Source organism: Pinus tabuliformis, chromosome 6 (assembly GCF_031772625.1).
Source record: "Pinus tabuliformis cultivar Carrire ecotype Pingquan chromosome 6, CPIR1, whole genome shotgun sequence".
NCBI classification, from domain to species: Eukaryota; Viridiplantae; Streptophyta; class Pinopsida; order Pinales; family Pinaceae; genus Pinus; species Pinus tabuliformis.
The window spans coordinates 1238535944-1238608032 of record NC_142292.1 but is presented as its reverse complement, the minus strand read 5'-3'; the positions used below and the strand labels follow the sequence as shown (position 1 = coordinate 1238608032).

At 39.1% G+C, this 72089-nt stretch overlaps 1 pseudogene across 1 annotated transcript; it reads right to left on the bottom strand.

The window, feature by feature from the left end:
• Window positions 1-24094: 24094 nt before the first annotated feature.
• Window positions 24095-48177, bottom strand: LOC149263166 (uncharacterized; annotated as a pseudogene). The gene is made up of 7 exons (XR_016249595.1): window positions 48106-48177; window positions 43453-43746; window positions 31514-32163; window positions 30737-30804; window positions 25741-25913; window positions 24344-24401; window positions 24095-24155 (listed from the first exon to the last, which is right to left on the bottom strand). The product of XR_016249595.1 is annotated as an uncharacterized LOC149263166 (transcript).
• Between the last annotated feature and the right edge of the window lie 23912 nt (window positions 48178-72089).

The window sequence follows — 72089 nt, the reverse complement described above, 5'->3', positions numbered from 1 at the left end:
TGTTGGAAAAAGAATGTCACAGGCTTTATGAAATGTGTGATAGATCTCTATTAACAGATTGAGACAATATTATTGAAGATGCAACAAATGAAGAAATTGTGTTAACTGTTGATTGCAAAGTTTTGAAGGATATGGTTAGGATGCAACATTTCCCCTAAACAACTTAATAGAATGTGTTGACGACGTTGGATAATCTGCTAACACTAGGGGGTCTTCCTAGTATGAAGTCTCAATTAGACCTCACACCATTTGGGATAGGAGCCCCATCCATGATATTGGCATGACTACCATTGTGTGTATGCTTTTCTCTTGGATATCGAATGCAGAGAGTTGAATGTAAGACCAAATTTAATATGTTAGAGGAATGAGGACATGGTCACCTCTCCATTGATATCTTGTGTAACCTTATATCAAAATACAACAACAACATACTGAGCAAGAGCATGTCTTAAGGAAGAATTAGATAGTTGAGACTAACTAAGACATACACAACTAGAAAGTGATAGAAATCAACTGCGAATTAGTTCACAATCAACCATGTCTGCATTTCCAAACTGCCTGAAATATTCTAAGGCAAAGAGTCTCATAGGGACATATCTTGGCAGTCTATATGGGGCCAATTCACAACCATATATTCTGATTACTGTATGGTTTTGGTAGAAGTACCAATCCCCAATGTTGTAGGCCTTTGAGAGCTGGAGAATCCTTTGCATCTCATCTGTCAATCTTGGAGGAGGGGTACCCCAACAGTAAGGACATAGCTGGATGGATAAAGAGGTCTATGAACTCACAGTAGCTGTATGGTGAATAAGTTGTGTGGTGAAAAACCGAAGTCCAAAATACCACAAACCCTGGGTTCCCTTGAGCATCAAACTTCTTGAGAGGAATAGGGAAGCCATCAGGTTGATAAAACAGTAACAAGTGATAGATGTATGAAGTGTACCTAAACACCCTTTCCCTTTCTAGATTCATTAATTGTTCATGAATCTTATCGGCAATGTAAGCAGCATAGTCATAGTGCACAGCAGGAGGCATTCCAGGGGAGAAGATAGACATCATTGCCAGAATGGTTTCATCAGCATCCTCAGCTGATCTATAACCCAGGACATAACTGATCAAATCTACAAGCAACTTTCCCAACTCATTGAAATATACATTTCCTATAGGAGGGGTTCTCACAATTTCAGAGCCTGATTCAATGAATAGCTGATTAATCTTTAAAATTTGGGCACTAGATAGTTTGCCTCCTTTCCGTAGCAAGTCCTTCATGGAAAGGGGAGTCAATGGCCTTGTATAATGAAAGTTCAACATCTGATTTATAGCCTCACGGGTGACATGGAACAAGACTGCACCTGAGGTATTGAGGACAGCTCTTTGACATGGGTCATAGTTGGCACTGCATTTGTGAATTAACTCTGGGAGGACATTGACTTGAGGGAGGTTGTAAATGGGCAAATTGGAGTCCCAAATCCTTAGAATATCGGTCCCGTTGAGGTGCTGGGCCTTCAGCTCATTGAGCATATGAATATTATATTTGGCTTGCATGAAAACTATCTCCATCATCTAGTAATCTACATCACCCAAGGCCTGCCATTCTAGCTCTCTATGTGGAGCATTAAGAGGCGCAACATTCAGTGCAACTGGGGTCTCCACGTTCCACTAGCACTTGGAAATAGATTTGAGCTTAATTTTGTAGGTACAGCAACACAGGGCGGTGAATTTGCAGGAACAGGGTGATTTGCAGAGGAAAACAGGGGAATTATAGTGAAAACAGGTCACAATGCCCCTGAAAGAGGTTCACTGAGCGGACATTTGAGATATCACAGGTGGCTTTCCCGGTGAATTTAGTGCAGCAAAGGTTTTAAGTTCACGAATGCGCGAACCAACTGTTAATTGGTGGAAACCTGGCTAAATGTGGGCTCTGCAGGTGAATTTCGACCCAACAATTGAAAATAAACGCTGGTCACCAGAGATTTGCCGGTAATTGCACTGTTTGTTACTCTTTTTACGCTAGCTTTGGAGAATTATGCACAAACCAGGCGCGGAGGGGAAACTCGGATAAATACCTGGTAAAACTTTGGCAATGGTGATCAATGCAGGCGGATTTGCAGGCGCCCACGGTCTTCAAGTCGAATTTTGCAGGTTGGTGGCGAAATGGTCGTAATATGCATGCAGGAGAGCAAAATAGTTCTTATAGTAAAAGTGACAAAAACCATGAATTTTGGCGAAAATATGGACTTTTTGGGTTATTGGTGCCTTTTTGGATGAGGTCAGCATGACGTCATCGAGTGGGGTCGGGTACGGAAGGGTGACGTGGCGGCCTGTGACTAGTCCACGGGGACTGGTGAGGTGGCGGACAGGTTGGAGCAATGGCGAGCCGGGCGCTGACGCGGCGCTGAGTGGCATGACGTGGGCGTGATGTAGCGGCAACGTGGGCAGGCGGTATATGAAGGGTGGTAAGCGGTTCCATCGGACCGCTTATGGTACGGTGGTGGTATGGGCAGGCGGCCTCCCGATAAGATTTGGGAGCGACGCGTGGCAGAGGCCTGACGTCACCCTCTGACACTTTTCGGGAGGTAACGTCCGGTCATCGGGGGCCACCCGATATGGATATGGGCCGTCGGATGGGAAAGCCCAGATCCGACGGTCGACGGGTCGATAAAACGAAAGGACGATATGGCAGCTGGGCGGGGAATATTTTATTGTATTCCTTGAAATGCGTGCCCAAGCGGAATTTTAAACATTGGCGGAAAAACAGGTTTTTCAATGTATTTTTGTATCCAAATGCGCATTGCAAATAAACTTTGGATAAAGTGGGAAAAATGGGTTTTTAGCGTTAATTGCAAATAGCACGGGTTAGGGGTAGTAGTGAGTTTTTTACAAGGCTTCTTTGTAAGCAAAGTGGGGAAATGATTTCAAAGGGTTGTAAAGGGAAAAAGGGGTAGAGCTTAGGTTATTAAACCAACGTGGGGTTAGTTTAATCCCTGATTTTGCACAAAGCATCTTGATCCAGACTTGAATTCTGCATGATTTTCCAATATTTGAGCATAGGGCTATAATGCCAAAGGGGAGGGAATATACATTTTTTTGGGGTTTTATACACCATGGTGTTATAGTAATAGGGAAAGGGAAACATAGGGAATTAAATGTAGATAGAGTTAGTAGTTAGTTTTGGAGGGGAATGGGAATGGGAGGTGATAGATACTAAGTTCTTAGGAAACAAACTTAGTTAGGAAGTAGATCAAAATGAAAAGAATTTTACACAAGAAATGTGGCTCTTAATAAAACGAGAATCAACAAAAGATTTTGACTTTCTTTCATGAACATAGGTGGTATTGGGATGTTAGCAAAGAATGTGATGGGGATAATCAGGAAGTTAGACATGCTTCATTGTATTGCTGTAACACTGCTGAATAAGAGATCTGCACTGGCACCATGTATTTCCTTTGCTTGGGCCAGGAATATGAAAGAAATCATGGTTCTGCAACCCCATCTACCTACCCACTCTATTGCCTAGCATTTTTTGTTACTTCAAGGAGGGTGCATTTGGACTTGCAAACCCTTATGTGCCTTTTCTTTTCCTTTGGCTTTTTCTTTTGATATTCTATCTAAGGCTACCCTTATTGCTTCCAAGGCCCCAGATTAAACAGTTGGGAACCTTCTTTCTCTACCTAACTACTTTATCTGCCAAGATTGAACTGTTTGGACAGATTTCTTTCTCTAATCTACAACAAAAAATTGAAACATGGGATGACCCAGCTTAGACTGTTGGATCACCCATTCAGAGGTAGGACAACATCAACCAACTGTAGATATGTGTCTTCCACAGGAATATGAGATCTTTGCATCATCAAAGTAGATCATATTGGCGCTTCCCCTGCCAATCATGAAAAATGAAACCTATTGGTATAGGTAGCTAACACCATGATCCATCCTTCTTGTGCACCAATATTATTGGAGCAAAGAAAGAACTTTGACTAGGTTGAATTATACTAGCCTCTAACATTTATGCAACCATACGTTCAAATTCACTCTTTTGGGCATAGGGATATCTATAAGGCCTGATGCTTGGGGGAACACTTCTTGGAATCAAATGAATAGCATGATCATGATCACGAATGGGTGGGATGCCTTTGGGAGTCTCAAACACCTTGAAATGATTGTCCAAGACTTTTTGGAGATCTGGAGAAATAGATGATTTCAAAGTCGAAACTTCTAGCGAACATAATTGTGAAATTACACCCTGTTGTTCTTTCTTTAGAAGATTTGTCATGTCATTAGAGCTGATTAGTTTTCCCGATTTCCCTGTGATACCATTTAATTCAACTTCCTTTCCTTCCCAAAAAAACGTCAAAATCTTGAAAATTAAAAGATACTCCACCCAAAGATTCTAGCCATTGAATTCCTAGTACAACATCAGCACCACCCATTGGAATAAAAAGCATAAGACTATTCAATACATATTATCCCATGGATAGCTTGATATTATGGCACTTTTTAGAGAAATTTATGGTTCCTCCATTTGCAACCAACACTTGACACTCTGGTGCTGGATATAGGAAGCAATTCAATTCCTTGGTTATCTTACAATGAATAAAAGTATGGGTACTTCCAGAATCAATCAACATTGTTACCTTTTTCTTCTTGATATGTCCTTCTATCTTGAGAGTTTGAGGAGTGGTAATTCCTGCCAATGCATTAAAACATATGGTTTGATTCATTTCTTCTTTCTCTATGGTTTATTCCTAATGTATATCCTCTTCTTTTGACGTTTCTTGTTCCTTTTCTTCCTCCTCTCCACAATCTATGTAAAATAATTTCTTCTCATAACAATTTGACCTTTAGTTTATTTGATATCACAATTGTAACAAATCCCTTTCACTCTTTTTTCTTCCAATTGTTGTGGTGTCAAGCTTGTAGGCTGTGGAAGGCTAGGGGCAGCAACACTTCCATCTTTATAGTTGTGAGTGGTAGGCTTCCTTGTTGCCATAATTTTTCTTTCAATTTTTCTTGCCAACCTGAATGTCTTCTCCAATGAATCAGGTTCCCAAAGGAGAACCTCATGTTGGATGTTATCCTTTAAAGTCTCTATGAACACATCAATCCAATGCTCCTCTAGAATATCATTTACCCTTATATTCAATTTTTGGAAGTCCTTAATGTGCTCAACCATTGAACCCTTTTGTTTGAGATTTATCAATTGGCTAAAGAAGGTGTAGATCTTTGTATCGTCATAATGTGCTATCATTTCGTCCATAAAAATTGACGAAGTGACAATTTGTTTACGAGAGAAATGTCATCAATACCATACAAACTGATTGGGTTCTAAATATCAAGTTGCAATGCGTACCTTTTGTGTGTTTTCCACATTATGGAGATCGAAATATTGTTCCATCTGTAGTATCCATATTACGAGATCCTTACCATAAAACTTCCTCATATCAATCTTTGGAACGTGATGGGTCTTTATTCCAACGTTAGAGTCTAGGAAATCATGATTAACATTTCTTTTGTTCTCATCATGAGTTTCCTCTACTACCTTTTCGTCATTAGGAAGCCTTTCTTGTAGCAACTTTGTCAAACCTTCCTTCCAACCTTCCATGTCTTTCTTCCAATCTTCAATGTTGTCTTTCATACTATTGATGTCATTCTTCAAACCATCCATCTTAGCTTCTGTTACTTGTTGTGAGAGCAAAATTTTGTGGACTTGGTCTCGTAATTTGATATATCATGTTGCATGTATTCCTCTTCTTCATATGTCATAGTAGATATTTCGGGTTGCTTACTAGGTGTTGCAATTTTCTTTCTTCGGGGCATCAACTAATGATAATTTTCTTCACTATTCCCTTTTAATCACTTCAAACTAATTTTTCAAACAAAAATTATGCAAATAATTTAAAAAGACTACACACATTCTTCTTTTTTGTAGGAGCTCGATATTGAATCTAATATATCTATGAAATTTCGACAAGTGGTAGCCCTCTGAGTTCTCTTTCCAACGCCACTAGTCAGATCGAAATTGGATTCTCGAAAAAAGAGTTATGCCCAATCTCCCAAGATGACCTGATTATATACTTTTTCAGTAGATCGAAATTGTACGAAGTGCCACGTGTCACTTTTTCGACCTTCGGCTCTAAAAATGATACCCAAAAAATTACAGTTCGTCCTATTTCTGTCAATTTTTACGAAATTTGAATCTAATGCTCAGAGCAAAAGTTATGACGATTTTCCCAAGGTCACCTATTTGAGATGGAATTTGGGAGCTTGCAAAAACCCTAACTTCCTGAGATCATATCTCTGAAAATATATTGGTACAAGATCTGAAATTCAGACACGAGGTTCATTAAGATTTTAGATCAAATGGGTTTTAATTTCAGCTTTTGAAACTTCGTAGAAACAAATTTATAATGAAAATACCACGATGACCTATTTGAAGCAAGGAAACCTTAGAATCCAACCTATGATACCAAATGTTATGCAACCATCTCACAAAAGAATAAAAGATAGATCAACAACTTCAAAATAAGCCTCTTCGAAGGGAGAACCTCCTTTACATTACATAAATGAATAATTCTTGGATGATTCAAATGACAAAACCTCATTTCTATATATAGGAGCCTAAGGGGTCACAATATAATCAAAGTCGACATAACAATAATAATATAAGGGCACAACAATAAAAATAATGGGTTTCTATGGGGCACAATAATAATAATATGGGGAAAACCGGGGCACAACAATAACAATAAGGGCTACAATAACAATAGTAATTGGGGAATCACTATTATTATAGGGACCTAACATTTACCAACATGCATGGCCATTCATAAAAAATTTAATATGGATTGTTTAAAGTACAAGCCATCATTGTTGGAAAGTGATGAGACGATATGTTGTATCAATCCTTAAAGAATCGATCATTGAAGTTGGCAGAAAATTTGAAACATATATAATTGCATAATGTAAAGATAAAGGAATCAATAGAGCCATAAAAATATATTACATCATGTTAAAAAGGAAATCAACATGAATCTAAAAATGGTACATCTAAATGTAGATTATAATGAATTTTTCCCATCTAATAGAATTACTGGGGTCATCCTCAAAGTATGGATATTTGGTCCCAAGAGATTGACTAAGGCCTTCTTTGGAGGAGTTTCAATAATGATAAGCTCACACAACATTTGCCAATTACAAGCCCACAAATTTGGTCATATCAAATGTGTAAAATAATGCAAAATTATGTATTTTAAATGAGATTTTGCAGTTGTAAAAGACATTCCAAAGATACCACAATATAGTCTTATCTTGTTATTGTCTCGCAAACACATCAACTCAACACATCCCACAGAAGAGGGAATATTGAGCAATCAAGCATAATCTCAACCCTAAGGTTGTGTTGTATCTATTTTTCAAAGGTGGCCTATTGGTTGGAAACTGCATTGAGAAACTAACTCGACCACTTTAGGTCCAAGATGGCCATTGAACTAGAGGGGTCTCCCTCGAGTGTTACGAGGATTTAATGTTGTTCACTATCACTGAACAACAACCTATGAAGCACAATGGCTAGATCTAGGGATTCTTGTATAGTTGGTTGTTGATGAATCACAAATCACTACTTAAGAAATAAATCCCTCTCTTGCAGGTGTCTGATCAAAGTGTTAGCATTCATCTATGACATAATAACATAGCTTGAAAGAGTTTGATAGGGGAATTAAGGATAAGTTAGAGAACTAAATATCCTCCTTAGATATCCAATTATCTAACAAGAGCAGAAGCATATAGAAGAATCTTTATAGATAAAAACAATACATCTAGTAATTGATATAGAAGCAACAATTTATTGATGTAGAGGGATTAGCATGACACACTGCCACCTTAATCTACTCATTAATGAACATAACTTTATGGTGGGCATTCAGGGAGGTTGACACTCAACCTAGCCTTGCCCAATGTTGTATACAACCTCAAATATATTCAGAAAAAGATATGTAATCACAGGAAAGGACATGCATATGAAACAAATGAAGTCATTAACTAGAGCTAGAAGCCCTTGATTAAATTCTGAAGTTACAAACTTTACAAAAATATGAGGTTCTTTATGGACTAAAAATCCAACCCTTTTACATTACAAATGAAATAATATATCAGAAAAAATGCAATCTTAAATTTGTCGCAAACTTTCAGAGATTAAACTCTAACAATATCCAAAAATAAAAACAATCTCTGTTTTTTTGCAAGAAATATCCAAAAATAAAAACAATCTCTGATTTTTTTGCAAGAAATTTAAAACGGATAGCAAGTCTCCTGCTTCCAAATCTGGAAATAATCTTTTATCCACTGATATTCTGCAATTTAAAACTGAAGTGGTGGAAGTTACTCCTAAAATATGCTAGCCGCCTTTCCCATTTAGAATTAACAATCTATAAAGAAAATACACTCTATTGGAGTTTATCCATTTAAATCTGAGATTAGGCTTTGATCCACTGATGTTACTCCTTGAAATTTTTTTCCAAATGTATTCTCGCTCTCTTATCTTGGAAGTGCTTTTCCATCTGTTCTTGAGTTGATTGAGTCAAATGTCCTTTGAATCTGAAATGGAAAGTTGTCAACCTATCCTAAGCCACCTCTTTCCTAACATCTGGACTTAACTACCATATATGAATTTGATTCCAAGAATGATACCTTTAAATATGGAAACAATCTTCAATTGTCAATTGAATGGTTTTGATTCCAAGAATGCTACCTTTAAATCTGGAAACAATCTTCACTTATCAATTGAATTCTTTTGGATGCCTTTGACTGGTTGAGTTTGTGCCTTTGATCCTTATTTATGCAGAAAATGTTCAATTTTGTGTTGATATTTTTCCAGAAAAACTCTAACAAACCCTCGAATCTTGAGTTGAACATTCCATTGCTAATTCTCAATCTAGGAATGTTTTGTCACAATCTTTGTCATCTCATATTAGCTATCAGGTGTTCATTACATTCTCGTGGAAATGATCTTGACTAGTGATTGCACTCCTGTAATTCTCTATCATTTGATTGTGGGGTTGATTTTTAGATAGGAAATGTGCATTTCCATTTGTAATATATCTCGAAGCCTTACCCTTAATAGCAATAGGGTTTTAACCTGGAAGCATATGTTAACCATATATTATACCATTGGAGAATCCAATCATGACATGAAAAACTATAACCCTCATAATAAAATTATTCTTCTAACAATTTTCCATCTACAACAAGACTCTTAAGATCTTCATGCGCCTATGATCTGCAATAGTGATTGCAGAGGCCAAACATGTTCTATTCCTTAGTGCAATAGAACCATTGAAAATCCTATTGGTGCAATTTTCTAAGCACAAAACCAAATAAATGTGATCACTGCCCCCTTTAATTTTTTCTGCAGTAGTGAATTATTTTTCAGTAAGGCATGTTTTAACAACTAGCAACTTATCCTCCTCGCCCTATAACCTTAAAAAAATCCATAAAATGTTTAAGTTCAAATGCGCTTCAAAATGGAGCTCATATCCTAAATGCATTCAAATTTGTTGTGGAATAATGAATCCGCAACTAGGTTTGTCAATAGAATCCTTGGTAAACAAACTGAAATTATGGAATACAAATAAACAAAAATTGAATTGGGTACCATTGATATTCAACACTATCAATCCCTTTGAAAATGCAATGATGAAACTATGATTTAATTTCTGTAAACTTTTGTTAGCACACTTTTCCAAAAAAATACAATTCAATAATAGAATCATTATCAGGCCTATATCCATTCATCGGTTGTGAGAGTTTTATAGAACCAACTTTGCAAGTACTAAAAACTGCTCTGTTTCTTAGGTCAAGTATCTCTATGACTATGTTATTTTTTGCAACTCCAAGCTTTTTTCCTCTAGTTGTGTCAAATATCAACGCTTGAAATTATTCTTCTATTAACATTTTGCATTACATCAAATCCAACCTTCCATTTTGTAAAACGCTCCATGAAGAGATAATCCATAAATAATTTTTATTTTCAATGCCAATAAAAGAAAGCATTCCCCAATGGTTTAGTGATGTGTTTTGGCAACCATTTAATGATGATTCTGTTACTTAACATTTTGTTGTAGACATCCTTATGAATGCTCCAAGGATCTCATCTTTCCTGGAAAGAAATAAGAGGAAACATAAACCTCATCGAGTGCTTTCTAAAATGCCACATATCTACAACAAACTGTTTATGTCCTTTTAGTTAAATCCTTCTCTCAGAATGATCAAATATAATCCATGAACTGCCCAAATTGATAAGCATTTTTGACTTCATAGATAAAATGATTGCCAACACTAACATAGCTGCAAAATGTCTCTCCAAGATATATTGTACCAAATAGTTGTTGGAAAACCCAAAAACCTAAGAAGCCCATTACGTCTAGGAAAGAATCTAGTTCAAATTTTCTCTAGTAGTTATCCTTCTTTTTGGATTGATCATCCTTTGCAAGTAGTGATGACAGATAAATAAGTGATTAAGACTCATCATTGAAGAAATATTCACCGAATGTTGAGATCAAATGGATTTTGTGACTTAGCACTTCTATACACTCATCGTGGCTTAGCTTGTTTTTTAATTTGGCCACCAAAACCTCGTCACTCCTTGAGTGATCTCTGATCAAAAGTGGATTTAACCATGGATGCAAAATTGGGAGTAGAATTGGATGTTAAACTAGCCATCAAAACAAGATGCAAACAATGAAACAAAAAGGTTTTTAAAGTAAAATTAAAAAATGGTGCAACACTAGACACAAAGAAGGGAACAAAATAGGGCATATGAAAGGGTACCGAATTGGGCACAAACAAGGATGCAAAAATGGACACCAAAATGAGGATTCAAAGAATGGTGTAAAATTAGGATGAAAAAAGAATGTAAGAAAAGACAGAAAACAAGATGCAAAATGGGACTAAAAAAGGGTGAAACCAAAGATGTCAAAAATGATGCATAACTAGATGAAAATTCAAACTAAAATCTAGGTGCAAAATGAGATGCAAATGTGGACACAAAATGTGGCAGAAAAAGGATGCAAATTTGGAAGCCAAAAAGGATGAAAAATTAGATACCAAAAAGGATGCAAATTTGGACATAAAAAATGGTGCAAAATTGGACACAAAAGAAGAAAAAATGGTGCAAAAATGGGCATAGAAATGACTCAAATTTGGATGCAAATTGAGATGCAACATTGGATGTAAAATTAGGTGAAACAAATCATTCAAAACTTGGTGCAAAAACAAATGCAAAAGTAGACGAAAAAATGGCTCAAAATTGAACGTAATAATAGACACAAAATGGGATGCAAAGGTGGATGCAACATATGGTTCAACATAGGATGCAAATTTAGATGCTCAAAAGGATGCAAAATTGGATGCAAGAAATGGTGTTAAAAATGATGCTAAATTGGATGAAACAAATGATGCAAAAGTAAATGCAAAATATGGTGCAAAATAGGATGCAAAAAAGGAAGATAATAAAACGCAAAAGTAGATGCAAAAAATGGTGCAAAAATGCATGCAAAATTTGGCACTAAATCAGATTCAACATATGGTGCAAAATTGGATGGAACAAATGGTGTAAAAAAAGGCAGAAAAACTGGCACAAAATAGATGTAAAAATAAGTACAAAATTAGAAGCAAAAAATGGCATAAGACCATATGCAAAAATTGGCACAAACTGGATGTAAAAAAAGGCACTAAATCAGATGCCAAAGATGGTGTAAAAATCGATGCAAATTATGACACAACTAGAAGCAAAGAATGCCACAAAAGAGGAAGCAAAAAATGATGCAAAAATAGATGCAAAAAATGGCACAAAACTAGAAGCAAAACCTGTTGTAAAACCAGATGAAAATCTTGGTGCAAAATATGATGCAAAAAATGATGGAAAATTTGGCGTAAAAAAGATGCAAAATTTGGTGCAAAAAATGACACTTTAAAAATTGTACAATAGACCCAGATTTAGCGCCAATCTGCTCATCCCAATTGAGAAAAAAATGCACCAAAATCTGGTGCTAAATCTGGCGCAAATTGCCTGTTTTGTTGTAGTGTATGAGGATCATTTTTCATCAAGGGCATCAAAGCAAGTTGAGGAGCCTTGTCAAGATTAAAAGATTAGTCTACAACAACAGTCTACAACAGTGTTGTAGCAGCTACAACCACCCTCCAAAATTTTGACTTAGCTTTGTTTTGGAGCCTCCCTACCAACCTTTCACAGCAACATGTCTTGCTTCAATGATTTTCTTGCAGAATGATTGCCTGTTCATCAGAGCTTGTTGCATTCCCCTCACAAGTGTTCCTCCGGAATTGATCTAGCTGCAGGCTGAGCAACTCACTCAAAAATTTGCGCAATTCTGGAGGGCAACCAACCTTCCCTCTAGAAATTGTGCAACTCTTTTTGGCAGCCTGCTGGGCTCCATAATTGCACAATTCTGCCAGTCAGGATTCATCTAGAAAACTATGCAATTCCTCCTAGCAGGGTTGCTCCGCCCAGGAATTGTACAAGCCTAGGCAGCGGTCATCTACTTTTCCCTTAAATTGCGCAAATCTCCTGGGTAGCCAACCCAGCTCCCTTGTAGAAATGCGCACTTTCTCTGAGCAGTTGAGCAACCTCTTGCATGTGCAGTTGAGTTGACAGGTTCCCTCAGAGACCAAGCAAAACTAATTTACATCCATGGACTACTCCACCCAAGGCAGTGTGCAAAGGCATCCCTTGTTTCAGGGATCTATTTTTAGCAGTCGGAGGTTATATGCAAGGATCATTTCTGGAAAATCCCACCAAATGTCACTCTTCCTAGATTTATGGCATGCGCGTCACATCTTGGATTTTATCAAAACTCATGAACCAGATGCTCCAGAGCTCATTTCTAACATCAACCTTGCAGCTCTCACATCCCACATCGCATCTAGGAACCGTCGGCACATTCAGATCAGTTGTTTTAGGGTAAGCTCACTTCCCATGTCTTGTGTTACATTTCTGGTGATTTTTGTGTTTCACTTCATATGAATGATGTATGTTTGATTTCAGCGAGCGCTTGTTGTCGTTTTGATACATACTAACTTGCACTAGCACCGTTTCAATTTTCGTTAACATCTCAATGATGTCGCATTCATGAAATTGTTTTTCACGAACGGTTGTCGATTCGGTGACTCGCCTCACCCACATGCATGTTGTTCCGTTTTTTGAATCTATCATTCACTGTTTGCATGCACGATCATTCACTTATGCTTACACTCAGTATCGCCATGCATTCACATTTACTTTCGCTTTCAGTTTCCCGTCGACGAGTCTAGGCAGCGTTGGCCCGGACTCTGCCTCACCAAGACAACATTTTGCAACCCTGAGAAGGAAGGCTCAATCTTCCGCTCAGGAAATGTGCATTTCTTCCCAATGACTATCCTCTAGTCTTGCATTGCGCAATTCTGAGGGACAGTGATTGCTAGCTCAGAAAATTGTACAATACAGTCACTAAGCCTGCGACCATTGCCAGCTGAGATTGCGCATTGCGCAATTCCAACAGTCAACAGCGAGACTGGACTGTGCATTGTGCAGTTCCAGTAGTCAATCAGCCTACCAGCAACCTAGACTATGCCTTGCGTAGTCTTGACAGACATTCTCCCGACCTCTCAGCAGAAATTGCGCAACCTTCATGATCACTCACACAAGTATATTGCAAGTCAGTTCTCAAGTTCATTTTGGTTTTCGACTAACAGATTGCATTCCATGAGTGTTTCCATGTCTCTAGGTATTGCAGGCGTTCATCTACCCCTCAGCAGTACAGGTACAATGGCTTCCACGAGAGCAAAGTCGAAGACACCGTTCAGAGCACACATGGGGATGCAGTCGATCAAGTGTCTATGGACTTGCCTACCCATGAAGACACCAAGTTGTTCGTAGACAAGGACATCAAGATATGACGACAACAGCATCACAACGAATATCATCATGAACAACAGCTGAAGGCAGCATACCGGATGCAATGAATGCAGGAGGAAGGTTGTTGACAGCACAGAGGCAGAACAAAGTTGCAAACTCAAGCACATCCACTTGTGGTGAAAGAAACTTTGGAGACTCAGGCTATGAGATAACGATGCGACATGGAGATCACACAAAGGAAGAGAAAGGAACAGAGAAGGATTTGCATGCACTCAAGTAGCAACTCAAAGAAGAACAAGGGCTACATAGACAAGATAATGAGTTGCAGCATGTACAGGTAGAGCAGGGGGCGCAACATGCACAAACAGATGAAACTGCGCCCGTACAAGTTATAGATTCATCCCAGCAGCTGACATGGAGAAGACATGGTGAGTGGCGTTGATGATTGCATGCATGGGATCTCAGCGACATGCATGTCATTGTGCGCACGCATGTGATAAACCCATTTAGCACACTCACTGAGGCAAAGACAAGAAGAAAGTCTTACTGGAGCTGAACATGCAGTTGACAGTTGATGTGCATGACCACCAGCACACACTGGAAGATCAACACGGATATTATGCATAAGTGTGTTGTCGGTTCTACTGCACCCAAGAAGGCCATGCGCATGTTAACAAACGAGTTGGATGGAGGAGCCACACCAATGCACTCGGATGCAACGGAGGCAAGAGTTCGCCTCAGCAAGATGTCACCATGGAGCGCATGCACACCATCATAGACGACCAAGCTTGGCATCAACTCACCACCTTCACCATCACAAGCATGTCAAAGAGTTGGTCTCACCACAACGGACCGAGTGTCAGTGATGTCTTGCATGGCTTGCTCAAGCCATTTTGTCTCACATGAGCACATGTGCATTGTAATATAACGTCTTGTTGAGTGAAAGTTCAAGTGTCGATAGTTGGATGTAATAGTCATAGAGTAGATGAAGGGTCATGAGGGTAGATGAACTGTCACAAAGGGGAATGTCAAGGGTCACCCCACCCTTTGCTATAAATAGAACTTCATAACTCATTGTAAAGGCTTTTGGTCAACCAAGCTTCCGATAAGACTATCTTGGAGAGAGCTTGGACAGTGTTGTAACGAGTTTTGGCTTCTCCACTGTGCAAACCTAGTACATCTCTTTGGAGGAGTAGGCGGTTGTGGCTATAACGTTCCGCTATCGGGACTAGTGGTTGTACATGGATGTATTGTTTGACTAGAACTTACACTTTTTAATATAACAAGAGCCAACATGTCTCATGCATATGTTGTATTGTATTCTATGCTATCTAGTTTACTCTAAATGATATATGTATTGGTTTGCTTACGCATGCATGTATAGACTATTCTGTATAAGTATGTATGAATATTTCTTAAATTTGTTGTTGGTTTAACGATCACTTTGGATTGCTCGCTAACTTGCCTTCCATGTTGTGATGTATCTTTTCTCGTGTGTTCCCTTCTTAACTATGTGCTATCACAGGTTTCCAAGGGGCGCACTCATCTCAACCCCAATCTTTTAGAATATCTCATGCACCTTCCTTGACTTAGTTGCCTCGGTGCGAAATCGTGGTCAAGGCATTACTGTACAACCCACTATTAGGATTCCAACACCAAACTGTCTAAGGTCTAATTGGGACTTCTTACCGGGAGATCCCTTGACATGTTGGCAGGTCCAGCACCGTCAAAAAACGACAAGGTTTTTTGCAATCAAGGAGACAGTTTACAACAACAAGAGCTTTTATCTCCATAGTCAATATCAAAAGGCCACCTAGACCCTCATCAAAGTTGCCTACAAAGAAAGGTAACTCAAAGGACCTCAAAATCAAATATCACATCATCTTGGAACAGTTTGACACCATGAAGTATTCTTGATCTACAAAAGAAGACAAATAATATTGAAGGCAAGAAGGCATTGTCATCTCCAAGGTTATGAAATCAAGCAAGGATCATCTCATTGCCCTAGAAGAAGACCATCCAAGGAAGCAACAAATCATCCTCATCAAAAGGGAGAAAAATTTTCTATTGAGGAAAGGCTTTTTTACTTTAAAGAAGATCATCCAAAAAGAAGCCCTCATACATATTCTTCAACCATCATCAACATGATCAAGGTGAAGATTTCATCTTCACATGACAAGTAAGGATCTTTTCATTATATAATCAAGTTTGGTTAAATGACTTCATGATTGCAAGGACATCTATAGGTTGGATGGGTCTTCAAGATTCCTTGCATGAAAAAGGAGGATAGTCATAGTCCTTGAAGTAGCTGAAATCATTAAACATAACAAAAGGTCTCCTCTGAATTCATGGAAAGGGATACTTATGAAAGATCCCCTCATATAGCAACATTCGAGACATCAAAGAGATGTATATGATAAACTCATTCTCTAAAGGTGCAATGAAGAAGGTCACATGAAATCTGATCTTCATGAAAGTAAATGGGTATCAAAGGAGGTGAGATATCTTCATAAGGTCCCATCTACAAGATCTAGTAATGAAGATATCCATCACTGATCTATAATGCACTAACAGATAATCAAGGTAAAAATATCCATGAGATAAGAAAGTTACCTCATTCGACAACGTATGGTCTCTATGCTAAATAGAGAAAGACAAGTTGATGGATATCCTCTTAACAAGGAGAGCCTCTTGTTAAGAGGGAGATCTGACATGTGCATAAAGGAAAGGTAAGGTTGGTACTCAAGCAAACATAATAAGAATAGCTAAGATTCAATGTTATGGAAAGTTTATATAACAAAACTCATATCACTCGAAAGATGGAGGATGCTGAAGAAAAAGGCCAAGGAAAGAGGGAGTAACAAATCTCTACTATGATTAAGATGGTATCCCTCAGAAAAGTGTCCTGTCATAATCTCTTAAATCTTGAATTATAAGATATGACAATGATAATAAGATGCATCGTGGCATCATGGAAGCATTAAAAACAAGATCTCGTGGCATCACCATGAGAATCATGGACACAATTCATGGCATACAAACTTGAAGGATATAGCTCTTGGGAACTTCAATGAATTTTGAAAGAAGGGAAGAAGTCATCGAGGACAAGGTTCATCATACATCAAAGGGAAATATCTTCCAGATGGGGATATACAAGATCCTCAAGATTCTCTGATGGAATCCTCATAGAAGGGTTCACCAATATAGAAAGGAAGCAAGTGTTTCATCAAGAACTCCAACTTGTGGAATTCATGGATGATGTTATGGTGACATAAGAGAAGACATAGATCAAGGGGTTGAAGACACTTCAATCAAGGAAGCCGTTGAAAGAAGCCTAGATGACCTAAAGGTAAAATACGGTATGTATGCTTGTGTTTTAAATTATAGTGTCATGTCATATGGTTGCGGGTAACATGGATCATTACTTCTATCTTGAGAAGCATGATCAAGAGAAATATGATCTCCTCCTATGAAAGGATGCAGGAAAACATAAAAGTCACACTAAATGCAATCAACATAATATGTCCTCATATGAAGTATGAAGTGGTTGACTACCATTAAGAAACCCTGATTTAAAGCTCCTAGGAATGGAATGTGTGAGGAAGGAAGAGATCGATATGCAACCCTGATGAAGGCAATCAAATTCCAAAAGACCAAGAAAACTTCACCAGGAAATCTCCCAGAAAGATATGAAGACTTTGATGATGAAGAACCTTGACAATGGATATCTTTGGGAGATGTGTCAACATGCATGTAGGATGTTGATACCTACAGGAAGATGTCATGATGAAGAGTCATCTCGTAAGGTGTGATTTAATATTATGTTTTGATTTCTTGAATAATATATGGAGGAGTTCATGCATGGCTACTCGAACAAGAGTTGTAAGTACAAGTACAACTAGTATTCATGTGGTGGATGGAAGCAGCACGATGAGAAAGAAGTAGTCATATGAAGAAGGTTCCAAATATGTATCAAGAATGCCACTTCCCATGAAGAAAGGAATGGCATGACAACCCAAGAAGGAAAGTGATCGATAGCTGATGCCCTACAAGGAAGAAGCTCAATTGGTTTTCATGACATCAAGGAAAGAAGTTGATCAAGCAACTGAAGGAACCACGAAGAAGAAATTGTTGATGAAAAAGGAGAGCCTCTTGTTAAGAGGGAGATCTAACGGGTCCCTGATCGAGAGGGAGTTTGGATTGGGTCACCCTTGATTAAAAAGAAGTGACAATTGTGTTTTTTTATTTCATGTGTCATACACTATACCAAGGCTAACAACGATAAATCTTAGTGAAGGCCATTAAGAGAAATGTAGACACGTGATGGATGTATCTTCCCTAGTTGGGAGGGAGAGATAGACACAACATTCTTGTCTTCATTTGGGAAGAAAGAATGGAGGATTGGGTAATCATTTGGCATCTGATGCTCTTTGAGGATGTGTAGGGCATCTAAGATAAGAGTAGGCAAGAGCACTAATATTCTTTGAGGGTTGGGAACCCAAAATAAGAATAGTCCTAGAAGGTCATACTCAGTGAACACCCAGGTGGGTATGTACCTTGAGAGACAATGATGAAAATGTCTATAATTATTGGTCTCGCCAGCATTGTAGCTTATGGTCTCGTGTAGATATGAGTTGTTAGTTAAGGCCTTGCACTATGACAATGTTGGTTGATATGATGCTATACATATGGGATTACCAATCTGATTCTTCTTATGAGAAATTTTTCAAATTGAGAATGACCAAGTACCATTATGAATACCTCCCTAGTTAAGAGGGAGTGTTGAAGAAAGTGTAACTAGGTTCGATCTTCATAAATGTAATTTTGATCTTTGTACTTGTAAAAAAAAGAAATATTATTTTTGTAAAATTATAAAATGAGTTTTTTGCTCATTACATGGGTCCAGCGCATGTTGAAGTGCTATAGGAAAGTCAAAGAGTCAAAAAGCTCTTCTTGAGCATACACGTAATGTATATGAGTCAACCTAGAGTGTAGATCATCCCTCCAAGACAAGCATAATCCTCTTGAAGAAGGCAGTCATGTCGACCTCAAATATATATTTAAATGACAAGTCGGCTCATATGTGGAGACACAACAGTGCACTATGACATGGCTTATTTATGGAGGAAGAACCACTATAAATACCCCGCTAGGATCACCACAGGAAACTAAGAATCTCGGACACTTTGAATTTCGGATGGGTGTCGGTGGTGCATGATCTCAGATGGCAAAGTGAATACACAGCTTTGGAATCTCGGACAAGTAGAGTACAGGAACTCGGTCATGTATAATAGTACAGGAACTCGGTCAAGTATAATAGTATAGGAATCTCAGACTAGTATAATGGTACAGTATTACAGTGTTTCGATTAAAGGAGTCTACAATTTAGGAGAGTATTACAGGGGTACATACTCTCACAGTCTCGACATAATAAGATGAAGTACAGTGATGTATCCTCGGCATGACAATGACAAGCCTGATCTCGGTGAAAAGGGAACACAGTTACATTCTCGTTGAAGATCTCAATAGTCTTGGTAACAAGGATGTCCACAGTCTCAACATAATTATGATGCAAGGATCTCATAAGTGACACACTCTATCACGACATACATCAAGGCGTTGTCATGGTCCTATCATAGTTATGATCTCATTCTTGATGGAGACAGTCACAAAGGTTATGATCTCAATGAAGGACAACAAAGATATTACAGCAGTGATGGTATAGCAAAGATGTTACAACAGTGATGAAGTGGCGCAGTAATGGTGCAACAATGATGATGAGCTCAACATTGACAAAGAAAGAGGACTGGTGTCTTGGTCTTGGAGTGGCCTAATAGGTCAAGGGTCATGGTCTTGATATTCGTCAATTGGAATCTCTATAAGAAGAATTTTGTGCAGGTTTTCCTCTCCAAGAAGGAGAGGTTTTGGCCTGGTAGAAAGCCAACATCTTTTGTTCTTGTCTCTTGTCTTTTGGTAATTGTTTGATGAAGTAATAAATACACACACTAATGATATCAAAAAGGAAATTGTGCTAATAAGCAAAAGTCAAAATACCTCACACATAGTTATCATGCTAAAAAGAATCACATTAACTCTAATTGCCCTAGATTCTTCAACAAAATGTAGCACTCAAAGGCAGTTCATGAGATCATGGATGTTGTAAAAAAATCATTTGGTCTCAAACTTGGCAAAGAAGCAATTGGCCAAAGATATGTTTAAGGCCTTCGTAAACCTGTTCTAGAGTGATAACAGGAACAACATCTTGAAAAACAAGCTCAGATTCATCAAGATGTCACGGTTTGATAATGTTAACAGTAATTTTGTGAAGATCATCTAGATATGATATCAAACTGCATCCATTGGAGAGAGTGGATGAGACAAAACTCCTAAATGGGTTCACAAAGCCATCAGAATTATTTGCCAAGGGAAAAGGGAAGGGTTCCACGGGTAACAGTGAAGGATCATAGCCAGGGAAGAATGACTTGAGAAAGCTCAAGTACTTCGTTTGCCACAAAAATAGGGACCGTGCATCATAGTTTCTAGAGAGGAAAAAGGGGAAGGGGAAGTCATAAGGTTCAGATAATGGACTTCTCGTTGGTCTCATATCTATCCACCAACACCATCACTAAGAGTGTTTGGTACTTAAATAGCAATGCATCACACCACATGGCAAAAGCAAAGGACTTATTTAGTAATGTGACAAAGAAAGACTCAAAAGTGCATGTGGAGCTCGGAAATGATACAAAGTATGCAATGAAGGTAGAGATAACCATTAAGTTCCATCCCCAATCAAGAGGAACATTGAAAGCCAAGGACACGCTATTTGTATTAGGATTGAAGAAGAACTTACTCTCAGTCATAGTGATGGAGGATAGAGGATCTGAGGTCATGTTTAAAATGGGAAGTTGTTCATTCACCCAAAGGATACTAGCCCAGACACGGTGCTAGACATCAAGGTTAAAGAGTGCAACTTACACAAGTTGAAGGGCAAACATGTTCAAGTTTTGGTACATGACTGTGACAACTTGTGCGAATTGGGGGATAGGATAATGGGACACTTGCACTACAATGCATCACTGATGAGGGAGATTGTCACTATTCTCCCAAAGTGCAGGGTTGAATAGTGAGATGTGTGTAGAGGGTGTGCACATTAGAAAGAATTCGAAGGCTACCAAGTAGCGACAGCAAGTCCAAGGGGATCTTGGATCACATTCATTCATGTGTGGACAGATGTCAGTGGCATTCATGCAAGGAGCACCATATTATGCAACATTCATTAATGAGTTCTCCAAGAAAACCTTGGATCTTCTTAATGAAGACCAAGAATGAGGACTTCATTCAATCCAAAATTTCAAGACCCAGGCAGAGAACCAAAGAGAGAAAAGGATAAAAGTCTTGAGGTCAAATAATGGGATTAATGAATCCTACATTTCTACAAGGAGATAGGGATCAAGTCGGAGATGACAATCTCATACAACCCTCAACAGAACGAGATTGTGAAGACAGAACTAGTCTCATAAGAACTACTAAAGCAATGATACATAACCAAGATATCCCTAAGTTTATTTGGGTAGAAGCATGTAACACAACATGTATATTTAAAAAAGGAGTCCTCGCATGATCTTGGGGGAGAAGACTCTTGAGGAAGCATTTTGATGGGTAAAGCTAGAGATAAAACACCTAAGGATCTTTGGTTGTCCAATGCTCTTCTGCATTCTTATGGAGAAGAGGATGAAGTTGCAACCCGCTAGAGAGAGGCACATTTGTGGGGTGCAACAAAACTTTGAAGGCATACATTATCTTCATTCCAACACAGAGGAAGACAATTGTTAGCAGGGGATGTGAAGTTCCAAGAGGGGCTAGCACTAGGAAGTCCTAAGAACCACTTTAGTAACAAAGTAGGAGGAGGAAGAGGCTCTGAAGGCTGAGCAACATTCAACAACTACTTATAGTTCAAGGAGTCTTCAAGTGGGGAGGAGGGGCCAATAACACTTCCTACCAGTTATGTTAAGAGACCTCGATGGTTTGAGAAAACACTGAGGGATGTTGAGGAGCCTATGGAGGCTCATAAGAGCACATTCAAGGAAAGCGAGCCTCCAAAGAAGTTTCTAAAATACTTAGCATTGATGAGTAGCGTCACCAAGATGTTTGGAGGAAGTTCATGGTGAAGCATGGGACATTGTACTAAGACGAGGGAAAGCTAGTTCCAAGTGGCTCTTCGAGAAGTACCTTCCTCGCTGAGAGGGAGTTGATAATAGTACATTGGACAAGCACTTCCCCACGAATCTGAGTGTCTAGACGTTTGGAAGTCATCCAAAGGACTCTTAACATTGCAAATTACTTTAATTAAAGCAATTGACTTTTATAAGGAAATGTGAGATAAAAGACCAAGGTAAAAGACATGTTAATGAGCACAAAACACAATGAGATAGTGAGATCTTAGTGATTGGGTGGAGAAAGACATTCATCAAAGCCTGCAAATTCCACAGGAAGAGAAAAGGGGCAACAAGGGAAAAATTTCCAATGGCCAACAAGATCAAAAAGCGGATCTTGAGAGTTGTCAGCTAGAAAAAAAATCAGATTTTGTATTTGTAATTTTCTTCAATGGACATTTATTTTCCCGATTGGGAAAACCCTTGTATTTTCCCAGTGGTCTTGTACCCTGGTTGACTGTGTTTTCTGGTCTCAATTTTTAGCCTTTGGATGGTCTCTTAACCATTTTGAGATTAGCAAACTTCGTCATCTCTAAACTGGTAGACTACCTTCTAAGAGGTTCAATGGCCACCTCTTCCTCTCCTCAAGGTCGTAAATCCAATGGAAATAGTGTTTGTTAGAACCAGATTTAGCTTGAAGGCCTGAGACTCCTCATTGCAATAATGGACAACATAAAAGGAAACAAAGCTTCGTTACCCTTTATCACCTCTAAGGTGCAAGAGAAATAGCATTATGTCACCCAAAAAGTAAACATAATGAACTTGCTCGTTCAACAAACGAAAAGATTGGATATTTTAGAAGTTGAAATGTAGTATGCTCTAAAACTTAGCTCTGAATGCAACAAGGGCCTTGGAAAGCAAAGCTGAAAGAAGATGACACAGTGCACCAATTCAGGGAGCCAATGGACATGGACTAGTAGCACTCCACCTCATCAGAAGTCTGATAGGAAGAGGTCAAAATTATCTGAGGTCAAAAATTTTCATGCTTTTGGTTGAGTCTCTAGTTTATGAATATTTGTAAAGCTATAAGAATTCTAGGCCTTTTTATGAAGGTAGCAACATCTGGGAAAATATCGAATACAGTTTTTGTAGACTTCAGTAAATTGTCCCATGTAAATTCAGAGCCTATTGACTCGGGGCTCAGATTCACCAAAGCATATTAATATACTACGACGATGTATGCATTAGCTACAGAGTTCTAAATTATATTTCTCTGTTTTGGTTTTAAACCCCTAAAAAAAACATAAAATGAGAAGATCAACATATAGTGAAACATGGTATTGGAAAATTCATAAAATGCCATAGGATGAAAGAATTTATCATCTTTGTGATACTAAGAAAGTAGAGGATGAAAAACACTCTCTTAGAATGCATTACCTACGGCCACATCAAATTTCAATGTCAAAATACTTGTGACAATACAGACCTTCCTAACCTTTTAACTCATAAAAAACAATAGAAATTCGGGAAAGCTTTTTAATAATACTTTCAAGCATAGAACTAAAATTATAAGGCTAACCAATTAATTCCAAACCATTTTTTCTCAAGGTCCAGTGATTTCATATTCACATCATACAGCAATAATCATCTTCTTCTCTACTCACCAACCTTTCAAGAAATTGTATTATTATTTCTATATACGTTTATGGTAATATTAATTTGAATTGCATTGAAAGGGAATCACTGCTACAGAATTTAATGTGTATTACAATGCAATTCTTAAATAGAGCAACCCATATTAGCATATTCCTTGTCATAATACCGACTGAACATATCGATGGTTCAGTGACACTTAAACCAAAGGAAAACGACTTAATATGAATATTAGCTCCTACACTGACTATTAACTACATAATTAAAGTTTAAGCAATAACATTAACCAGCTTTATCCAAAAAATTTGCATAGGGCAGCCTGGAGCCTGAAATATTAATGCCTCTCCAGAACGCTGCACTTTGGAAACAATTAATCTCTCGCTTTAAATAACATTAACAAGGGCTAGTTCTTTCTTCACTCTGTCAAAATAGCCCTCATCTGGCTGCAAAAATACAAACTTCATATTGTCAACATTTTCTTTTCGGAATGAAAAGATCACATATCATTGAATCAAACTAATATATATAAACTGGTTACAATTCTCAATACAGAGAGAACAGAGATTAGACTACATAGTAGACATTAAGATTAAAATTTCGCTAATAAGAAATATAAGAAAACAACACTTACATAACCATAATTACTGGAACCTCCATATTTTTGGGTTTTATGGTGGATCCCTGCCCAGCTAAAGATACCAAAACATGAGTTAGATTAAGGAACCAAGATGAAAATTTAGCTGAACACATCGACCCACAATCAGCAAAATCAAAACAACATACAAGTTGAAGAAAAGCTGGAGTTGATATCCAGTCCTATCTTTTGTTCCTTGATTAGGGGAAACAAATTAAAGGCAATCAAATCTTTCAATGCAAGTTGAAAGAATAGCGTTATAAGGGGGCTTCTATCAAACTATCAAACAATAAACTTGTGTTAAAAAGCATCTAAAATCAAAGTAACAACCATTCAATTCCATATTAAGAGGTGAGTCACATAAATGAACATTTCACACGGTTATATCCAGTAGATAGCAGGTTCAAAAATCAAATGCTGAATCAGGTTGCCCTAAAGCTGCCTGAATTAGTTTGCTGAAAGACTTAAAAGAGCCATGCACTTGAGTATTTGACTAGCATTTAATCTTTGCCTTGTGTCAGACAGTTAATTTTGATTGTGTCAGACAATTAATTTTGATTCCTTTAATCTTCAATTTGTTATAGAGTCCACAGACTAGTATGACCAAGAGTGCCAGCTTTACATCCTGGAAATTAATAAGTTTGCGTGTTTTTCATTTTACCCAACAGATCATATCTGAAGGTTGTGCAAAAATGTTTGCAAGGATACCGTCAAATACTGATTGTGGTATAGGCATCTATGGTGAATGAGGATACCATGAGATAGTGGTAAGCAAGAGGTCACTGGGCAAGCAAAAAATGTGAATGGCAAACTAACAGGAAAGATTGGAACCTTAAACAACAAGAAACGAAGCACAATGTAGCAAAAGAGTGCATAGAGTGTGTAAGATTGCATCACATTGGCTATTTGAGTGTGATTTTCTTTTGATGTGCAACCCCACTGATGCATCCAAGTGAAAATTTGCTTGACCTCTACCATGAACAAAGTTCAACGAAAATCAAGCCAGCTACAAAAAACACACATGGCATAATGACTACCCCACATGTGGAATGCAGATTTTCTCCAACACAATCAATATACAAGCGCTGCTTAGTATTTTCAAGGTTCAACCGCTTGAAAAAACATTAAATCAAAACCCAAAAGATAATTTGTAGCAAAGAAGCACATGGGAACATAAACATGTCAGATTAAATTTAGTCAAAATTTTAGCATCCAGTTTGACGGATGATTGTAGTTTAAATGCAAAGATAACCGACCTGTAATGAATAATTGAACAGCAGCCCAAAGTTTTGTACAAATTACGTTTCAAAATAGGCACATGATTATTTATGCATGACAATTGATCAAAAAGCAAAAAAAACAGAAACTGCATAGGTTTAAGACATGAAACTTACACGACAGTGTTACTTATTCCAGTTGTCACAGATGTTCCCACAGTGAAGATTAGACGACGATTCCAAGCAGTCTTCAAGAGTTCAAGAACTTCTTCTCCTTCTTTGTTCTTCGGCAAGTAAGCAACCCGTATTGTACCAGTGTATCGGTTTCCAGGATTTGGATGCTCTGCAGTCTAGTCAAAGTTTTCAATTTAATAAAAAAATTAGAAAATGGCCCGAGTGGAATAAATGGACTAGTGTTGTTTATGAAATGAACCGTTGTGTGATTTAAGAAATTTTGACATAGGTAGGCTTAACAAATATTATTCTTGGCATAATTGCCACTAATTATTTTCAACAGTTCAACGTGGTTAGGAATTTCTGATGGTTTAGGGCATTTAATCAGGGCAACTTTAACATAAAGGTTAGCACATGTTGATTAATATTACATAGCCTAGTACAGAAACACTAACTTAAGGTCCACTATAAGTAACTCGTTCTATTTGTATGTTTCATTTCCATAAATTCCTATACGTTTTGGTTCATCTATTGCTGCAACCCATAATGATGACAACAGGAATGCTATACTTGTATTTTTGAGAAACTTCCGGAACAGATTGATCAAAAATACAAACAGTTACCATCGACTAAAGCAGACTTCACCCCTAGAGAATGGTATTTGCCACTGGAAAGAAACAATATTGATGTGCTGTGTAGAAGATCATCTATTAAAAAAACATGGATAAACTATCATTTTGTTCTGGCACATTTTTGGAGCTCCTATAAAAATGGATAGAATCATATATTGGACACCTTTGCATGTGGAAGGCCCCAGCTAAAAGGACAAAGAAGACGTGGTCAAAGGTGAAATGCTTGCTTTCAGTGCCCTAGCTGAAAGGAGGACACATGGCAACAATGTGTGATCTTAAGGAAGAATTAAAGAAGTGAAAATGACTCATGCTAAGGGTTGGGTGGAACTTGATTTTAGTTATGTCTTTACAGCCCCCCAAAAGGGGTGATCCCCGCAAGGGATAGCAAGCTCTTACAAGAAGGATTCATAGCACGAGTGATTGGCCTTTCGGTTCAGTTACTCTTTCTATGAAGGGATAAATCATAGATCTTTCCTACCAATAAGAATAAATCTCTATTTTCTAGTGAATGTGGCCATGGGATTTGGGCCCATGTGCAAGTGCGAGTGCAAGGTTCGGTTTGTTCCGATTGATGACATGTTTTTCATGTATTCAAAGTCCACATTACCCTCATCGCTTGGTATGAATGTTGGGGTTTGATCTAGTTTTTTTGCGTGTAATATGTTTGCCTTTGCATGTCACATACCTAGAAGTGTATGTCCTCACTGAATTGATGGCTAATGGAGTCCGAAATAGCCTATCCAACCCTGTAGCCTATAGCCTTGTTAAAGGGGTAAAACCCCAATTTTTCCTATGTTGGGTCAACATTGGGCAAAAATTGGGTCTGCTGGGGCTAAATTATGGGTTGCACACACAACCCCTCACATTTTGGAGCCCATGGAAAATCTATAAATAGAAGAGGGTTGAGATCAAATGAGGCATCATCAAATTGTGGATCAAATCATCTGTTCTCTTAAGCTGTAGCTCTGTGGGTTTTAAGATGGAAGACCTCATTTCTCCTACTAATTTCGGTGGTGAAAAATTCTACCCTAGTCAGTCCTATTTTCTATTTTTTTACTTTGTTCTGGCACAAGAAATTTTCTATCTAAGAAACAGCAAGTCAAGACAAATCTATTGGGATTAAACCAAGTTTTTTCTGAGGCAAGTTCATGATCAGATTTAAGACTCTGAGGCAGCAAATTAGTCTTGTAAGGTAGTGATGTCATTTTGAGACTGGCTAAGATTTCCAGAAGCAAACTCCTGATCAGACCGGAAATTTCTGAGGCCTTTAAAACATGTGAAGTTATCCTGTGGCAAAGGAGAAGAACGTCTGAAGTGGGCCGCAACTGTTCTGGACAGTTCTAAGGCCGGGATAGTGGACAATTCTGTTGATAGCCATTCTGTGATCCAACACAGTTGTATTAGCGTGAAGATAAGAGCTTTCAAGCCAGACCACACCCTCATCAAGGTTGGACAAAGGGCTGGAGCAGGCCGCACCCTCATCGAGGTTGGACAAAGGGCTGCAGCAGGCCGCAATTCCTAAAGAAGGTTCGGGAGACCTGATGACAAATCTTTTGAAGAATTCTAAGCAAAATCTGAGCTCAATTATCCTTCTAGTTACTTTACTGTCCACCAGAAGCAGCTTGGAAACCCTTCCTGAGTTAAAACAACATTGTGGTTACTCTTTGCAACAGGTCAAGGGTTTCATCCTGAAGCTCCCTAGTCAGAATCGCATAAACAATATAGAGTAGTTGGGATAAATCAATAGAGTCAGTGGTTAGTTAGTAAGCTCTGTCAAGTTCATAATTAAAAATTATTTAGAATTGCAATGGAACTTGTTCACCAGGATCATTGTTATCTAAACAGCTTTGTTGGAATACTTGTTTCATTTTCTGAGCAGAAGAAGAATTTGGGAGAAAACCCTAGCTGCTTAGGGAAAAAATTAGGGAACATATTTCCTTTAATTGTTACACTGGTATCAAAGCACAAGCATCCCACCAACTTGCAAGTTCATGAGCCTTGTATGCTTCCAACAGATACCAGCAACGTCACAGTAAGAAAAAAAGAAACATCCATCGTTCAGCCATGGGGGATAGAGCAGGGCAAGGAGAACATGATCCTAGCATCTTACTTAATGCAAATATCCCAAGGGCAGCAGCAAATGACTTGCATATTACAGCAAGGACAACAGGATATAGCTCCGGTATTAGATCAAGGACAGCAGCAAATCAATCAGCTAATGGCTCAACTCCTAAGAAACCCAAACGTTCCTGGAAACAAAAAGACCACCACTAAAGGTAGCGGTAACCATGACCCAAGAATATTCCAAGAATAAATTCAGTAATGCTCTAATGGACAAACTCATCCATGATGACAAGTATAAGATAGTTAACGACATTATTTACTATAAGGACAGGATATACTTACTTAAGAAGAAAATTTTGAAGGTTGCACCTGACATATCATCAGCTAGGCACCAGGAATTCTTCAAAACTTACCGACAGATCAAGGGAATGATTCTCATGGAAAGGTCACAAAGATGACATATTAAAATGCATTAAGGAATGATGACATGCCAACAAAAAATGTTTGAGCACTCTTATCCTGCAAATTTACTCCAACCTTTACCAAACAAGATTGGGATATCATCTCAATGGACTTCATTACAAGCCTACCCAAAGCACAAGGCAAAGATTACATCTATATAGTGGTTAACAGGTTGACAAAATTCGCCCATTTCTTTGTGATTCCAACTGATTATTTGACCAAACAAGTAGCAAAACTTTTCTTGAAGGAAGTTTTTAGCTTCACAGACTGCCTAAAAATATAGTCAATGATCAAGATAGCAAATTTATGGAGCCATTTTGGCAAGAACTCTTCAGGTTAGTCAAGACAGAACTAACCACAAGCACCAACTATCATCCGCAAATAAATGGTCAGACAGAGATCGTGAACAAATGGATTGAGGGATACTTACATAACTACGTGAATGGTCAGCAACAGGCATGGATCAAATGGCTATACCTGGGGGAGCATTGTTGCAATACTACTTATCATGTCTATTGAGGTGACACCTTTCAGAACACTGTATGGTTATGATGCCCCATCCTTTCTTGACATGACTTTGGAGACAGCAGAGCCCCATTAGCTAAAGATTGGATACAAGAAAGCCAGGATATTCTCAAAACAAAAACATGCAGGCTGCATGAAATCGGCAAAAGATGTACAAAACCACCACCGAACAAAACACATTTTTGAGGTAGGAGACCTTGTGTTTCTGAGATTGCAACCATATAGGCAATCTACACTCCAGAAGAACGGTGCAGAAATGCTGAAGTAGAGCTTTTATGGACCCTACAAAGTTCTCATAACAATAGGAGAGGTGGCGTATTAGTTAGAATTGCCAAAGGAAAGCAAAATTCATAATGTCTTCCATGTTTCCTGTCTCAAGAAGGTTGTCCGGAAGCAGGTCACTACTATTGAACTGCCCCATTTGGATGAAGGACAACTGGAGTTAATTCTAGAGACAATCATGGCAGTATGAGAAAAGAAACTAAGAGCTAACATAATTTCAAAATATCTTATTAGATTGAAGATTCTTCCAAAAGAAGACACCACATGGGAAGGAGAACGAGTTGTATAGCATCCCGATCTGCAATTGCTTGAGGGCAAGCAATTTCAAGAAGGGGGGACTGTAATTTCCTCGCCAAATTGATGGTTAATTGAGGACGAATTAGCTTTTCCGACCCCATAGGCTATAGTTTTGTTAAAGGTGTAAACCCCAATTCTTCTTATGTTGTGGCAACATTGAGAAAAAATTGGGTCGGCTGGGGCTAAATTAGGACTTGCACACACAACCTCTCATATTTTGGAGCCCATGGAAAACCTATAAATAGAAGAGGGTTGAGATCAAATGAGGCATCATCAAATTGTGGATCAAATCATCTGTTCTCTTGAGCTATAGCTCTGAGGGCGGTGAAAGATTCCACCCTAGTTAGTCCTATTTTCTATTTTTTTTACTTTGTTCTGGCACAGGGAATTCTCTATCTAAGAAGCAGCAAGTCAAGTCTCTTGGGATTAAACGAAATTTTCTGAGGCTAGCTCATGATCAGATTTAAGACTCTGAAGCAGCAAAGTAGCTTTGTAAGGTAGTGATGTCATTTTGAGATAGGCTGAGACTTCCTAAGGCAAACTCCTGATCAGACCAGAAATTTCTGAGACCTTGAAACCATGCAAAGTTATCCTGCGGCAAACAAGAAGCACATCTGATGTGGGCCACAACTCTTTTGGACAGTTCGGAGGCTGGGATAGTGGACGAATCTGTGTAAAGCCATTCTGTGAGCCAGCACAGTTGTATTAGCATGAAGAGAAGAGCTTTCAAGCCAGACCGCAATCTCATTGAGGCTGGATGTAGGGCTAGAGCAGGCCGCAATTCCTAAAGAAGGTTCAGGAGTTCCTGATTACAAATCTTTCAAAGAATTCTAAGCAAAATCAGAGCTCGATTATCCTTCTAGTTACTTTACTATCCACCTGAAGCAGCTCACAAACACTTCCTGAGTTAAATCAATATTGTAGTTACTCTCTGTAACAGGTTGAGGGTTTCATCTTGAAGCCTCCTAGTAAGAATCGCAGAAACAGTATAGAGTAGTTGGGATCAATCAATAGAGTACAGTGGTTAGTTATTAAGCTCTGTCGAATTCAGAATTAAAAATTTTTAGGATTGTAATCAAACTGGTTAACCAAGATAATTGAATTCAGATTGTGTTAGCACTATTGGATTATTGAATGTATAAACTTGCACTAAGTGATTTGTTATATCTGAACTGTTTTGCTGGAATATTTGTTTCATTTTCTGAGCAGAAGAAGAATTTGAGTGAAAACCCTAGCTGCTTAGGGAAAAAATTAGGGCACAAATTTCCTTCAATTGTTAGAGTAGTATCAAAGCACAGGCATACTGCCAGCTTCTGAGTTCATGACCCTTTTATGCTCCTAGCAGATACCAGCAACATCACAGTACGACAAAAAAAAAACCATCGTTCAGCCATGGGGGATAGAGCAGGTCAAGGATAACAACAGGATCCAGACATCTCATTAAACAACTCATCCCTGTCACAGTGTCACTAATAACATTATATTAGAATATCATACATCGATAGCTTACCTACCATACCCTGGAGGCTGTGTACCCGTAATCACACCATAGATTGTCAAACATTCTGGACAAGAAGGACGAGTTTTAAACCATTGTGTGATGCATTCTCTATGAAAAAAATGGTGACATTTAGCCAACTCTACAGCTTCTTTTTCTTGCAAACTGCTAAGACACACTGAACAATTTTCCCCGTCATTAGGGTTTGGACATGCAATCAGGTAAGAATGTTCATCCTTTGAAATGTTGGGCTGCTCTGATTTATTACTCCTCGACTGGTCCAGTGAAACTGTACTTGCATTCAAAGAATGGCATTGTTCCATAGCTGGTGACTCTGACGATGATGGCTGTTGATTTGGGAGATATATGCATCTTCGAACACTCCTATAACATGAATCATTTACATTGTATTGCATTCCATCTGCTTCAAATGACAGAATAATCTTGACCATTTACTTTAAATAATACGCCAGCTGGGCAATCTAGCTTATTACTTTGTTGGCTGGCTCTAGACTCAAGCCATGCCGTCTCAAATTTTGAAGCCAGTTGGTGATCATATCTACGCCAACAGTTACTCTCTGCTTCCCACCATTGCCAAATGGCAGTTGAACCTTGCCCTATGGCATGCCTACTTACCATCCGCTGCCACTGAGTTCTGAGATTGACCTACAAGAATGATTATTTACAGTTAGTATCTTTTGCAGTGAATAAATTTCCAAACAAAGATGAGACATTACTCTACATCTCTTTGTATATTGTTATCTCTTCAAGATGACAGTATTCTCAAAAGTTACCAACATCAGTAAAGATCTTAAAACTTAATACTCATGTGTTTGAGTTCATTTGCTGTTTTTTAAGTTTATTCACTGATTTCGGGTGTAGAACTTCAGAGATGCAAAGGGTCAAAAGTTGCAGACTGCAGAGTAGTTTTACTGTTTTCAATGTGTTTCTGTTGCAGACCTGAGAAGTCCAATTGCACATCACTAAGTTTTACCACATTTTAAGAAGTTCTTATTGTATATTTGGATTTATTTCTCACTGAATTGAAGTGTACACATGCAGGTTCAATGAATTTATTGTTGAATTTTGGAGCAATGGTCAGTTTTCATAATTAATATTTTAGCCCTTGATGTATACATAAATATTAAATATAAAGCATGTTAATCATGCTATTGTCAAAAGAGAAAATATAAGGCGTGTTCTTCATGTCCATTTCAAAAAGAAAAAGAAAAATAATTTTAATATTTGAATTTTTGGCTCCCAAACAAGCCAAGTCAACCCTCCTAGTCAAGTCGGCTCCAGTCAAGTGGCACCCATTGCGCCAGCCAGAAGTGACCTCCTCCTAAGAAGCACAATTTCAGATCTCTCCTCTTCAAGCAAATGGGACCTTCTGAGGCAGAGAACAAGACGAATCTGAGGCTGCACTTTGGATAAATCTAAGGCAGAGCAAGGACAAATCAGAGGTCAAACTTCTGGGCATCTCAGGGCAACAGATCCAAATTCTTACTACTGCAGAAGAGGGCTGAAATTCTTTTTTTGAGACATAAGGCAGCAGGACTAAGTCTCTTGGGTGCAGAGGCAGGTCAAATTTCTGCCCTTGAAGATCAAATCAGGACGAGATTCTTGAGCAGCTGTTTGACTTGACTAGGAGGCTGTTGGACCAGGTTTGACCAAGTCTATTTCGCTGGTCTGTTTGACCTTGTGTTTGAGTAGAAGATCTAGGTGTGTCTCTTGTTGAACTGAAGAATTTCTCTAAGGAATAGGTTGTTGGGTTTTCCCCCATGTGGGGTTTTCCCAGGATAAATGTTTGTGTTCTTGTTTGGCTCTCTTTATGATCCTACTCGCATTTAGTTGCTACTGTTGAGATCTTCTATGTAGTTGTTTTATGATAAATATGAATAAAAGAAAAAGGGTAACTAAAGGTATCATAAGAAGTAATTATTGATTTAAAAGATCTTATGAAAAATCAACATTTATTGCAGGTCAGAGAGAATCTTTTGCTGGAGTTAATGCCCCTTATTTGCCAGCTTTTGAAGGATACCCACTTTAATTCAGAGTCCTCAAAGAGGTTTGTGTCAACTTCTTGGGAGGACGACTGTGTGATAAAAGGTCAAATGGCATGAACTTACTATCTTGGACTTCTTAAGTCCTAGGCCTTTAATCATCCGCCAGCTGCGCCATCTTGAATAGGTTGAGACTCAAGCATTAGCTTTTTTGTTGCCCCATTTATTATAAGATCTAAAGTTGGTTCCATTTTCTGTTTAGGGTCACGGGTGTCTCAAAACCTTTCCTATTCTTATGATTCTGCAACCAGCATTGCCTGGTTCTATATATATTCAAGAAGCCCTCAGATTTCAGTCCCAGATTCTCTGGCCACCCCCTAGACCAGACTCCAGTGGGTTGATCACTTCCTTCCTCCAGGTACTCCCTTCTAGGAGAGGTACCAAGAGACAAACTGTTGTTAATGTGGCCCTTGGTTCTAGATCAATGCTGGCTCAGGGGAGCTATTCATACTTCAAAGTTCCAAGAGACCACAATGTCATTGTTGTTCCATATCCCATAATAGAAATTTGACAAGGCCATACAGGCCCTAGCAATTGGCACCCTGTGCAGGCAACAACACAGTGCACAATCCAGAATCCAGATTATCTTATTTTATATACTCATTCTATTTGAACGAGGTGAAGCTTTGTACATAATTATGAGGTGTATGCACAGATCCACTGCCAAATGTTAAACAAGACATCTCCTATATCTATGACATAAGAGAATCCTTTCAAGGTATAGTATACAACTTTGAATCAGCATCTTATACTACTTGAAATTGTATGTATCTATATCTATGACATAAGAGAATCCTTTCAAGGTATAGTCTACAACTTTGAATCAGCATCTTATATTACTTGAAATCGTATGTATCTATGCCCTGGCATACTATTTGAGAACTTCCCATTTGTATCAAAATGAAGTGTTACATATTTAACATATTTCTTATCTAAACTGCACAGGGTCATGTATAGATCAAACTTTATAAGCACCCAAATTTATTAAGGGGTCTTAAAAGCATCCAACCTTCCTGATGTTGTCATAGTGACAAAAGAGACTTGCAGTACCCTTGGATTGACTTCCCCTAATTCCAAATACTTTTTGCATGACTTCTCCAGTTTTTCACATGGATTATCATGAGGACAAGAGGGTTTGGGTTTTTTCCGTTAGGGTTAGGAAGTAATACTCTACTCTTAATATCAACAATTTTCTCTCAACATAATCATCATTATTCACATTAGTAGTCCTCAATGGGTTTGAAAATTATATTATTACTTTCCAACCATCTTGAACCCCATCTGAATGCTTGTCAAGTGTTGGAAATATCGCTAATTTCTCTCAAAGTTTTAGATTTTTTCAGAGTTTTTTGAGTTATTTGCCGAGTTTGTTCGAGTTTTCCAGGTCCCAGCTTATGCTTGTCAATATTTTCCTTGAAATATATAGTAAGTTTATCCTGGACCTTCAATAATATATTCCTCAAAATGATATTTGATCCTTCCATGTCTTTTAGTGTTATTTGCACTCTTTCGTGATCATTTGCTACATTATTGTGTCCAAGGATTACCTTAAGCTTACTAAACCATTCAAGTGGCTCAATTACTTTATTGAAGTTGAAGTGGGGAATCTTTATTTATAAGTTATGCATAATTGGCTCTGTGTCCTTCATTCTTTGGATTGGCTTCAATCTTTCTAGCTTCCTAATTAAGTGATTCTAGCCTTCTTGGCAGCAAACCATTCTAGATTTTAGCAATTGTACTTGTAGCTGATTTTATGTAGTGATTGGAAAATTTCTTGTAAAACAAAGTTCAAACATAAGAGCTGGTAAAATTAACCAAAGGTTAAGATAATATGATATAGCATAGGGCAAGCAGTCATGGATGGATATCCAAGAAGAACTCACTAGTTCACTGTCCTTGTTCAAGCCAGTTGTCAAGAGAAGCAGGGACAATAACAGATTTTCAAAATGTCAGGAAGAAGGTCTCAGTGGAAGCATGCTTAAGACAATGGTTCTCTGAAAAAGAACTTAAGGATCCTAGAGCACTGCCTTGTCTTCTTATATGGGGGATATAGTTATCCAGAAATGCCTAGATATTTGAGGACAAGCATATCCCTTCCTTCCAGGTCCTAGCTCAGGTACAATCTATTGCGTCTGGTATCAGGGACACAGCTCCTCAAAGTGTCCCTAGGGTAGTGGAAGAACTGACAATTGACAAGTCATGAGCTCAGGGTTTTTTCAGTGGGGTTCCCCAGTCCCATTGAGACTCTTGTAGTGCCTGGAGGCATTTTATGATTTTAAACTTTTCAGATTAACACTATATAAAGTTTAATGCTGGTCTGGGTTCTGGCATAAAAGCTATGTGGAGCTGACAGCACCAAAGTTATTATTGTCTAGAAGAAGTGCCATCAAAATGAAGGGAAGTGCTCAGGGTTTTTCACCAGGATATGTTACCTAGAAACAAAAAAGGACTGCTGAAGATTCCTAGGAATTGCATGAATTCAAGAATAGATTCTCATCAACTTTTAGACTCTAGTTAGTAAAGTCTTGTTAGTCCAGTTCTTAAAATGTTTGCAATCATTTCGCATGATTGGGCAGTTTTGAAAGCTCTGTTGCTCCCATATTTCAACATATTAATGTGGACTGTAAGGGTTGTATGGAATACTATAGTGGACAGTATAAGATTAAGAACGCTGTTTGTTGTTTGCTGGCATCTTCTTTTCACTGGAAAAAAGAAAGAAAGTTTACTAGGCTTTTGACTTTTCTGGATTTTGGTTCCAGTAGTGTGGTAGCACAAAAAATATATCTTCCTTTCATGCTTTGAATAGATGTTACAACTTTTTCAGGGTTAGAAAATATGATATAACATTGACCAAATATTTAGAAAGTCTTCAAAAATTGACTTCAATTCATATTATTGTGGGTCAAGGATGATCTTGATAAATTAACCTCGTAGTTGGTGTAAGATCATAGCCATCGTTGTAATCTAACCCGGAGTCCAAAGTCGTACATAAAATGAGACAAACATAGGGAATCCATTGTGAAATCAACCTAAGATATGGTAAAGTTAAACTGAAATCTAGTGATCATGGTTGTCTAATGAATTATACAAGCAACTCTTGTATGATTCACGTCAATTCCAGTAACCCTCTCCAAATCATTCATCAATCAACATATTGGGAAATTGTCTAAACTAATTTAAATTTGATGCGATGTAAGGTTGTCAGGATCATCCAACAAATGCACACATTAAGTTTAGTATTAGAATGTGTTAGACAAAATCCTCTGATATTAACAAAAAATAATAAGGAAAAATCAATCTACCTATGTAAGGGTTTAGCCTTGGATGTAAACAAGGTGCTTAGAAGTCAAACCTCAATTGCTGCCTATCTCAACAAAGAATTCAAGCCCAAAGTTGCCCAAAAATGATGGCCTGGATGGCTACACTGCCTGAAGCAGTATACGAACAAAGTGTGTCATCTCTCATGTTTAAGGTGTGCTACTAGCCGACTTACTAAGCTAGTGCTTCATATCCTAATTCATACATAACACTTTCCACCCTATTCCCTTCACCTCCATTCCATTCATGGAAACCAACCTATTCCCTTTACCTCCGTTCCATTTATGGAAAAGGAGTTCTTCCCCTGCACATCAGCTCCAACATTGAAGAAGATAAGTGTCAACATCCACTTTGTACACATGGCTGATGAAAACATTAATTCGAGGAAGGGGCACAACTTGTGCCACATTGATTTGCAATGCACTTACTTTTTAAGGGCTTTTTTGAAATACTTCATTGTAAAACAATCTCCTTGTTGAGAATCCCTAGGATGAGTTATTCATTTTTGTAAACAGCTCATGGTTTGAGAGCTTGTGGTATGAAGGCCCATGGTTTTGAGCTGCACATTGTATTGAATGATGGTTTTGAGTCTCCTTTTCTCTCATAAAAGAGGTTTCTTGAGATGTGGGAAGTGCATTTTGCTGCAACTGGTACTTGAATTTATTAAAGTTGTGGAAGTCCTGCACCAATGGTCTACAGAACCCTCAGTATTCGATATTGTTCAGTAATAGTAGTGACACAGGAAAGAAATGAAATGGATAAGGTAGTAATACAACCATTAGATGCTTTGGGAAGTAGCATTGGTCATGTCAATGATTGCGTCTTCCCAACTAGAGAGCCCCTCAACCAATGTAAAGCAAATGCGAGTGTTCCCATCAAATCCTCAATTGCTTCACTAGGTTTGGGTCTGGCACCAGCATGAGCTCCTCAGTAGATTTACAGGCCAAGTTGAGCCTTTCAAAAAATTTGTTCACTGATCTGTCTCCTATGAGATTGCCAACCCAACTAGGTTTGTTGAGTAATCTTTCTCCTATGAGTTTTGTTGGTCTGGCCAACTTCAAGTGTTGACGTTATTGCCACTTCAAATTTCAGACACAATGTCACCTAGGGTCGAAAGTACTATGGGAGATGTGGCATTGAGATAGGAGTCAGGATGAAGTTGAAGAGAGAGAGAACCAACATTAGAGAGCCAAGTTGAGGGTAAAAACATGATTCTGGAGAGGAGTTATGGAGTTTGAGGGTTCAGACAAAGGGTAAGAGTGTGCAGTTTGATATGATTTAGCACAAAAGGAAGCTGAGCTGCAGGACTGGAATAACCAGAGCTGAGTAGGGTTTCTGGACTATTTAGTGGTAGAGGTGTGAAACTGTTGGGAGAGAGATGGACTACACAAGGAGAAGAAATTATGGAGATGAGCAGAGCAGTGGATTTCTTGGAAACGCACAATATGAGTAACGTCAGACACGAAGAATGAAGGAACTCAGGCTTATAAATGCACAGCTACCATAGTACCTAGAGGGAGATAGACCTCAGAAGGAATAAACTGCAAAGGCATTTCTGCATGCTGGAATCATGGAGTTTCAAATTATTCTAACTTTGATACCATTGTCAGGCTGCATGGATAACTCCAATCTTGATATCTATTGCATTAACATAGATTGGTATATGGTATATTGGAAATGACCTTTGGTTCCATCTTCCAAGGTTTGAGAGACTCTTCCTATCCACCTACAACTCTTCATTTTTTACTTATTTACAAACACAAAATCCCAAAGGATTGTGTGTCCAATGGATTCCTTGTTCCATCTAAGGCTAGATTGGGAGTTTTCATTTTCTGGTTTAGCCTCTACCTCTGAAGCTGCAAAATGATTCTGTGTTTGTATCACTCCAGTAGGTTTCCAATTTTCTTTGTTTACTTTGGATTTTAGAAACTTAGGTCTCTTCTCCCCTTTTTGCCTCTAATTTTCTTTGTTCTTTTTAGGGTTTGAACTGGCATTTGTTTTCCAAGTGACCATGTTCATAATTTAAGCTTTGCTTGTGCAACTTTTCTTCAAGTCTGCGTGAGATTAAATCATGGATTAGTGTGCCTAGGTACATATTTACGCAAATGTCAGCATAGGTTGCAAGATTCCTTTTAATAGTAGCTTGGGAAGCTTTTATAACTGTTCTCAGCCCATCCCCAGTAATCTTAAAACAATATTTGTTCTAGAATAGTAGAATTAGATGAGCATAAAATGAATTCTGATCCATGCAGGGATAATTGCAAGGGTTTCCACTAAAAGATCAAACCCTATTTTTTTTTTGCTAAATAATCTAGCCCTATCGAGGAATCATGATCCTAAATAAAAAATCATCTCTTTCTCGGTCTAAGTTATCAGGAAAGGGATATGGATAAGGATCTGGATCCATATTTTTGAAAAGCCAGGATCCAGATATGGTGGAGAAATGTTGCAGACTGAAATCCAGATGCATCATGCCTTATACAAAAAGGATAACTGTAAGTGCCTCATCAGTGATCACTCAATAGATATGATGATCTAGATTAGGTCTAACTACATATACACAAATGGGTCTACATTCTCATCATCTGAATAGTTCAACTTTACATCATGATCAACTTGTAAATCTTCCTTGAAATCTGTCTTAAAATCTAAAAATTCACAGGAAGTTATGTTGGTAAATGAATGTGGTACACTGTTTGAGAACATGTTATAATCTGTTTCTGGGTTTGAAGGATCCATTTACATGGCAGATCCTACAAGATCTGGATGGATCCGTATCGGCATCTGAAATGTAGATCCGTGGATCCAACATCAAGACCCTGAGGATCTGGTAACATAGTTCTTGTGTTGAATCAAGAGTAATCTGGAAGAAACCCTACCTAGGAGAGACAGATTGAACTTATGTTCTGGTTTCCAGTATTCCATAATCCATGACAGAAAAGTTCTCTGATGGGCATAGCAGAAAAGTTCTCTGATGGGCATAAATTTGCAAAGGATGCTTTTGGATTTGAGCATAGCTATCGATCCCATGATTTTCATTGCATCATGCTAAAATGCAACTGCAAGCATGTCTTCTGCTATGGGGAACTTGATGTTGTATTGGCAATGGTGAATTGATGAGCTATGCTGGTGTTCATATACTGCTTCAGGTAGTGTAGCCATCTAGGCCATCATTTTTGGGCGACTTTTGAATTCTCTGTTGAGATAGGCAGCAATCGAGGTTTGACTTCTAAGCACCTTGTTTACTTCCAAGGCTAAACCCTTACATAGGTAGATTGATTTTTCCTTGTTATTTTTTGTTAATATCGGAGGATTTTGTCTAACACATTCTAATATTAAAATTAATGTGTGCATTTGTTGGATGATCCTGACAACCTTACATTGCATCAAATTTACATTAGTTTAGACAATTTCTCAATATGTTGACTGATGAATGATTTGAGCAAGGAAAGCCCGCAACAAGTTACACCATGATTTGCTTCTAGTTTAATGCACGTGGGGTTGGGGGTGCCCCAAAGTCTCTAGCCCTCAAAAGACTTTCCAAAGCTTGTGCTCCAAATGTAATCATGATTTAAGAAACAATTCCTCAAGTTCCAAGGCCATGGAATTCTTCTTGTCTTGGCTACATAAACTCTAATGAGATGCCATGAGGGGTTCTTACTACTTAGAACTTACTACATGGATTCTAAATCTTAAGGTTATCTTGTCATCATCCTTCGAGATAAAGGCAAAGGTCAACATGGCCCTTTCTGGAAAGATTTTTCACGAACCTTTCATGTGCCCTATCAAAGAAATTCTAAAAGTGATTAACCTTTTCCCAAGGGCATTTACAAAGGATATGAACAAGTCTTTGAATGCTAAAGTCACAAAAGAAGACATTTTTGCCATTCTTTCTTCCCTCAAAAAAGGAAAAGCCAAGGTCCTGATGAGGTCACCATAGAATTTTATCTAGGATTTAATAAGTTTCTAAAACAAGACCTCTTCGGATTAGCGCAGAAGTCCAAATGATCTAAAAAACCCTGGGTCTCTTAACACAATGCATTTGGCTCTTATCCCAAAAAAGCAGGTTGCTTCCTCTTATGAAGACTATAGACTGATTTCTTGTTGTAATGTCATCTACAAGATCATCTCAAGAAAGAGAGAGACAGCCCATATGGAGGTGCACACCCTCGAGCAAGACAAATACACAGCGTGCAGGCTGGTTTTGGGTGCCAACTGTCTCGAGATCTTAATTTGCTGATCTTTAATAACGAAATTAGAAATTCAGCTAATTAACAGCAACAACTATTGATCTCAAATTCAACATTGAATGAACAGAGGTTATTGCATAACTGTTGTATTCACAGAGAAAAATGGAGAACAGAGACTTTGAGCGAAACTAACAGGAATTCAATGAGGAACTCATTTTAACCTTGAAGATAACCATAGGCAGCATTTTAAATGCAAAGAAGAGCTTCGTTAACCCACATACAGAACTTAACACCAAATTTAACAAAGCACATAGGGAAATATCAAAACCATTCAAGATACAATAGACATGATATTTAACCTGGAAACCCAGATGGGAAAGCAAGCATTCTATTAGCTTCATTCAGTCTTTTATTTCTTGGAAAATGTGCAACTTACAATATCCTCTAGCTCTCTGGTACATTCTGTCTTCACAAGGGAATTTGGCCAGCAATAACTCTCAATTTCAGCCAAAGAATCCCTTCCCCATTGTGCTGCACATGAATAAATAGGAAAATGGCTCAGCTACGGGTTAACTGAAAGGCTAAGCATCCCCTCCCCAACTCCTCAGCTTCCCCAACCTCAGCTTTGGCTCAGCTTTGGTCTCTCCTTTATCTTTTCTCAACTGGCACTTTGGGGTATGGTTCTCACGGAGAAGAATTCATGTTATCCTCCCTATCCAGGTTTAATACTCACAAGTGCTTATCCAGAATATTTTTGTAATGAGTCTTGTTGTTGTACAAATTTTGATCCCTGAAGAATATCCTACCTTTGCCTATGGGGGCTGGAGGGTGAGGTGCTTGGTTACGTGGGAAAAGAAAAGCTTGGTTACGTGGGAAAAGAAACGCTTGGTTATATCGGAAAAAAAACATTCATGTTTTATATTTTGTCAATATAGTTTTTTTTTCTTCTCTTTGGTTTTTTTCTACTCTATTTTTTTGTGTTTTAATTTTTCCATACATACATGACGAGTACAGCGTTAAATGAAGCTGTGAATACAGCCATAATGGGATAGGGCTCTTCAAACCATCAACCCTGACTCCTAGCTCATCCATAGTCACAAACTTTGATTGTCGATCCCCATAAAACTAAAGTAATTAGCCAATTGTGTTATTTCACCGATCCAATTCAGATCAACGAGCTGATAACGTTAATTTAAATTTTAGTCATTACATCTACAATGATTTACACGGGAGTTTGGAACATTTCTTGTATAATAAAACTCGTGGCTGCTTAAAAACCTACAGTCCCAATGCCAGTACTTCTCGAGTGTAATTAATCAAAGATTCAAATTTTCTTGTAAATATATTGTGATTAAACTTGGCAACTATGGATGCACCCGGCGTGCATGATATGACCGTTGGGCGGATGGCTTTCGCTCCCCTTGTGATCTATCCCTGCGGAGGGCCCCTGCTTCGGCGATATATATGACGATTTTGTCGTAAAAATAACTGGCTTGGGCCGTATTTCTGACTGGCTTCGGCCTTAATGTAATCTGGCTTCAGCCGTATTCTGACTGGCTTCGGCCATATTGTAATCTGAGGGCTTCGGCCATATATATGGATTTCTCTCTGAAAAAAACTTGGCAACTATGGTTGCGGCTCAGACTAACTAAAGTTGAAAATATCTAAAGTTGGAAATATCTTGTTTTCGGCCATATATATGGATTTCTCTCTGAAAAAAACTTGGCAACTATGGTTGCGGCTCAGACTAACTAAAGTTGGAAATATCTTGTAAAACAGACATAAGAACTTGGCAACTATGGTTGCGGCTAAGACTAACTAAAGTTGGAAATATCTTGTAAAACAGACATAAGAACTGGTAAAATCTTTCGGGAAAAAAGGAACTGGTGAAGTCAGTCATAATATATAAGTTACCAAAGATCTTCTAAAATTGGCTTCAATTTTTTCTATCGCAGTCTCAAAGAATGACTTTCTTTATTGCACAATTAACCTCATAGTTGGTGAAAGTCCATAACCGTCCTTGTAATCTAAGTCTATAACCGTAACGTAAAACGAACGAAAGATTAGGGAATCCGTTGAGAAATTAACCTACAGATCGGTAAAGCCAACCTGAAATCCAGTGATCATGCTTGGAACATGAATGCGACCAAAGATTCAGAAACTAATAGTATATATTCACTTAAATCACAGTGACCCTCGCCGAAAAAACTCATCAACCCACGTATTACAAACACAGGAAAGAACGACTAAACTTGGTAAATTCCACGTGGAGGAGCGTTTTTCAGGCCCATTCAACAAATATGCACGTTAATTTGAACCTTACCATTACAATGTGTTCAAAATTCTTCTAGAATAGTGAAAATTATTGACGAAAAGCATCCTACCTGTCTGAGGGCTTGGCTCTGGAAGTAAATAACGCAAGTGGAAGTCGAAGCCTGGTCAACGCCTATCTCAACTGAGGACTCACCCCGGGCATGCGCGGCCTCGATGGCTGCACTACATGAAGCATCGTATGAACGCCAACGCAGGTCGTCGGTTTGCCATTGCCATTCGACCAGTTGATTCCCTGAAACGGAAGAAACTCCTGTCGCTGCTGGACTGAAATTTGAGGAAGTCGCCATGACTGTGAAATTCGACTTTGAGGAAGACGCCATGACTGAGAGTCTCTTTAGCTTCAGCTACTTGAAATTACGCCCATCGTCTTTTATTTATAATCATGCAGCAGCAAATTTAAAATTTGGCATGTTACACGGCAAATTTTTGACTTGGCAGTTCTTCTTTAATTTTAGCCCATTGTACTCTTGTTCACCAGATATTTTTTTATTTTGTTCACAATATTTTTCGAATTTGTGGTCATTGGATTAGTTGAATTTACATCAAAAATGGACAAGGGGCAACCCAGAATTTACACCCTGCATGGACAACGGGCACCCCAAGTGTATGTCATAGGTGACATGGTGACATGAGAGGGGGAACATTGATGGCTTTTATGGCGTGTGGGAAACTATCTCCAATTTTGTGGATGTGAGGGGTTAGGGTTTTGATTTTGGGACTATGTTTGTTAATATTATTGTTATGTTATTATGGGTTTAATTATATATTGTATGAGGTTTTGTTATATGTTTTTTGAAAAGGGTTATGCATTTATGAATTATTTTTGAATGAAATAATATGGTAATGTTTGATATTGTTTATTTATGTTATTTTGGATGAAGTTTTTGTGTTATTGTTTGAATTTTTTTAGTTAGTGTATAAATTAATGATATGATTCTAAATATTGCAAAAGTAATAGAGTGAATTTGTATTGTTAATTTGGATAACGTATATGTGTTATTGTCTAAATTTTCTTTTCTGGTTAGTATATAAATCAATGACATGACTTTAAATGTTGCGAAACTAAGAGTAATGGAGTGAACTTAGATTGTTGATGAATTAATTTGTGGTTAGCTGCATTGGCATCAATCTAGGACACTACCTACTTGTAACAAGTGTTGACAATGTACCAAGGGTGAGACCTTCTATGTTACAAGGATTAACAATGTTGACACTAGACTACATTGATTTTTGTTGGACTCCTACTTGGATTCTAGTCTATCAATTAGTGCCGACAAATAATTTTGTTGATAGGACTTAATCATGAGTGTAGAGTTTCCATAGGTTGAGGTAGAGATTCTCTAAGTCAAAGTTGCAAGATTGGTTTGAGGCATAGATTAGGAAGTTTATTTACATGGAGCTACATTACAAGGATGGAATGTCAATCATTGTAGAGAGATGGTGTTGTATGGAGATGCTACAAGGAATGAATAGGTTAGTTTATGGGTTGAGTTCCTAATAAACTTGTATGAGTGAATGCAACGACTTGAGGAGATGCAAGGTTATAGATTGAAAAAATATATATTTATTGAGTGGAACCTTCCAAATCTAGTAGCATTACGACAGTTTGAACACCCAATTAGTTGATATATATATTTTTGGATGAAGACAATGATGGAAGCATACATTATTGAGTTTGTGGTAGAAGGATACCATTATTATTGAAGAGATAAGGAGGAATTCAAATGAGAATCGCGAGGAAAGTTGTTAAACAAGATTCCTACTTCGCATAAAATGTTATTGGTGGAAGAGGGTCTTTTACCCTTTAACCCAACCAAAATGTTAGTTTAGAAGCCTTATGTTGTGGGTTTGTCAAGATAATTGATGATGATGATGGTTTCAATGAATAAGTATCAGAGAGAACACAAAGAATAATGGGAGAGCTAAACAAGACTCAAAGAGAGCGAAGATACTAAATGGTAGTCGTTTAACTATATGCATGCAATCGTGGAACATAGCAAGAAGTTGTGGAAGGAGATTAATGAGAAGGTAAGCAATAAGGTGAGGTTGCAAGGGTTGAAGAAGTTGAAGAACAAGGATGAGTTAGCTAGCCAATGGTTGCAAGAAAGAGGGTTGATGTTGGATGTCAGTGCAACGAGGAGGAATAGTTGTGAAGGTACATCTATGAGGTTTGAAAGACAAACTTGAAGTATATTGCACATTGATGTTGGATACAAACATATTGCTTAGATCCTCTACAAAAGAAGGTTACACTCAATTAGTCCTTCAAAGAACCCATGGATGTGGATACTAACAACAATGCACAACCTAATGATGTGTTGATGGTTGTATTCCAACTATTTAAGAAGAATAATGGACATGATGTATTAAATTAATAGTGGAGTCATCCCAACACCAAAAATACCCCTTGCACATCCTAAATATCATTAGGTACCATATAATATGATGTTAAACAATAGTTAGCCTCTTTTTGGAGGGAATAGTGGTGGCATTGGTAATAGTCATAATCATAGTACGAGTATAAGGAGTGGTCGAATTGAAAATACTAGTTTAATGTATAAAAAAAAATTGGAAGAAATCACATTGAAGATTTTGGTCGACGTGTTTCGAACCAACAAATGTGGTTCATCTTCAAGACAAGATGAAGAAACAGATCTAGGAAGAAGGTTAAATAGGAATACAGGTCAGCCTAACTGCTAGAAACAACTGACGAATCCCTACACCTCTTCAAGAATGCAAGACTTGTCTTCATCTTAGAAACATGCAAACGTGCTCGTTCAAAAATATGAACTTTGATGGTAACAACCCTCCCGTGTAGGGTATTGATATTCGAATTCAAGCTTTTGTGATCCATATCTTAATGTATAAAATAATTTTGGAAGAAATCACATTGAAGATTTTGGTCGACACGTTTCAAACCAACAAGTGTGGTTCATCTTCAGGACAAGATGAAGAAACAGATCTAGGAAGAAGGTTAAATAGGTAGACAAGTCAACCTAATGGCTAGAAACAACGACAAATCCCTACACCTCTTCAAGAATGCAAGATTTGTCTTCATCTTAGAAAACTGCAAGCGTGCTCGTTCAAAAATATGAACTTTAATGATAACGGCCCTCCCGTGCAAGGTAGTGATATTCGAATTCAAGCTTTTGTGATCCATATCTTAATGTATAAAATATTTTTCGGAAGAAATCACATTGAAGATTTTGGTCGACGCATTTCGAACCAACAAGTGTGGTTCATCTATTTATTAATCCATATATATAGCATCCATATCTTAACCACTCGAGTTAAATTGTAATTAATTATGTTAATGATATTATATTGCATGTGTCAACATTTAAATGTTGTCATTGCAAAAAACCATATTGAACGCTTAAAAACAATATGTGTGTAAATATTCCTCTAATAATTAAAAAAAATGAGCAACAGACTAGGAACATATGAGCACTAATACGAGTTATAATACCACAAGTGGGAAAACAATAAGGGTGTTGAGAGGAATTGTCATGCCAAATCCTTGTAATGAAATTGAAATTTAAATATGAGCTTTTTCCCTCTTGCCCGTGAACCAATTGATTGTGAATGACTAGGTAGTTGGAATAGTCACCTTCATAAATATGGAAGTTGTGGTGGCAATAGTGCTTCAGAATTTAATGGAAGAAATGGGTTGAGTACATTCCTAGATTTTGAAGTTGAGCCATAGATTGCTTGGGGGACTGATGTAAATGTTGGACAATAGCATACTAAATTTATGGAAAAATATGGAAGAGAGTAGAGATCCATGAATGGAAAAGGGTGTGAAACAACCATTCATGCATAGAGAGAGACACCTATAGAGTGAAGAGACACACGAGTTCCTGAGTCGTGATAATTATGAGTTGAAGGTTGTCAATCCTGATTATAATGATGGTTGAAGCATTATGGGTTGTTAAACTATGTTTTGGGTGCCCAAATATGCTTGAAAAAGTACCAATCGCAGATTGCAATGATGTTGGTGTCTTTTGGGCTCCCTAAAAATGAATTTTTCTTATCAAACATTTTCAAAAGAGCTTTGAACTATAGTTGGGTAGAGTGGGTCATGATTTGATATGTGCTTATTGAGAATGACAATTAAGAGGCGGGAAATCATCAAGGGACCATAGAGTAGTGAAGGGATTCCCTTTGATCCACGTGGCTCCAAAAAGGCTCAAAATTCAAAGTCTTCGGATTTCGTTGAAACTAGGACCAAAATGTAGAGCTCCTTGTCCCGATACTAACAACGTGAACGAAACTCAAATCCAATTTCATATGCTCACGATATTCACAGTTAAACTTTTGGTAAACTTAGCCCAACTGGCTAAATTTGATAGGTCGCTAACTAAAATTGGAGGTTTGGCTAAATTTGGCAATTGTTAATTAAGCAACAAATTGGCACTGTGCGGAGGTCGAATCTAGCAAAATGTCGCCTACTTAATTTTGTTGGTGACCCTAAAAATCCGTCAACGAGTTTTTGAATGATTTATTTAAAAATAAAAATGGGGTGGTTGGCCACCCGACTGGCGGACCCGCCAACCCTCTCACCAAATATATATTAATATATATAAATATATTATGGGTCAACGGCCCAATGACCATGCCACGTTGTGCGAGGTCTGTGGAAGTTGAACCTAGACCGGCCAGGGTCAACTCTCCAATCGACGACCCGAAATATAACACCAAACCTTGTAATAGAACCACAAAACCACGATATAAACAACCACCACAACAAATGTAATAGAACCAACATACGCCATGGGCCTTGTTTAATCCGCTCGTGAATTTTATATTTAAACCATGTTCTTTACCAATGGAATAGGAGGGTCACAGAGGAGCCACGAGCAGGAGGCACCTGCATAGGAAGAGACGCCGAGATGTGGAACCATGAACTAGAGAATTTTGGAGGAATCTTTTAGATTCCCTTGGCATTGATTTTTGGAAGTGGCAGAAATATGCCAACTTGATACTCAGATTAACCGAAATTTTGCTAGGAATATGATGGTGCAGGCGGTTTTCTGATATGACTTGTGCCAGCTGACCAAGTGACAACTGCGGCAAGAGCTAATACTTGTGCATACAGCACCGTCGCTTCCAAGTTTGTTACAAACTACCGGGTTGATAAAATTAAAGAAGGGAGTCTCAGGAGTTGCAGCATTATTGCTGCAATACTGGGGCTCACCACTCTTTTTGGCGCCGTTGCCGGGGAAGCGTCAGAGTATTGGTGATTGCTGCTTTTCTTCTATTTTCCACTACAACCTTTTTCTAAGTAGTTTATTTCATTTCCATTATGCAATTTCGTTTCTGCAAAAGTAGATTAGCATTTCCCGCTTTCATAGATTAGCATTTCAATTCTGCAATTTCATTTCTGCAAGCATACATTAGCATTTCAATTCCGCAAGCGTAGCCTAACATTTAATTCCTGCAATTTCATTTGAGCAAAATAGATTAGTCCTTTCCTGCTTTCATTTCAATTCTGCATTTTCATTTCAGCAAGATAGTTATTTGCAGTTCAATCTATTTTAGTTTTTGCAGGTACAAGAAAAAAAAAAGAAACAAAAATCAACCAAAAAGATTTCCTTTCATGCCTTGTAGGAGTAGAGATAAGTCAGAAAAATGTTTGCACAACACCCCCCACTGCTTCACACAACCAACCTTCTCTCTTCTTCGATGGCTGTGATTAAGAAGAACCCCTAGGTGGACAACAAGACATATTTGAAGAACCTCAAGGGAAGAAGAAGAAGAAAACATTCCTCTGGAGCAAATGGCTACAAATAGAAATGTTGGGAGAAGTACCTTGTCCAGAAACGAATTTGCAAATCAGATGGAAGATTTCAAGAGTGATATGAGGTAGTTTATTGCCATGCAATTGGATACCCTGCGGATCCAAAGGAATCAAGAGGAAGCCAAGAGGGCTTTGGCCATATTTTGTCCCAGGTGCACTAGAAATCATCCTAGGAACGAATGTCCAATGCACTCCCTGGAAGTGTGTTTCGTTTGTGAAGAATACTATCCTACGAATCAGTGCCCTTCCTTGCCTAGACTTAAAGCTGCATATCAGAGAGCCAAAGGAGCCACTGAATCACTCTATTATATGAACCAAAGGAGGCCACATGGACCCATACCCTACCAGCAGGGAATGCAAGGGACATCCCAGACCTATTACGACCCCTATCAAGCCACTTCCATGCCTTCTTGGGGTCCCCCTGCTCATCCTTCATGGTCCACGCCCTCTCCTTGGTCGGATCCATCTCCATATTATGCCCAACCAGCTGCTCATTCATTTCACTCTTATGCTCAGCCACAGCCTCAGTGGAATGCACCTCATCAGGGCTGGAGGCCCCAGTACAACTCTCCTCCCGCTCATTTGCCTCTACCACCTGCCCAACCACAACCCCATCCACATCCATCTCAAATATACACCCCCACTCAACTACCCATACCACCATTTCCAAATCCACACATTGGAGTAGCTCAACTCCATTACAAAGCTGAGGCACAACATGTCCAAATGACTCCTCTTGAGCTCAATGATCTTCACCAAAGCTCAGGAAGAGTTTTGCAAAACAGAGATTATATTGACAACATTGAAGGACCAAAGGCAAAAGAAGATTCCAAAGGGGAGATCAAAGCACCATGGGCTGCACTTGATGAAGAGAAAACATCAGAAGCAGAATCAAGAAAGCTCCCTCATGGTTACCATCAAACCCTCCATGTAGTCAAGAGAAAAATCAACACAAAGAGGAAGATGTGAAGGTCATGATAGAAGAAGATATGGAGAATGATCCAGATCAGCAAAAGGACCAAGGATATCAAAGCTATATTGAGACATGGTTCCAGACGGTCACTAAGTTGCAGCAGTACTCTCTTCTTCAGCTATGTTTGATCCCTTCAAAGTCAAATCATTTGGTCTCTGAAATCCAGATAGCTGTCAAAGCATGCATTTCAAGCCTCCACATCATCTTGTCTCTAATCTCGATGTGCACATGGCTCCATTGGAAGTATTCTTGTACTTGAAAAGAATTTTGTTTTTCAAGTAGGGTAGGGTAGAAAAAAAGAGAAAAAAGAAAAAAGAAAAAAATGAAAAAATGGAAATAAGAGGAAAAATCTAAGGTGACAACCTCCTCGGAGGCGCCTTAGGTTGGCTCATTGATTGAAAACCTCCATGAGGCGGTCAATGGGTTGGAAAAAAGAAGAAAAAAGAGAAAAGAAAAAGAGAATAAGATCCCTGGGTGAAAACCTCCATGAGGCGCCCTAGTTTTTTTCAAAAAAAAAAGAAAAAAGAAAGCAGGACTAATCTCTGTGAAAAATTGCAGGTTGCAGTGAATACTTTGTAGGAAAAGAGGGGCACGCAAAACGAGGACAGGAGTCTGTACCAGGCTCCAGGACATCCTTTCAAACATTCCCTCCATGGCCACTCACCTCTCCTCGGATTTTGTCACACTCAGGTCAGGATTTGGCTTTCTACAGGAAGTTCCAGGCTTTTCTACAAGAAGTTCCAAGAGTTTCTATAGGAAGTTCTGAAACATCCTGTAGAGCCTTCGGAAGAACCAAATTCAATTTTAAATGGAATATAATGGTTGGAATTTGTTGGTTAGGCCTGCAAGCACCCCTGTTTCCATCCCTCACCTTTCTCCATCATTTTTTCCACCTCATTGTGCTTCTACAGGGAGTTCCTGTAGAAATTAAAGGAAGCTAGAAATGGATTTCAAAAAGGTAGTTTGGCGAACATGATAGCTTCCTCAAGGGTTCAGAAGTCCTCCTGCAATCTTCAAACTCCTCCTCCATCATCTCCATGCCTGCATCACAGCCTAAGTTCATTTTTTTACCATGCAAAAACTTGCAGAATGCTTTGAAGAAAAAATACATAGAACATAATTTATTTTTTCCCTAGCTTGAAAATCGTGCATCCATTTACAAAAATGTTACAGGGGGAGTTGTATAGGGACGATGGCAACATGCCCGAGCAATTTCATCCAATTCCGGTGCACGGTTTCCAATCAGCCTCCATCACCTCCAGCCATTTTTGCATTTTCTCCCTATCCGTGCATCTGTTTCAAAACATGTTTCATGGGGAGATGCATATGGGTGATAGTCACCTACCCAAGAAGTTTCAGCCGATTCCGATGCACGATTTCCGAGAAATTGATCTCTGTAATCTTCATCCATTTTCCATTTTTCTCGAAATCTGTGCATCCATTGATCGCAATTTTGCTATGGGAGGTGCATAATGACGATTGGAACATGCTCAGCAAGTTTCAGATCGATCCGATCTATCGTTCGGGAGCAATGGAAAAAACAAGTTTCTGTCCTGTGAAAATTCAACATCAGCAGCTTGAGGGTGTAGATCTGAACGTGAAGCCAGCTCCTAGAACATGGATCCGGCCAGAGGATACCTGCACAAGAAAAAATGGCCATGAATCAGCAACCAAGCCACCATGCAACCACAGAAACCAATGCATGCAGCGAATGAAAGGCCACAGCACCTCACAGCAACCATTCGAGTTCCAGGGATGTAGCTAAAACTCGTTCCTCTATTGCATGAATCTAATTTAAGAACTGCATGAACGAATGGAATGGTGGGATTAAGCCACAAATCTAGCAAGGTTAACCCAAAATTGCCTTCTCTAGCGCTCAACCGGAAGTCATGTAGTACACGTGGACATTCGACTCACGTGAAAATTAAAACAATAGGGAGTGCTGGTCGTTTAAACCTCAGTGCAATTGATGGCAGTGATTACAGGGGGAAAACATACAGTTCATGAACAACACTACCATTTGCATGTGGCCACGTACACCTGGCCACTTCACTCCCTCACCACAAATCACGCAGCAATTAAAGAATGCTCGGCTGAAACTCACAAACTACTGTTCATTTGCACTTACAACATCCTCAACTTAAGTATGCACAAAATGATTAACTAGTCATCCTCCACCAGTTTTTCTACCTGTCTTCGAGATTCTGCTGCATATCGGGCTCACTCAAAGGTGCAGGGGCGTTCTACAGGAAGACGTTCTACAGGAAGTACGACATATCCTTCCGAAGCAGAGAAGCCTGGACTTTTCTTCATCGAGTTTGGAGTTATGAGAGAGGTAGGCTTGAAAAAACACTCTTCCATGCATGATACGTTCGAAAGGTGGTGAATTATACTGTTTTGAATAAGAAAGTATGAAACAAGTCTGCCTGTGAGTAAAAAAAAAATAGCAGCTGCCTGTGTGTGGCACAAAATTTCTTAGTCGATATTGTGTCAAAATTCTCCTCCACGATTCTTGTTAACAAATTCCTTCTGTAGAAACGATAAACCACTGTAAGGGCTAACCTGTGCATAAAGAATGTGACTTTTATGTGGTTGGGGATGAAAATTAAGCTCTGCACTCTGTTTGTGAGAGCCTAATTCCCTTTTGATAGTCGAGTTTTGGGCAGCAATAGCATTATAACCAGGGAATTGGTGCAAAGTGAGATACAAACATCTCAGAAACCCCGTCCTAAGAATCAAAGGAGGAAACCATACACAGAATTCCCCTTCTGATCAGAACACAAGCCAAAACAGAACATTCTCACCATGCCAGGAGGGTTTATCAGAAAGGAACCCTCGGATTCTAAGAAATTGCGAGAAACTCCCGAGGTGGTAGACCTATTTACCCGTGCCAATTGGATGATCTTCTGTGACAGAATTCAAGGTCATGACGATGAGGTAACAAAAGAGTTCTTAATGTCTCTGCAGCCTAAATCCAAGATACTGGCCACTGTAAATTTCAGAGGGTTGACCTTAAAGCTTACCCCACAACTCATTAGTCGAGTCACTGATCTGCCATTGGGGATACCCTGGAGCAAAGAGGAGAGGGCATTGGGCCAAAAAAGCCAAAAAGGAATTCAGTATTGTATATGGTTATCACTTCCGGTTGCTAACTGAACTCAGACATAAGATGGATTTACCCATAGAAAAAAAGTTAAGCATCCCATATTTCCTCCTACAATCATTAACGGAGTGTGGCACAAAATTGAAGGAAGGGACGCCGGACCAGCTGGCCCATCATGGGCTTATCCAACTTCTAGTAGAAGATGCCCTCCATAACTATATTGTCCCTCTCTCCTGGGAGATTTTCCGTAATATGTCCAAGGATGATGATATTCGAATTCTGGCCGAGGAACTCACTTCATCCAGCAGTGAGGAAAGGGAGCACATTGAGGCAGAAGAGAAAGCCAAGGGTAAGGAAACCCAGGACAGACCACCATAGAAAGAGCAAGAAGAGAAACAAGAGAAAGGCCAAGTTGCTGAGCCCAAAACTGTGGGTGGAATAAAGGCACAAACACCAAGGGAGAAACGGTTGCAAATCAGGGCAAAGAGGACTGAAAAAGTCCAAGCAAGTGAGGGCACACCCAAGGCAACCACAACAAAAATTAAAAGAGAAGGCACCCCCAACCAAGCAGGCCAAAACAGTGAAAACCGTTTCTACAGGAAGCCAGAAGACCGTTTCTACAAGAAGCTAGAAAACCGTTTCTACAGGAAGCTAGAAAACAGCCAGCACAGGACTTTCTACAAGAAGTCTAGAAACAGGGCAACAGAAGGAAAAATCACCTGAGCTCTTAACCAGGGAGGCAGCAGCTGTGCTGGCCACCCTAAGCACATCTCCAAAGCAAAAAGGGAAGTGAAAGAGGGAACCTTCCATGTATTTCAAGACAAGAAGGAGCATGCGGATAAAAAATGGCAGACCCCAGCCATCGTCAAAAGAGCCAATCATGATTTTAGACACCCCTGCTACACAAAAGGAGAGGTCTCCCTCAAAGGCATCCATCACCTATGAATGGAGAAGCCCAAAGACATCCACCTGGAGAGAAAGAATGAAAATGTTGGACATAAAAGCCTCTCTACAGGATGCTGAGACAATTCTACAGGAAGCTGAGAATTCTCTAGGAAAAGGAGCACAGGCAGTGGGAAGAAGCAGAGAGAAAAGCATGGTTTCGTGACCGAGAAGAGGACATCACTTCAGAAGCTTGGCATGACAGGGAGGCCACCAAGGCCATCAAAGATGAAGAGATAGATTGGTTGCTCAGAGGATGAGCAACACTTTCAGTAGGGGGGTGATGATGAGCCCCAAAAATGGATAATTATATGGGCTCATTCAACCTCCTAATTCGACTTAATCGACCATTCTCATTAGTTTATTGCATGTTTTTTATTATATTTATGCTAATAGAGTGAATTGTGTTAGTCATTATGCCAACAAGTCTAATGGGTGCTTTGTGCAGATTTTTAGTCAATTTTGAGACAAAATCAAAGGTTTTAATGAGCACTTGGCAGCCAAATTCGTGGAAGAACAAGGGAGAGGATTTGTAGGAAGGTGTCCCCTTCATTTATGGGCCCTTACCTCGAATTCTCCACCATTAGCTCGGAGTTCAAGGGCCACCAAATCAATTATCACAAGGGCAGCCGAGCAAGTGCTAGTAAAAGTGTTGTTAACTACAAGTTTTGGCAGCCGAGTTCCTAAAGTTTAGGAGGGTTGTTGGGGTTCTCAATTTGTATAAATAAGAGGGCTTAGGGCCTCATTTTAGTTAGTCACTTTGTAGGCAGAAGTTAGCTAGTTTGTAGTTTGATTTTAGTCAGTAGATTAGCTTTGCATTTCAGCACATTTTCAAGCTTTCCCTTGTGGACAGTTTTCGATGTAACTCTTCTTTTCTTGCTCAATAAAGATGAATCCAGCTTTGCACCAGCTCTAAATCTCTCTTAGGAGGTTGTATCTCTTGGGGTTGGGCCCATCTCAAGTGTCCAGTACCTCCTTTGTTTACTTTTATGTGTTTTTGCTGCATTCTTAGAATAAAATCTGCTATTTAGATTTAAATCTTGTTTTGTTATAATAAAAAAAAAGGATTTTCATGTTCAGATTTAGTTGATAGGTTAATAACAGGGAAGGTATTCAGAAAAAGGGCCATCAAGCACCTCTGATTTCACCTCTCCCTCAGTGGGATCAGGAGCTGGGATCAAGGTGACCTTGCTGCCAACAAAAACACTTTCCTTACTTCGCCATGCAATCATTAGTGTTCGATTCTTATTTGCAGAAGTTAGTTACATGTTCATATTCTTGATTGCTTCGTTGCATAAGTTATTTCACATGGTTTCAGTGCAAATAAACTTCTATTCCATTTCTTTGTTGTTATCTAGGTTAGAATAGACTAACGTAACTAGGTCTTTGATTTTCCAAATCCTTGTTTGTTTCGTTTGAAAAACAACTTGCAGAGCACCTATTATCCTTCTTTATCTGCCCATTCTCAATCAATCCCACTTGATTCATCCTCTACTTAGAATCCTTGCCTTATGTTTGCCATTTGCTCACTCTGCCCTAAATTCCCATATTGTTGTGCAACGTTGCTTCACTCTCCCTTGAACAAATCCAACCATCCTCGCCACTCCTCAGCTCCATTCCCCAAGTCCTGGACCTCCTCACACCCCTATCTCACCTCCATACCCACTCCTTCATCTTTCTTCCTCCATCTATCCTCCAAAATCCCATTTCTGAACATCCTGTAGAAAAATTACAGACATCCTGTAGAAATCCCAGAACATCCTATAGAACCCCTGCAAACTTCTTGTAGAAGCTCACGAATGAGGTTTCTTGATAGCCAAACTCTGTGAAACTCTCTGGAAGGGTGTTAGGGACCCCTTGGCCCTCTCTGAACCTTCCCGACCTCCTCCGAGCATTTCCTCTCGCCAATCCACCTCTGCACAGTCAAAGACAGTTAAATCACATGCATAATAATTCTGCCAACTTACTCAAAAATACAAAAAGATGTTTCTTTTCAGATTTCACTTCAGAAGTAGCTTAGTCACATGCATTCTACCTTTCTAAGAGTCAATGGCATTCCTTTTTGTAGCTTTCATCATTTTTCTTGCACCAGTAGGGTTAGTCGGTAAAACTAGGGTTTGCTAGGGTTTATGTTTCCTTTCAGCTTTCCAGTTTCTTTCTGCAAGTAGATTAGCCTTCTTTGAGTTAGCTTTAGTCCATCAGTTAAAAGCTTCTTCTCAGAGCTCATAGAAGTTGGCTTAAGCTCCTAGCGGACTTGTGCCAGCTGACCAAGTGACAATTGCGACAATAGCTAGTACTTGTGCATACAGCACCGTCGCTTCCAAGTTTGTTACGAACTACCGGGTTGATAAAATTAAAGAAGGGAGTCTCAGGAGTTGCAACATTATTGCTTCAATACTGGGGCTCACCAGAATGACTCAACCATTAGAGTTTGTACAAAGGCCTCGATTTGTAGGATTGGGGTACATTGAAGGAGAATGTTTGAAGGCAACAAAAGAAAGGGGTTATTCAGATAAAGAATCCAAACCATTGCCAAAACAATCAAGAAAAGAGATGGTGTAAGCAATTTCACAATCTTCCCATGACAATGAGCATTGCAAAAGAAAAGTTAAGGAAATTTGTAACAACTCTCGTGAAAATTCCATGTAATAAAAGTTAATAAAGGCAACATAATAACCACGGTTGATGGGACACTTATTCCAAGCTGAATGTTGGGCAAGACATCCTAGTGTGGGTGTTCATTTGGTTATTAATGGCTAAGGAAATTAGCAAAGGTAATTGCTAAGGCTTTGGAAATGCAAATGGAATTTTTGGCACATTTATTTATGAAAATAATGGAAATTAGGAGAAAAGGGAGGTGAAAGGTCACAGGTTGCATGTGAGGAGGAAATTAAAGGAAAATAATGGAAAATGAAGAAAATAGAGGCCTAATTGATAAAAAGGCTTACGAGGATCAGTTGGTAACCTTTTTTCAGTTCAGTTTTGGAGCTCTCTCATTATTCTGTATCTCACTCACTCTTGGACACTTAAAGCTTTCTTGGAGCACTCTTGGAGGGTGTGGCATACTTGGAATTTTGGAGCAAGAAGGCAAAGGAAGAGCATGAAGGTGTAAGAGGACATCGGGACCAACAACTACAATGAGTTTTTTCTTGCAGGTACCGAGTTGCAAGTATATTTTCCTCACTAGTTTTGGCATGCATGGCATATGCATGTGGTTTTATTGGTCCTGATTTGTCATTGGTGTGGAGGATTACCTCGATTGACAGTGGATTTGCCTAGCCTTGCCATTTTTTGGATAGCCATGGTGTTGTGGGTTCATTTTTCTTTGTTTTCTGGTTGGTTCTCATGTTTCCTTGGCTTGGGTTGACTTACTAGTTCTTAGAGCCTTGGTTGGACAAAGGCTCTAGAGCTCTATAACAACTTGGGTTGACCTATTAATCCTGGAGACTTGGTTGGACAAATGCTCTGGAGCCCTTGGTGGGTTGAGTTGTTAGTCCTGGAGCCTTGGTTGGACAAACGCTCTAGAGCCTGACAACAACTGTGGGTTAAGTTACTAGTCTTAGAGCCTTGGTTGGAACAAATGCTCTGGAGCCCTGGAAGGCTTGGATAGAGACCAATTTGGTGATGGTTTGGTGATGTCCGAACGTGAGGTGGAATCACCGTTTGATGGGTTGAGGTAGTTGGACTCTGGAAGCCCTGGATGGTTTTGGATTGATGTGTTTTATGAGATCCACATTCATGCTTAGAATATGCCACGAGGGTGACTGGTTGAAGAGAGTTTTGGCTTAGCCATGTCGACGGTCGGGTGGTTCATGGAAGTCCCACAACTAGTTGGCCATTGCATCAATAATATGAGGTTATTTATCCTTTTCATTTTATGAGTATTATACTGGTTTATATGTGGATCATATGGTTGTGATTTCCTTCGCATTTGTGTCTCTATTATGTTGGTTATGTACGTGTTTTATGATAGTCGCTATGTATGGCTCTCATCATGTTTTTTACTTGTAAATGAATGAACAATGTATCTATGACCTAATGGATGAAATGGAAGCTAATGTGTTGAGGCATCAATGCTTATTAGCAATTCTCGGATGAGTATGAGACCCCTATGCTTAGATCTGTCAATTACACCGATAGATTACATATGCATAATATGTTTGACGAAATGCCTGTCATGGCTAGTAGAGGTCCAGTCAAGGTCTTAATCAAGCAATTTCATTTGTATTTCTATTTCCTTGTTATCTTGTTGTTCTAAGAGTTTCATTCAATTCTAGATAGTGACCTAGGCTCTGTGCCTGAAAAAGTGGTTCAAATCCTAGGGACATTGGCACAACACTGTGCAATTTAGTCCCTAGATGATGGCATGCTTTGTCATGAGAGAATCTAGAGTCTCCTGGATGTTGTCATGCCCATATCATGGGAACATCTGGGGGTCAAGTGGTCTAAAATCTCTGTGGGACCCAAGGGTCGATTGGAAGAAAGGTTGGGATGGTTCCTAAGGGTCCTAACGCTGATGTTGAAGGTCTGTATGGTATGTTTCTATCAGTTCCACTTCCTTAACGTGACTTAGGAGGTCGAATCATATCATAGTGGCCTCTCGCCACATGTTTACCCCGGTTGGTTGGTTACTTGACTAGATGTGGGAGGAGGGTGTTACAAAGTGGTATCAGAGCATGGTTCACCCTTCGGACTGGATGGGTTGGGTGTGTTGGTCATGAATTAGGTCATTTGCATATGTGTTTCTTATGTTGTGAGACCATGTGCTTGTTGCATTTGCATGGTGTTGATAATGGTTGTAGTGATGTTTCCATGTGGAAGTTGATGGTGTTGTTGTGGAGTGCATTGCCATGAGTATATGATTGGTTACATGTTGTTATATGTCGCTTACATGTATTGTTCTTGTATGATTGGTTACATGTCACTACTTGTTGTTACAAGTATTGCTTGTTTATGCTTGGTTATATGTGTTTATGCGTGTGTGTGGTCCATGTTTAGGCTTGTGTGTTGTTCACATATGTGTCGGTGTATTGTCTACGTTTATGGTTGTGCGTTGTCTACATACATTGGTATGCTTGAAGTAGTCATGCATGAGGTCATGGTATGTGTGGTTGACATGGTCATGCATCGGTGACTAGATTCTAACCAATGTTTTTAAAACCGGAACCGGTGACCGGACCGGTCCACCTAATGAACCAGTTTACCTACCAGAACCGGTCTAACCGGGACTGCTTTGGTCTAAACGAACCGGTTTTAAAAAAATACATTAAATAATTAATTTTTAATGAAACAAAACTATTTTTAAGATGTAAAACCATGATTCCAAGCCAATAGAGACAAAATATGCAAAGTTTGCTCATTTATATACCATGCAAAGGTGAATATATCAAAATGGCACTGAGTGCAATACATATCATCGACAAAATAGCAAAATACATAAGAAATGAGGCTCTAAATGGCCTATAAAGTCCAAAAACAATGCTGCAAGCTATGAGGCCATTGGCCTACTACAAGTCTACAGTGTACACTGTACACATGATCAATCATCAAGTCCATCACCACTACTAGACACAGGATCATCATCAGGAGCTACATAGACATCATCTGGTTCAGAGTCTGAGGATGCCTCAGCCTGATCTGCAACATCAGTATCAATGCCACCAATGACAATAGAAGTGGACCTAATGGAAGCACGAGTTTGTCGACCTACACGACTAGTGCCTTCCATTGGTTCCTTGCCTTTCCTTGATGCCGCTACTGATCCTGGTTCTGATGCCGCCACATAATCTGCCTCATCCCCCGCTAAAGCCATGTCGATATCAAAATCAGCCTCAAACACAGGATCTTCAGTCTCCTCCACCCATTCTGATGTTGGATCAATATCGTCCAACACAATGGGATCTAGATCAGGTGATTTGCTCATCATTTGGTTCCTCCTCAGTCGAAGGTTGTATTGCACAAAAACAAGATCATTTAACCATTTTTGTTCCAAACGGTTTCTCTTCTTCGTGTGTATGCGCTCAAAAACAGACCAATTGCGCTCACAACCTGAAGCACTGCAAGTTTGACTGAGGACTCTAATTGCAAACCTTTGCAATTGAGGACACTGGCCACCAAATGACTCCCACCAATGTGCTGCAAAGAAAAAGACAATAATTAGTAACTTAGTTTATAATTTGAATTGTAAAGAACGTAAACAATTTTAACTTGAAATGAAAAACAAAATGGAAATTGGAATTGCTTACCTGGTTGGTCCACATCTCTTGCCATCTTTGCCAAGTTTTTGCCAAAAGTACCACTTGCCATATTGAAAATAGTAAGCTGTCTATGTATTTCCAACTGGTCTACATGGTTAGGGACCATGCACTCCAAGCAATCAATCAATCCAGCTCTGACCTCCCCATCACGCTGATCTCCTAGCCAATTCTTATAGTGATACCTTGGGTTCAAAAAATACCCGGCTGCATGTATAGGACGATGGAGTTGATTGTTCCATCTGTTATCAATGATCTCCCATATACGGCCATATTTAGCTAACCTGTCCTTGTAAGCTGCCCGTATCTGCTCCTTTGCCTGATCCATAGCTTCATAAATGTAGCCCATGGCCAATCTTTCCCCATCCACCAACCTTAGCACCTTAACAAGGGGCTCGGTAATTTTCACAAGCTCTACAGACCTTTTCCAAAAATAAGTGTCTAACACTTTCTTTTTGGTGTCTTTTCCATCTGGTCTACGAGCCCACCGAGATTCAGACCATTCTTCAGAGGAAAACATTTTCTGCAAGTTTTTATGTTGACCATTGAGACATTGCAACGTGAGGAAGTGAGTTGCAAATCTCGTAATTGCAGGCCTAACAAGCTCTTTGCCTCCAGTGTGTTTCCTCATTAGGCTCAATACCCATGAGTGGTTGTAAATGTATTTTGTAATGCACTTGGCATGCTCTACAGTGTTTTTTACCCACTCCACTTTGCCTATATCCTCAAGCATGAGGTCTATGCAATGTGCAGCACATGGAGTCCAAAATATGGTCTTATATTTGGCCTCAAGCATCTTTCCAGCAAGAACATAGTTTGAGGCATTATCAGTGATGACCTGCACAACATGCTGCTCCCCAACTTCCTGAATAATGTTATCCAAAAGCTCAAATAGAAGGCTTGCATCCTTTACCTTATCAGATGCATCAACTGATTTCAAAAACATGGTTCCTTGAGGGCAAGAAACAAGGAAATTAATGATAGTGCGGTTCTTTCCATCGGTCCATCCATCTGACATAATGGAACAACCTGTTTTGAGCCATGACTCTTTAAACTCAACCAAATACTCATCAATGGAAGATATCTCTTTTTGCAAAAGAGCTCCCCTCAAGTCATGCATACTAGGGCCTTTGAAGCCCTTTCCTGCAGCTATAACAGAGTCCCACATAGCTTGGTAATAAGGTGAGCGAGCAACATTAAATGGGATATCTGAATCATACCACCATCTAGCAATGTATTGGTGAGAAGTTTCTTTGCATTGTTTTTTCCAATGTTGATCCAAAGTGGGTTGAGAAATTGGCTGGGAGGAAGTGGGATTAGATTTAGAAGAGGCAATGTTGGCAGAAGATGAGAAATAACTTTGGATGTTTGCTCTCTTTGTTCCTTTTGATGGTTGGCCAACTCCAATAGAAGGATGAACATAGTGAAAGGGGTCATTGGTGGAAGGGATAGAAGTGGAGTCTTGAATCTCATAATCATCATACCCACTCTCTTTCATGGCTTCTATTAATTCCCTCTTCCTTGCAATTTCATCTTGGATGGCCTTCTCCCTAGCCTTATCCTCATAAAATTTTTCAAGCTTGGCAATGTATTCTGCCCTAATAGGACCTAACAGTTCTTTTGGTGCATCACATGGCTTTACTTGGCCTCTTACCCCAACCAAGTGTTGTTTCAACCTAAGAATACCCCCACCTCCAATAGATTTATGGCATAATTTGCATATCATTTTTCCATCAATTACATCACAATGAACCCATGCACTGTCCTTTCCTTTTGGAGCCATGTTTGTTTGAAATAATAACAATTTGCAAAGAAATCTGCCATTTAAAAAAAAATTGCAGCTAAGCAAAATGGAAAACCAAAGATAAATGTAGAAAAACAAATGCACATGCAAGGCTCAAGCTACAAAATTTGATAGCATAGAGCTAGAGAGTTTATAGCATACATGATAGATCATAGAAGTGAGAAGTTTATAAGTATAACACATTAAAAAAAAATTCATGGACAATAGACTCAAATGAGGAATTATCAAGTGCAAATCCTTACCTGGAAATGCAAACTAGCTCCCTTAGCCTCCTCTTGAAGATGGCAACTCCACTGACAGCACACACTATCTCCAAAATAGCTCCAACTCCAACTCCAAGATGACTACTTCAGCAAAAACTCCACACTCTCCAAGCTCACAAACACTCACAAACACTCCAAATCAGTTGTGTGAGACAAATGAGAGTGAGAGGGGTCTCTTATAGCTTGGAGAGGGTGTTTTTGGAGGGAAAATACCTTTACCTCCCCCCCAAAACCCCTAAACCACAAAACAACTGCGCTTTTTTTCATTAAACGGTGGGCTTGCCATAAACCGGCCGGTTTTTACCGGTTAGGGCCAAATTTCGGGCAAACGAGGGAGCTGACTGGGTTTTCAGGTCGGTTCGGACCGGCCAGCTATCTAACCGACCGGTTTGACCGGTTACCGGTTTTTGTGAACGATTTTTAAAACTATGATTCTAACTAGAATGATGGCTATAAGGTTATATGCTTATGAGTTATATTTCTATATGTTGTTGTGACTATGTTATACATGCATTACATTGATTTGTTGATCTTGTAGATGAGATATCCTCCGTGAACTATGCTAAGGTATGTTGGTTTATTGTGACTTTGTTTTAGCTCACATGATATACCTTGCAGGAAGAATATCAAATATGACTAGCAAGATGGTAGACTACATCTCCCCAGACTCTGCCTATGGATCAGATGAGAAGCGTGGTGTTGGGCACTCTTCTGATCTAGCCGGCACACTGAGAATCTTAAAGGCATAAATAAGGAGTTGTAAGGTAGACAATGAAAAAATCATACATGCACAGGAGAAACAAGCATAGGTAAATGCAATAATACTTTAGAGTTTGTCAGATTTGCAGTGATAGGGACCACATCAAATCAGCCATGAACAGGAGGACATAACTAATGGGGAATATGGTAGTAGGTCTTGTGGTGGTCACAAGTCAAATAGAGACAACACAGTGAGAGATGGAAGATTGTTGGACACTCCGATAGGAGAGGTGATGAACACATGTACTATTCTAGTTCTGCTTCAAATAGGCACTATGATCATCATCATTATCATCCTTACAGGAGGAGTGATAAGGGATACTTGCCATATGAGTTTAAGAAATCAAAGCCTCCTACTTTTGATGGAGATATGAAGAAATCGCAAGATGCAAAGGCATGGTTGATTGCTATGAGGAAGTTCTTCAGGTTGCATGACTATTCAGAGAATATGAAAGCCAGAGTAGCTACATTCAGTCTCAAAGTAAAGTAAATATTTGGTGGGAAGATGTGAAGAATGTCAGATGTATTCATGAGGAGGACTTGACTTAGAATGAGTTCGAGAGGCTATTCAAGAAGAAGTATCTATCAGAGAGATACTTTTTTGATAGGGAAAGTTAATTATATGAGCTAAAGATGGGGTCTGTGACAGATGATGAGTACACTAGCAAGTTCTTGGAGCTACTGAGGTATGTGCCTTGCCTCACAGAGGAGAAGGCCAAGGTTCAAAGGTTCATTAGTGGATTACTAGTTGCATTCAAAGACATGATTGAGTTTGATGAGTCTATATCATTGGAGGAGACCATCCAAAAGCTAAGGCATTGTTATGAGCAATTGAAGCACAGATCTGAGGCTGAGCTAGATTGGAAAGATAATGCAAATAAAAAAGGAAAATGGGACAAGAAGTGAGCAAGACCTCAGGGTACAAGCAATAAAGAGAATATAGTGTCATCTAAGAAGTTCAGTACATCTGATAGATGATAGGGACATCAAGCTGAGGAGAAAAATAAGGAGCCCGTGTGGTGTTGGACATGTGGAGGGGATCATCACAAGATAGATTGTCCACATTATCAGGGTGGTAGGCCTCAGATATATAGTGCACAGGAGGTGTAGACTGTTGGGGATGTTGGTCAGAGTGTTCCTCGTATTTGTGCAACATTGGATAACAAACATATGGATCATCAGGCATCTATCATTGAGATGTATGGTAAGCTTTGTGATCAATTTATTTCTATTTTGATTGACCGTGGATCTAATTATAGCTATGTTAGTCTTGACTTGGTGGATACGTGTTGTAGATTTTCTTGTAGATTCACAGCTTATGTAATGTACTAAAACACAAGACAAGAATCTACTCTACTCTTTAAACAACGGAAACCAATGATCGATGAAAACAATAATCGACAAGAGGAAGATAATCAAAGACACATAACACAATTGTTTCTCTGAGGAAAGCCACTGCTCAAAACCCCGACTGTCTATTGCATTAATAAGAAATCTAAGTGATAATACAAAGCTTGTTCTCACAAGAATAATTCCGCACAAGTATGTCAATTCTCTGCCTCACAAGCCCGCACTAACTAACACTTAGCCAATTTCTGTTGCCTATTGAGCCTCTATTTCCTTGCGCAATTCTTGTGAGGAATAGTCCATATTTAATTGGGAATTCATTCTTCCATAATTGCGCAATCCAAATCTAGGTCCTCTTCTGATTGCATGCATGATATGTACATCTCAAATCATTCTACGACTGATAGTACAATGTCCTTGCACTCTAGTCTCAACTAGGTCTTTCTCTGAACTGGCATGCATGAGTTTCTCATGAGGGAATCTTCAGTTAACTAGAGTAGCACCGAGGATGCACCAGTGCGCCAACTCACTACTAATCCTCTACTAGTTCCACAAACAGTTAGAACTAGTTTAATTGTCTATAACTCAGTCAAACTGAGTTATCTAATTACAACTCAAATAAACTCATCCGGGACCCCTAAAATTTAGGGAGAACATATTCATGACTACAAAAAGACTTCCAACTCGGAATTAATAAGCTAATTTATTAAACTTAATTAACTATTTACAAGTTTCTATGATAATAGAATTCAATTTTAATTCTCAGTTTAATTCAAGGACAAATTAAACTGGAATTTATTGCTTCCATTTCTAAATATTCCCTCTCAACAAGAAAGGGATTATCATCTACCCCGATCCTGTCTCTGTGAAACTCGAATTTACATCTTGACAATGCCTTTGTCAAAATGTCATCATCTTGCTCCTCCGTGGGAATGTACTCCGACAACATAATCTACCTCAATACACAATCTCTTAGATGATGATATCGGATATCAATATGCTTGGACCGATCATGAAAAATTGGATTTTCAGAGAGTTTGATACAACTTTTATTATCGCAGTAAATCATAGCTGGATCCATTTGCTAACCAAACAAACCAACAAGAATCTTCCTCATCCATATGGCCTCACGTGTTTCCTGACTTGCAACCATGTACTCTGCCTCTGCCGAACTGAGTGTAACTAATTTATGTTTCCTGCTATACCAAGAAATTATTGTTGACCCAATACTAAATATCCCTCCTGATGTGCTCTCCCTGTCGGATGGAATCCCTACCCAATCTACATCGGTGAATCCTTGAAGCTTCACTCCCTCTTTCCGTTTGTACCACAATCCATACTGAGTGGTGCCCTTGAGGTATCTCAACACATGCTTTGACGCCTTCTAATACAGCTTGGTATGCCTAACCATCACTTGAATAAGTTGGTTAACTTCATAACACATATCTGGTCGTGTTTTCACCAAATACATCAGTGAACCCACAAGCATCCTATAAATAGTAGCTTCCACTACGTCCCCTGAAGTAGCATCCTCCTTCCTCCAGTTACTTGCTAGAGGATTCTCCATGGGTTTTCTTCTCTCCATGCGGAACCTCTTGAGTATCTCATTGGCATACTTGCCCTAAGACACAAACAATTCCCCATCACCCTACCATACTTCCATGCCCAGAAAGTAATGCATGAGCCCCATGTCCTTCATCTCAAACTCTCTTGCAAGGTCCTCCTTGCAAGACTTGATTAACTGATCATCACTTGTCAAAATCAAATCGTCGACATATAACACAATGATCAACAATTTACCTTCCACCACTATGTGGTATAGGTTCATATCCGCTTCACTCTTAGTGAAGCCCAACCCAGTGAAGTAGTTATCAATCCTCTTGTACCAAGCACGAGGTGCTTGATTTAGCCCATAGAAAGCCCTGTTGAGCCGACACACATGCGACTCATGGTTGAAGGACTCAAAACCTTCAGGCTACTCTATGTTCACTTCTTCCTCAATTGTGCCATTAAGGAAGGATGTCTTTACATCCATTTGATGTATCTTCCAACCCATCTGCACTAACAGTGCTAATATGGATATGAATGATGAGTACCTTGTAACAAGATCAAAGGTCTCATCATAGTTGATCCCCTCTACTTGTGAAAATCCACAGGCCACAAACCCGTCCTTATGCTTCTCTACACTATCATATGTAGCTTGCTTTACCTTGTAAAGCCATCAGGAGCTCACCACCGACTTGTCCTCTGGTCTTGGAACCACATCCCAAACATTGTTATGAACTATGGAGTCATACTCGTCCACCATGGCATCAACCCAAACTGGCTGTTGCACTGCTTCCTCAAAGGAAGATGGCTATGTCTCAACACATCCGCTCATAAAAGCCATGTATCTAGTGTACCTCTCAGGTGAGCTTCTCTGCATGCATTGAGATGTGGGTGCTCCCACATTCTCCCATGCATCATGCAATAACCTATCAACCTCTCTGGTGCGCTTTCTCCCATCTCTGGAAGACTCTGCCTGAGTGGATGTCTCCACTCCCGGATCCTCTGCATGTGGCTACTCCACATCAATCTGAGGCTCCTCAACCTTAGGAGATAAAATATCCTCAACCGCATGTAGCTCAAGCTCCCTCTCAAGAGAAACTCGCATGGCCTTCTCCTCATCAAACCTGACATCCCTACGAACCAATGCCATCCTATTGGTCGGAAAGTACACCCGATAGTTGTGAGGTGTATCAGTGTACCCCACAAATATCCCCAACTCTGATGTCGACTCAAGCTTCTTCCATGCATCTTTGGTCACATGGAAATATATCGATGACCCAAAAATCCTAAAGTGACCAACATTTGGCCTCTTATTGGAATAAGCCTCCTTTGGTGTCTCCATTCCAAGAATCTGATGCATGCTACGATTCTGTACATAAACCACTGTGTTGCATGCCTCAGCCCACAAGTGTAGTGGTAGGCCCTAATCATGCAACATCGGTTGTGCTACCCCTACAATGCTTCTATTCTTCCTTTCGGCCACCCCATTCTGTTGTGGGTTATGGGGTGTCGTCAACTCCGTTTAATCCCTTTTGTGGCACAGAAGTTATTAAACTCATGTGAGACATACTCACCACCATTATCACTCCTCAGATCATTAACCTTTTTACCAGACTCTTTTTCAACGAATGCTTTAAATTCACAAAACTTTGTGAAAGTTTGAGCCTTCTTATACATGAAAAATATCCAACATTTACGAGAAAAGTCGTCAACAAATATAACATAATACCTGTGTTTGGTAGTGGATGTTGTCGAGAATGGTCGACACACATCTGAATGGACTTGCTCTAGAATCACCTATGCTCAACTATCTATGTCGTGAAAGGAAGCCTTAGTGTATTTTCCCAAAGTACACCCCTTGCATGTATCAACTTGCTCAATTGTACCTTTGGGAAGACTAGTAGAGATATGCTGCATGATTTTCAAAGCTCTATGATGCAAGTGGCCCGATCGCTTATGTCACAACTCGCCAATGTCTTGGCTCTGCATCTTCTCTAATTTCATGCTCAAAGTAGCACAATCCTCTACCTCCATCTTATAGAGATTCTTAACTCAAATCCCTATCTTCTTTACTTGACCTGTGGCTATGTGTCGAAGGAACACCTTTCCTTTCGATAAGATCACATCATAGCCTCTATCCTTAAGCATGGCGACCGATACTAAGTTTTTCTTCAACCCGGGCACATACATAACATCCATCAAGGAGAGAGGAGCACCCTCCTCCCTCTAAAAAGTAATTGTGCCCAATTCAGTAGCACTATATCTCCCATCATTACCCATCTGCCTCACCTTTGCCACACACTTCTTCCATTCGATCAAATTATGTGCATTCGATGCTGCTGGCTTAGGAATGTCTTGATAAAAAAATGCCTTCAAACCATTATCCTCCAGCACAACCTCTATTCTGTCCTTCTAGGCTATATAATTCGAGTTTCCTTCCAAGGCATACTCGAAACGTAAACCGTTGAACACCATCTGTCGATCCTGAAGCATGTATTGCAAATTCGAATTTCACCTGTAACCCAAAAATTAAAACTTTGAAATCTCCTCTAGTATACTATCTTCAACTCTGATATAATGTAGATTCACAGCTCATGTAATGTACTAAAACACAAGACAAGTATCTACTCTTCTCTTTAAACAACGAAAACCAATGATCGATGAAAACAATAATCGACAAGAGGAAGATAATCAAAGACACATAACGCAATTATTTCTCTGGGGAAAGGCACTGCTCAAAACCTCGACTATCTATTGCATTAATCAGAAATATGAGTGATAATACAAAGCTTGTTCTCACAAGAACAATTTTGCACAAGTATGATTAACTCTCTGCCTCACAAGCCCGCACTGACTAACACTTAGCCAATTTCTGCTACCTGTTGAGCCCCTATTTCCTTGCAAAATTCCTATGATGAATAACCCATATTTAATTGGGAATTCCTTCTTCCATAACTGAGCAGTCCAAATCTAGGTCCTCTTCTGATTGCATGTATGATTTGTACATCTCAAATCATTCTACAACTAATAGTACACTGTCCCCGCACTCTAGTCTCAACTGGGTATTTCTATGAAATGACATGCATGAGTTTCTCATGATGGAATCTTCAATTAATTGGAGTAGCACCGAGGATGCACCAACTCACTACTAATAATGTACTAGCTCCACAAACAGTTAGAACTAGTTTAACTATCTATAACTTAGTGAAACTGAGTTATCTAATTACAACTCAAATAAACTCATCCTAGACCCCTAAAATTTAGGGAGAACATATGCATGACTACATAAAGACTTCCAACTCGAAATTCCTAAGCTAATTAAGTCAATTAAACTTAATTAACTATTTACAAGTTGCTATGAGAATAGAATTCGATTTTAATTCTTAGTTTAATTCAATGACAAATTAAACTGGAATATCTTGTTGTCATTTCTCAACAAGTGTGATTTGAGTAAGAAATTGCATGCAAAATCTTGGTTAGTGCAGTTTGCTATAGGTACAAAGAAGCAAGTTCACCATTGGGTAAGATCTTTTTCATTTGATTTGAATGGTATGCCTACCACAACACATTTGAATGTATTACCGTTTTGATCATACGGTATGTTGTTGGGCATGGATTCGTTGTACCTTCATAGAACCAAGGTGGATTGTTATGACAAAGTCATTGAGTGTGTGGATGATAATGGGGAACCAAGAGTCTTATAGGGAAAGAAGAAAGCCACATTAGTTAGGATGGTAACAACTATGCAGGCCAAGCGTAGTCGTAGGAAAGGGTGTGTGTTATTTGTTGTGCACATTTCTAGTGACAAAGGTAAGGAAGTTGAGGATGCAGATGTTTTGACCAGGTACCTGTTTAGTTATAGGATGTATTTCCTGAAGACATTTAAGAATTTCCGCCTCACAGGGAGGTAGACTTTTCTATTGAGTTGGTGCCAAGGGCAACACCGACATCAAAAGAATCTTACAGGATGAGTACACCTAAGTTGGTAGAGTTGAAGTTGTAGTTGAAGGAAATGTTGGACAAGGGATACATTAGGCAAGTGTATCACCTTGGGGTGCGCATGTATTGTTTGTGAAAAAGAAAGATGCTACTCTCAGATTATGCATTGACTACAAGCAGTTGAACAAAGTGACCATCAAGAACAAGTATCTGTTACCAAGGATTGAAGACTTTTTTCAATCAATTGGAGGGATTGGCAGTGTTCTCGAAGATTGATCTGAGATTTAGATATCATCAAGTACGCATTAAGGAAGAGGACATTTACAAGACAACCTTCCTGACCAGGTATGGGAATTATGAGTTTGTTGTAGTTCCATTCAGTTTGATTAATGCTCCAGCTACTCTTATGTGCTTGATTAACAATGTGTTGCATCTGTATTTGGATAAGTTTGCTATTGTGTTCATTGATGATATGTTGGTATATTATAAAAATGGGGAAGAGCATGTCAATCATTTAGTAGAAGTGTTGAGATTGTTGAGAGAGAATCAATTATATGCTAAGCTCAGGAAGTGTAGTTTCTTTCAGATTGAGGTACATTAATCGGGACATGTTGTCTCCAAGGAGGGAATTGCAGTAGATCCATAAAAGATAAGAGCTATCATGGAGTTGGCAGCTCCTAGGAATGTAGATGAGTTGAGGTCCTTCATGGGATTGGCAAGTTATTACAGGAGGTTCATCATGAACTTCTCATAGGTTGCTTATCCTATCACATCATTGCAGAGGAAAGGTAAGAGGTCTGAATGGACAAATGAGTGTGAGGCTAGTTTTGAGAAGCTTAAGCAGTTGTTGACACATGCACCAGTGTTAAATATTGCAGATCTAGACAAATAGTTTGTAGTATGCACATATGCTTGCAAGAAAGGACTTGGTGGAGTCATTATGCAAGATGGATTGGTGCTATGCTATGAGTCACGAAAACTAAATGAGAATGAGCAGAACTACCCCACACATGATATTGAGTTGGAAACGATCATACACGAATTGAATATGTGGAGACACTATCTTTTGTGCAGGAGGTTTATATTGATGAGCGATCATAGTGGTTTGTGGTATCTATTTGACCAACTGAATCTGAATGGAAGGCATGCTCGATGGTTGGCAATGATCAATGAGTTTGATTTTGAGATAAGATATATCAAAGGTAAAGAGAACAGGGTGGTAGATTCTCTTAGCAGGCAGGTACAGGTAAATCACTTAGCAGCTATGATCTCCTATGGGACAGACTTATAGGATATGATGTTTCAGGCGGGTTAGCAGGATGTCAGGGATATGGAGATCATGCACAGGTTGTAGCAAAGTACTGGTACAGGTACAGGTGGTAGTACAAGTACATGTAGTAGCATAAATACAGGTACAAGTAGTGGTATAGGTACATGCACAGGTACAGGTGCAGTTGCATCGGATGTGGACTATTTCCTTACAACAAATGGATTGGTTAGATTTAGAGACATGATATATGTGCCAGACAATAGTGAGCTCAAGAAGGTGATCTTGAGGGAGTTTCATGTGAAACCTTATTCAGGTCACCCAGGCTATTAGAAGACATTGACCGCAATGAAGAGACTTTATTATTGGCCGAACCTGAAGAGGATGTAGCGAAGTTTGTGGCTAGGTGTTTTGATTGTCAGTGTGTGAGGCAAAGTGTAAACAACCAAGTAGTATACTACAACCGATTGTGATTCTAGAATGGAAATGAGGGGTCATTTCCATGAAATTTATCACAAGTTTGCTGAGGATAGTGAGACATCATGATTCCATCATGATTGTTGTGGGCAGGTTGACAAAGGTTGCACACTTCATTCCAGTGAAGTCTACATTCTTAGCTAGCGATGTAGCACATGTATTCATTAGAGATGTGGTCAAATTGCATGGTGTTATGAAGAAGATTGTGTCA